General features: G+C 43.8%; 3 protein-coding genes and 1 long non-coding RNA gene across 15 annotated transcripts in view; 2 read left to right on the top strand and 2 right to left on the bottom strand.

The window, feature by feature from the left end:
* Positions 1 to 434: 434 nt before the first annotated feature.
* Positions 435 to 45,558, bottom strand: LOC146210246 (uncharacterized). Of its 11 annotated transcripts, XM_084608574.1 has the most exons (6): positions 45,417 to 45,558; positions 39,824 to 39,955; positions 39,245 to 39,264; positions 2,992 to 3,096; positions 1,063 to 1,133; positions 435 to 680 (listed from the first exon to the last, which is right to left on the bottom strand). In XM_084608574.1, coding segments are annotated over exons 1-6 (366 nt in total). In that variant the 5' UTR covers positions 45,453 to 45,558; the 3' UTR covers positions 435 to 678. The 11 variants fall into 11 exon arrangements, 3 of the variants coding, with proteins under 3 accessions (XP_084464700.1, XP_084464703.1, XP_084464705.1); XM_084608577.1 differs by lacking the exon at positions 1,063 to 1,133 and having other exon boundaries at positions 437 to 680; XR_014708424.1 differs by lacking the exons at positions 2,992 to 3,096; positions 39,245 to 39,264 and having other exon boundaries at positions 436 to 680.
* LOC146210247 (uncharacterized) lies at positions 15,396 to 21,967 on the bottom strand. Of its 2 annotated transcripts, none has more exons than XR_014708417.1 (3): positions 21,819 to 21,967; positions 20,316 to 20,441; positions 15,396 to 15,720 (listed from the first exon to the last, which is right to left on the bottom strand). It is a non-coding gene; the product is annotated as an uncharacterized LOC146210247 (long non-coding RNA). The 2 variants fall into 2 exon arrangements; XR_014708418.1 differs by lacking the exon at positions 15,396 to 15,720 and adding an exon at positions 17,077 to 19,832.
* On the top strand, positions 32,616 to 41,640 carry LOC146210248 (uncharacterized). The gene is made up of 2 exons (XM_084608573.1): positions 32,616 to 38,066; positions 39,854 to 41,640. Exon 1 carries the CDS (start codon positions 32,773 to 32,775, stop codon positions 37,771 to 37,773), a length of 5,001 nt encoding a protein of 1,666 aa, XP_084464699.1. The 5' UTR covers positions 32,616 to 32,772; the 3' UTR covers positions 37,774 to 38,066; positions 39,854 to 41,640.
* A 20,946-nt stretch (positions 45,559 to 66,504) lies between the features above and the next one.
* LOC146210249 (uncharacterized) overlaps positions 66,505 to 72,089 on the top strand; it is a 15,649-nt gene continuing 10,064 nt past the window's right edge. Inside the window, exons 1-2 of the mRNA XM_084608601.1 lie at positions 66,505 to 66,633; positions 68,023 to 68,152. Coding sequence (XP_084464727.1) covers positions 68,023 to 68,152 — 130 coding nt within the window. The 5' untranslated portion in view covers positions 66,505 to 66,633. The remainder of the gene's footprint in view (positions 66,634 to 68,022; positions 68,153 to 72,089) is intronic.

Below are 72,089 nucleotides of genomic sequence, written 5' to 3' on the forward strand. Positions count from 1 at the left end.
AAAGTGGTATACAACACTCAGCCAGTGGCGAAGCGCGCGAAAACTGCATGCCAATTACTTTATCTAGCAACAGCTATCTGTGATCGGAACAATAGTGGCAGTGCCCCATTTTATCCACATGCATGTGTCACTGTCGCTGTCTCTTGCGCTGTCGTATAGGTGGCATTTTTACGCAGTTTTCCCGAGCTCTGTCACTGGCTGAGTATTGTATACCACTTTCGCTCACGACTGTACAGTTGTCTATGGAAGATAAACAGGGACTTCGGTTTCACTTTACTATATCAGAGTTTACTATGCGGGGTTCTACTTATATGGACTCTTGTGAAAATATCTACTGTCCAGTAACCAAACACACAGCACAGTCATCCTGAAAATAACAGCTTGAGGGGCTAGTTAATTAGTGCTGCATAATACCCAGAAATGTGGCGCAACAAACACAAACACATGCATGTTTTTGTGTTTATTGCGCCACATTTCTGGGTATTATACAGTCGTCCTGCTTTATTTTTCACGTTTTCGAGCGATAGCACAAGTGCACTGGTCCACGGTCAATGGATGCGTAAGAATACTCTTGCCAGTTGAATTCGGGGCCTTTTTTAGCTACAGAGTTGGCACCTGTGAATCAAGTCCCAACATCAATATATGCTGGTGTCATCCTGACATCCCAACAACGTTCCATTCTGGAAAGTGTGAAAGAGTATTTACAGCTCTGTGAGAAAACTTGACCTCGGTTTTTATTTTTATATTTTTACAATTAACAGATTACGTGAGCGTAAGCATGTGCCAGAAGGCAGAACATGAAGTCCCGGCGGCCCATGACATGAACTAAAATGAACATCTGCTCTGGTGGCTTCTCTGCAGTACATAGGTGTCAAGGGGCGCAGCGCACGCGCGCGCGCGCACACACACACACACACACACACACACACACACACACACACACACACACACACACACACACACACACACACACACACACACACACACACACAAGCCTACAAGCAGGCTGCGCCTAAGGGCAAAATGAGGCAAATCAGCTGAGAGCAACATTGATACACTTACATATGAAGGCCGGTTCTCGGGTAAGCAACATAAAAAAAATGCTGTAACATTCAGACACGACGGCGGCTTTTCTGCAGTGCAAAGAGCAAAGCAAACTCATCACGACCTAATTGCCGATATAGATCAGTATTCAGGTAATAAATATGTCAAATCCTTAATTCTGAACGGGTCAACCTTCTTTTTTATATTTTTATTCTGTAGAGAAGTTCAGCAACTGCCTTGAAAGTGCAGCTGGTAATGTGAAAGGCTTTTGAATGGACTGTTCAAAATTCACAAGTAATTTACCGAACTGCCTGCTATATCAGCGAAACCACAATGTTAAACTACATTTTTCCACAGTATTGAAAATAAACACGCGCCTAATATTTCTTTGGTCATAAATATGACCATTCATTGGCTTCCTTAACTCAAACGTATTTAATTGTGACGAACAGCGCGGGCTCGTTTCACTATCTTTGTTTGGTACGTGTCATATATCGTACGTACTAACATGTTATTTTGTAGATAGCCTGTAAGATATTGTTTATCTGCTCACTAAACACGTTTGTAGGTACCGGCTTTCCTGGCTCTAAATAAACAGACTAAAATGAAAAACGTTTAATTTCAGTCGGAATAGTTTTTCCAATTTGGCACTCCAAATTGGTTAGAATGAACTGTCAATTTTGAAAGAGGCTGAAATTGTATACATGCAGTAGGTATATCAAATTATCTGGGTGATGCATCTATCGTATATATAGGACTATATATAGGAAAGATGCATCACCCAGATAATATAAATTTATTTATATATCATTTATAGTTATAATAAATTATATATGTGTGTGTGTGTGTGTGTGTGTGTGTGTGTGTGTGTGTGTGTGTGTGTGTGTGTGTGTGTGTGTGTGTGTGTGTGTGTGTGTGTGTGTGTGTGTGTGTGTGTGTGTGTGTGTGTGTGTGTGTGTGTGTGTGTGTGTGTGTGTGTGTGTGTGTGTGTGTGTGTGTGTGTGTGTGTGTGTGTGTGTGTGTGTGTGTGTGTGTGTGTGTGAATTGGACCTCACAACCTACAAGGATTTCTTGGTATATAAGCTACAAAATCCTCAAGATCAACAAATATACAAAAGGATATTCCAGGGTCAGCCACCATAGTGGCTTTTGCAGATGTCTTTGCGATAAGACTGTTTCGTACAATGTCAACCTTGGCTCTAACTTTGCTATGTAAATTCCACGGCAATTAAAAAAGCAACCACTATTTTTAAAATAACAATTAATATGGGAAGAGAAGACGTGAATTAATTATTCAGATAATCATTGACCATATTAATACATGCAGTGCAATTAATTTCCCTTAATTCATACCAATATTGTATACATTACAGAAAATAAACAACTGATTGCAATTATACACTATATCTGAAATTATTACGCACAGTGATCAATTACGACACATGGAAAGTAACCAAACAACACCAAGAAAATTACTTTTAAGCTCCTTCCAATTATTGTCATAACACAAATATGCTTGAACTGCAATGAATCAGTGCGATTTTCTTTATATTTTGTTTAATACCACTTCAAGACATATTTGTTGTTCGAAGTTGACAGTTTGCGCACGTTTATTCTCAAGAAGTCAACAGCTACTAAACGCATACTCCATGTATTCACAGGAGGGAAGAGCAGTACTTTTAAATCCTCGATGTAACAAGCGTCGATATATCGAAATCCTCGGTGTAATGAAGCATTTTTAATTTGCTTGTCACAAATTAACTTCGTGTTCATAGAAGTTGCACCATATACATTTAGTTTCACTATAAGGAAGCAAATATTGCCGCACTTTCTATGAAGCGAAATTGCGTTGCTAGCTCAAGAAGAACGCGAGAAATTGTGCCGCGAGTTGGAAGGGTTAAGCGGTGCGCGTACAGATGCGCATACCGGCGAGCGTACATCACCTACTGGTTAAAGCGCCTGCGCCACCTGGGGTAGTACGGGCGAGGTTTGCGAACGTAGTGTTGGCCGAATCCACTAGGCGACGCGACCAACTCCGCAGTTGTAAAGCCCCTGGAATTACGCAGTGGGACTATCAGCAAGACCAGACGGGACAAGGAGCAACTTTCGCAGCATGTCTCCCCCGCCCCTGCACACACAGACACACACAAAAAGAACCCAAAAAAAAAAAGCGTGCAAAAAACGTCTTTCTCCTATTTGACAACGGCAACAGGCAATGAATGCGGCGCGCCTTTAGCGCTGAAAGGGAGCCGAGCTGCAATTATCGCAGTTATTTACTCCGAAGGGTGGTAAAATTTTGGAAGGGTCGGCATATAAATGATCACAGCCGCATGACAGCTTCATTTCCCAAATATAACTGAACTGAAAGATCTGATGGAGACGTAGGCGCCGGCTCATCGCCGATTGTTCACGAGCGTGCACTTTAATGTCGTATATAGGTATATCACCCAGGGTCAGTGGCATAGCCAGAAAGTTTTTTCGAGGGAGGCTGACGTTGCTGCTCAGCCTCCTCCGTATCGAGATGCCTTTCACAAATTTGTCACCTCTCAACTGAGCCATAAATTCTGCATGCCGGGATGCAAAATTGCACGGAAGAATGGTGGTACCCTCCGGGGCTTCCATTCCATCGAGTATCATCATCATCATCATCATCATCATCATCAGCCTGATTATACCCACTGCAGGGCGAAGGCCTCTCCCATATCTCTCCACTTAACCCGGTTCTGTGCTAGCTGCATCCACTTGACCCCTGCGAACTTCTTAATCTCATCCGCCCACCTAACTTTCTGCCGCCCCCTGCTACGCTTTCCTTCCCTTGGAATCCAGTTTGTTACCCTCAGCGACCATCGGTTATCCTCTCTTCGCACTACATGTCCTGCCCATGTCCATTTCTTCTTCTTAATTTCCACTAGAATGTCGTTAACTTGAGTTATTTCTCTGACCCACTCTGCACGCTTTCTATCTCTTAATGTTACCCCTACCATTTTTCGTTCCATAGCCCTCTGGGTTGTCCTCAACTTAAGTAGAACTCTCTTGGTTAGCCTCCACGTTTCAGCCCCATAGGTGAGTACAGGCAAGATCCATCGAGTATGCTGAGCATTTATTGTTTCAGACGAAGATTATTCAATTTATCGAATGCAGAACTGAAAATTCATCGTAGCCAGTTTTCCAGCCATACAATTAAGGTTAGTTCTAATACGTAGTGTTCCTAACGGACCCGCAGATGAAATGGTTGTCTGCACTCTCTCCAGTGTGCTTATATAACTTTGATTATAATGCAGTATCTGCATACTATACTGTTACGAACAGACGAGGACTCCCAGCAGACCACTTCGACAGAAGCCTCATAAGCCCTCCTCTTGGCTACGCCCCTGATATCACTAGTGGCGTAAATCGCGGCTGCAGCCGCGGTCCGTGACCGTCCTTTCGATTTGTTCGGGTAGTGGGACACAGCGTATATGCGAATGGCTCAGCAGAATTAGATGTCAGAAAGCATATATATGTGTTGCAATCGCAATCTTCCTAGAATAGCCATGCAACGATCTACGTGTGTTAGTGTTTGAATTAAAGCCTATATGTTATTTGCAGTCAGTATATAGGGACTAGCATTATAATTTAAGGTATAGTCTTGCGCGGACGCCTCAAAGCTATTTTTTGGTGCCCTTTTCAATTGTGCAGAGATTTGGCGAATGCGCGAGACAGGCATTGACAGTGTGGCTGGCATAGGTATATTATAGGCATGCGCACAGGGAAAAAAAAAGAAAAAGAAAAATAAGGGGGGGGGGGGGGGGGGTAATCTCAGCGGGGCGCCAAGTCAATTAGTTTATGGTCATGCAGGTTTTCTTTTTTTTGTTTATGATACTGGCGGCTGAGTACCCGTGATGCAATTGCATTACAAGAACTTCTCACTTGCCACGTTTGCATAAGCCGAGGACTCAAAGAACTCGTTGTGAGAACGCGTCGTCGGTAGGCGCGAAGCTTGTTAAATTTTTAAGCCCACACTATTCCTTTTTACGCTTCAATGGCATCACGTCAAACAAATGTTTGGTAAACAAATCCTCATCATAATTTGCACTGCTATTTGGCCGTAGGTACTTTGGTGAGAGGGGGAGGCGCTGCGCGATGATCGTCGCACACTATAATGAACCCCGAGCACGCCTACGGCTCCGGATGTACACGAACAAAGACAACGCCTCGTGAGCACAAAATGTCCTGTGGACACCTTGAGATCTTAATTGATCACCAGAAAAGACATCGATAATATCTTCAACAAATATGTTAAGTCGTCTGGAAGCTGTCACGGCAAAAAAAAAAAATCATTGTGAGGACGCGTGTGTGATTGATATGTTCGATTATCGGAGGTTTTCCTAGTGGACATAGAATCGCGCATGCAGTGAGTGCTTCGCTGCGGTAGTTTATGTGCAGGGCTTAATGTCAGGGGGGTCTCGGGGGGGGGGGGGGGGGGGGGGTCTGACACTCCTAGTAAAATTTAAGAGGGGTCCGAGACCCCCCGAGCTTGAATGTATAAGGACCTTATGAATGAATACAAAGCAGGCAATTATTTTTATCCTTGTCAGTGGTATAATCGGAAGATTTCTTCTCTGGCGTTTCGACAGTTCCACAGTGAGTATTATGAGCCTCTAACACGTTTTCGAGAACGAGAAATGGAGAAAAATAATAATGCTTTCTCCCCTTCGAATAAAACGATTTGCAAGCAGGCAAACAGCCGCTTTCTCTCTTTCCCTCTTGATTTCCCTTTCCACCAGTGCTCGGATCGCCCTTCGATGGAGCCAAACTTTAAGCAGTGTCTATGTGTTGAGCACTATATATAGGGGCGGTGTATCTTGGCGAGGTATGTCTTAATTATAGCCTTCGAGTAGACAGGTTATCAATGGAAAAGGTTTTCGTATGCGCATACAATCCTTCTATATCTCCACAAGTCGTCTTGTAACTGTGTGCGCATTATAGTAAGCTAGATGGCTGCGAGATGTACAGAAACGTCTAGTAGACGGGTGGGTGCCATGTAGCCGCTTTCGATTCCCCGAAACTTTGAAAAAATGGGCGGGAATGTATGGGTTCGTACACGAGCGAAATCTCTGTTAAGCATGGTTTAGCAAGATGTACACGGTTTGAACTGAACCTCCCAAGCTTCATGTTAAGAGCATCGTGATAGCGCCTGTAACAACGCAAATCCATTGCGCGAATTTTCAGAGCTTTAGCTCTAATTCTGCCACTCGTGAAGGTCATCTGACGCCGGGATTTGCCTCAGTGTGGCGCATGGAGCCAGCGGCGCCTAGTGTTCCTACAGAAACACTAGCGGCGCTCGCAATCTTTTATTTCTCACATCTGCTGCTGCTTCCTCACACACCTGCCAAACTTTATTCGTACCGGATATCTCCAGAAATATACGTTGCCTGACAGAATGACCGCAGCCTCCATCTACCCTTTCCGGCCACCGCTGCCAATTGGGCTCGCCTCCTAGGACCTCCCCCTTCAAAATGCTCTGTGGTATCCTTGATCGAGGTTCGCAGACAGCCATGAATGTGATAAACCGCAGCAAACCGTGTCAGGTTATGCTTAATCGAGCTTCCATTCTGTAAACTATGTTTGCTCTGGTTAATTATCCCAGCCATTTTAAAATCTTTTTTTTTTTTGCTCGTTTAAGCAGATTTTGGGGGATAAGGCGCCAATCTATATCACTTTTCGATGGACACCTACACAAAGTGCTACGCGACTATTAATTCATTCCGCGATTTTCAAAATATTGTTTGGGGCTCAAGAATTCGTTTGCAGCATCTAATATGCAATGACATCGCCGTTATTATTTATGTATTTGATACCTCGACAAATTATAAACAGAGGACGCACAGCACGTCAGCCCCCTTCGAACAAAATTTCTCGCTGCGCCACTGGCGCGGACGGTCTCCTTCCCGCAAAGAGTGAGCGTGGATTCTCTTCTGGGCGCTCTTCCTTGATGCCGACGAAAAACAGTTATTTCCGATATCCGTCCAGGAAGCGCAAGCGTAGGCATGGTGTTGCACGGGCGTATCTTAGCTGGATCAGTTCTGCTTCCTTGTCATCACTGTTAAGCGTGGCCTCCACGGGGCGCACGAGGGGCTTTAGCACAAGCGAGGCGCCTACGCGCCGAGTGCCGCGCCCTGACAACACTGGAAAAAGTACGCATCTCCATGGAGCGTCTCTGGCTACAGTGGCTAGCTGGCGTACTCGCTCCTGTGTTGTTGCAAGACTTCGTAGGCTGAAAATGACCGAAACAGTTCGACTGCTACTTTAAGTTTGTCCCGGAGCGACTTCCATCGCCTCGATGCTGTTTGTGTGATAGCAACACGAGGATTTTTAAGCACATTTCACTTATTCAATGCTTGCCGTAAACAATGCGCTGACCTGCGCGCGGTGCTCCAGGAAGCAATAGAGGCAGCACCTCAGACGCCACCTCTCCGCACATAGCTTCTCTAACTTATTTATTTTTATGCTGTTTGTGGCTGGCGAGCCACAGCTGAAGCCCTTCAGCCACAGCGAGTGCCGTCGCTACACTCCGGCGATGAACCTTTCGTTGTCGATCGACTGACTGTATGCATAACTCTACGCAGCGCAGCACCAATGTAAAAAAAAAAAAAAAAAAGACAGAGTTAGATCACAGAGACAGCGCGAAAGGCATCCTCTGATTGGTGCACGTCAACTAATGACCGGCGAGCCACCTCTGCGCCAGCGCGAGCGCGCAGCAAGCGCCGCGGAAATATCTGACATGGGACATATATCTATCTAATCGGCGCGTCACGCATGCGCAGACAGACTCAAGCGAACGTTCGTGCGGGGCCTTTATGTCCGCCGTTGACTTAAAACAAGGCGTTTGCGGGCAGAAGAGAACTATTTATAGCGTCAAGACGGGAAATATTTGCTACCGCTTGTCGGCCCAATCCAAAGGCGTCTTCCATTTCAACGGGGGTCGGACACGCCGAAGTGTCCACGCGGAGAATTTCCCGCGTGGCTTCGGTGGACAATCGAAAAAAAAAAAAAAAAAAAAAAGGAACCTACCGCACAAGACACGCAGACGCGTATGCCGTGCGCGCGCTTCGAAGATATATGAATTGTCAAGTGACTCCATCAGCCAGTAGGCGGGAAGCGAACGGGAAACGAATGTTATACTCTGAAAATTTGCAGTCGGGGGGTAGAGACCCCCTTACCAGCATTTTAGCACTAGAACCTTACCAGCACTAGGACCAGCTGAGACCCCACTTTCCGTGCTCGATTGTATAAGGGCTGCACGAAAACAAAGCAGGCTGCAATTTTTTACTTTTGTCAGTGGTTTTCACATTCCTTCGCTAATTGTTGACCCAAGAAGAGGAAGAGCGAAGCAGGCTACCAGCTGCTTTCTTTCTCACTCTCTTTATTTCCCTTTCCATCTGTGCTCGAATCGCTTCGTGACCTCTTTACGGTGATAAGACTGCTGGAATGGCCTGCAACGACATGCATGAGGGCGGTGCAAGCCATTTGAAGGGCGAGAACTTCAAAGCCTACCGGTGCAGAAGTAGATTACCTGCACAGCGCGGTGCGTCATGTCACCAGTTTTACTTCTGAAAACACTACACGCAAAAGGGTAGAGTACCGCTCTTTGTGGCGTGCCTCTCGTGCACATGAGGATTGGGTTTGATCTCGTATCGCCCACTCTGATATGTACTTGGCGATTTTGCAAGAATTCTTTGGAGTAGTTAAAGTTGCGGACTCCGCAGTGCGTGCTATGAAGGTTGTCCAAGATTTCTGAGTGCTGACATGCGGTGCCAACACTTTTTCTTTCTTCAAGTCGACAGTCGAAAGAACAGGTAATTGGTGCGTGGCAGATGCTACTGGTTTTCCAAGGCTCTTGTTGAAGTAAACGCATATTGAAATTCCTAATAAAACTAAATAATTACTTTTACGCACGGAACACAAACGCGTACTTCGAAAGATCGCCTCACATTAATTGCACCCATAACTGTCGTATCCTACCTCTAGGTCTCAGCTTTTATTCCCAGACCTTTCGTTTTTCGGCAAAAGGAGAGGCTTTGTCCTGATTTGACTGGAAAAGAGACCGACGACTTTCCTGCAGTATAGGCAGACGAAGAAGGGCAGCCGTCAGAAGTAGCAAGCTTGAACCCTTCTTTTGCACCTTTGCAGCAGTTTAAAGAATACGTGCGAGCTCCCAAGAGACGAAAAAAAAAAAAAACACCTCGCTGTCCTTGTTTTCGTATTTTGTAAATAATGTACAAAGCTCCCCCTGTCCTTTTTTTATATTGCTCCCCTCTGTACTTCCCCTCGCTGTACTGTCAATGTCCCCTTTTCTTTCCTTCCGGGCACAGCTCGGGTGCTTCAGATTTTAGATAGCAGTTGCCGCGGCCGGCAGCACACTTCCATCCTTTTTGATCATTCAATAAACCACTACCACCACCACCACCACCACCACTAAAAATGAAAGTTAAAAATATGAAGTTCCCGCAAACCCACCGGGTTGCAGTTTACAGTGGTTCGCCAGTGGTCATCACTATTTAAGAGTACGCTGTACTGTACGAGTTGTAAGAACACATCTCCCCCACCAGCGAAAAACAATTAGGACCAACGAGTGAGAAAGGGCACCCCGTTCGTCTTTTCTTTCGTTGATAATCTGTCTGTTTTGCCTGGTCCTCTAGAGAGAGAGCGGACGAGAACCGGCGTATTCAGTATATTGTGGCCGATGGCAGGTCCTCTAGATGATCATCACACTTGACATATGATTTCTCTTCAAGAAAATCCCACCGTATTACTAGACCCATTCCCTTTCGAGCAGGCATATCTAAAATGTGCTTAAAACAAAATATGCATACAACATAATAAAAAATATATAAAAGCGGATGCTACTGTTATTGTTGTTCGTTCTGGTTGTTATTTACGCCCTTTCTGCTATGAAGGTTACATTAAAGGAACAAGGAAATTATAAAACCAAACTTAGTAATATAAAATAGATTATTCTACAAATATATGCGCTGTCCAATTTACTAAGCAGAGGGTAAAATCTCGCACAATATATTCAACTACACTAATGACCACTGAATGAAATTTGGGCATGGAAATTAAACGTTTAAAATGCCTTTTTAATGGATATGAAATATAGAACAAAGAATAAGTCTAAAAAAGCAGTTCCACGCGAACGATGTACACTTAGGTTAAGAAAGTTCGAGTAAGGCGTATTTCAATCGCACTGATCGTGCTCATGAACTATGGTCAGTCAGAGACTTTTTATTTTTTTTTTTTATTCATACGGTTAACCCTCTATATGAGGGTCATTACAGGGAGGGAAACACATACAATTCTCTTCGCTAAAATACACTCTATAGAACAGAATTACAAATTTGCACTGTAATGCTCCAAGAACGACTTAACACCTATCTCAAATTTTTCTACTTCTGTTTGGTATAGAACTTCGCTTGGCAGTTCCAGATTTCTACTGCATAGGGAAAAAAGGAGTAGCGATATACATCACTACGTGTAATAATAGGATGCTATACCTTACTGTTATTTTTTTCGTGGGCAACGCCTCAGAGGACGTGTAACATAGTGTTGTTTATTAACTTTTACTTTATCATTCATTATCAGAAAAAAAAAAAGTTTCAATTTCTGCTTTGTTCTTCTCATTTCTAGTGATTCTAACTGACACTGGTTTAACATTTCTGTGACTGAGTCAGTGCGCCGGTATTCAGAACATATAAAACGTGCTGAAATCCTTTGCAATCTTTCCAGTTTTCATTTTAAACCCTTTTGAAGTGGACGTCACACTGCACTTGCGCACTCTATGATTGGCCGCACGAATGTCTTGTACGTAATCAATTTAATTTCTCTAGTCGCATTCGGCAACTTTCTCCGCTGGAAACAAAGCTTCTGATAGGCTTTTAAATAGATATTTTCAATATGGGTGCGCCAACACAGATTATGTGTTAGTGTCACTCCCAAGTATCTAAAACGTTTTACCTCATCTAAAGAATTTTCACCGATATTATATTGAAACGGCATAACATTCTGCTTCCTTGTTACATGCATTTGAGTAGACTTTTGGTAATTTATTTATGCCCCATTTCAGGCAGCACGAGTTTGACTGAAGGCACCTATTTAAATTCATCTGATCTTCCGGGGAAGCCACAGGAGAGTAAATTAAACAGTCATCAGCAAAAAGTTTCATTTTGACAGGTGATTGAATGATAGGAGAAATATCATTTATATATAACAAAAACAAAAGCGGACCTAAAACGGAGCCCTGTGGCACCCCCGACAGAACTTCACGCTTATCTAATAGTGTGCTTTCTACCTTGACAACTTGACAGTGGTTACCTAGATACGCCTGAATCCATAGTACTATATTTTCACTGATTCCTTATCTGCGCAGTTTAAAAAGAAGTTTATGATGCGGAACTTTATCGAAAGCCTTCGCGAAATCCACACAGACCACATCTACCTGCTGACGTTCGTCTATAACCTTGCAAAAATCGTTCACTGCTTCAATCAACTGCATCGAAAGGCCAGTCCGAAAACCATGCTGGAACGGACACAAAAGGTCGTTCATTTACAAAAAATGAAGGATGCGTTCAAAAACCTTGCAACATACGGAAGTGAGTGAAACCGGTCTAAAGTTCTTTACAAGAAGTCGATTACCGTAGCCTTTAAAAACCGGAGCTACTATAGCGCTGCGCCAGTCATTAGGTAAAGAATGATCACTTTTCAAATAAAATTTGCAAGTAATAGGACAATCACTCATCACACCGTTTAAGGAATTTCATCGGTATTTCATTAGGGCCGCACGATTTCTGGGAGCGTTACTTTAGTTTATGCAATGAAAAAGGTCTACTACAAAAGTGGCTGCGATCACAACTGGCTCATTTACAGCATGCTACATATCGTCAAATTCAGACTTTAATGCGAATAGTAGGAAAGGGTGAAAGTGTGTGTGTGTGTGTGTGTGTGGGGGGGGGGGGGCGTTGGCCCCTCAGTATGTACACAATTTGTTTAGAGAGCGCCCCCCCCCCCCCCCCCACACACACACACACACTTCCCCGATCCAGTTCTGGAGTTATTGCGTGACCGCTGAGTGATGCTCCACGCGGCATGTCTGCAAGGTGAGGTCTAAACGGCGTATGACGCCGTTTTTTACTGCAATGAAAGCAGTTTTAACTGTGCCAAATGGGCCACTTACGCAAACTTCACCTTCCTTCTTTGTACAGAACGCCTCGGCCAAGTCACGTACCACCTGGTTACGGCTCCTCTTCAAAACAATATCTGCCAATAAATGCAGGCATGCGTTATCGCGTGTAGCGTCTGGGCATGCGCCATAGTGGAGGGGTAAATCTGACCCAGTACCCGATTTCATCCAAAGCTGGTTTTCTTTTCGGCGATCATTAAAACAAAGGCCTGTCTGTCCGATGTAAACCCTGTCACAGGTGAGATGGACCTCACAGACAACACCCATCAGGCATCTGACGAAACGAATGGCATGATATGCTTGATGCAGTCCGCCTTACTCCTCCCTTCGGACATAATCTTAAGGCACAATGAGGCCAACTTGCCTACGGTGTGCCGGCGGTTTTTTTCAGTCCCGTGCAAGTTGGCCTCATTGTGCCCTCTGCGTTCTGTATAAAGAAGAAAAATAAGTTTGCGTAAGTGACCCATCAATCAGATATTGTATCAGAATGAAGGCAATATTTTTACACTGCGCTTAGTGTGCGACTTGACAGGTTGAAGTTATATAAAGTTTTTTTTTTTTTTTTTTTTTTTTTTTTTTTCCAAATAAGATCAGTCGCGAGTCTGCGCTTGTGGGGTAACTTCTTGTCCTTGCATATTTGTCCGCAGTACCCCCCCCCCCCCCCCACCCCCACACACACATTTTTTTTTTAATTTATCATGATTGACCGACTCGCCCAACGACGCTCCCTCTCTTAATAATAAACCACTACCACCACCAACTGATTCTTTAAATCCACACTATACTTACTAGAGGTGCATACCTTTCTCAAGAAAGAATTTCGTTAATTTCTGATGCCATCGTTCGGAAGCTATATAATGAGAATTATCCTTAGTAAATACCTGGTGCCATCCAACTCTAAAAAAGCTGAGAAGTCGATGTAAGACTGATTACAGAGACAGAGCAAGCAGATTACGTGCTTCCAGGTCCCCCATATTCGCGGAAACAGTTAATTCAAGAAGATCAAGTAGAATTCAAATACCGCACACTCTCTTATGTTACCGGTCGGTTTTATAAGCTTATAAAATTGTGAGAAATTTAGGCAATGATTTTTTTTTTTTCAGCGGGAAATCATTCTAGCAGTCCTTGCAAGCGTAATTCCTATGAATAAAGTTCACTCGACTTACGGCTAAACTGTAAAACCTAATATTAAAAAATAAATAAATAAATAAATAAATAAATAAATAAACGATGGATGTACAAATGAAATGTCTCGACAGCACGCAGAAAAAAGAAAAAGAAAAAGGAGTATCAATTTCAGACATAACCGCGAAGTAGTTTGGCGCAACAAAAGTTTTGCCACCCCCCTCCCTTAGCTGGCTGCAGCTTTTTCTTTTTTTACGCTGTACGCGCTTTAATTGTAGCTCTGCGTTAGTCCCAGTTCTTTTCTCAACCAGCAGGCCATCCTCTCTCTAGCTTTTTTTTTTTTTTTTTTTTTTTTTATTTTATCTCCTTATTCTCATCTGTGTACCCTTTAGTTCACGTTTGCGGCACTTTTTCTAAAGGTCGACAGCTCTCGACCCCCCCCCCCCTCCCCCCATTTCTTGTTCCCTTGTTTCCTTTCTACATGGCGACAAGTTTCTTTTCCGGTCCCCTTCCACTTGTTCAGCCTCCCTGTTTTCAAGAACCGTGAACGTTTGGGCGAGTTGGTCAGACGTACTTGACATCAAGGGCGCGGCAGACAGAGACGAGGACAGTGCCTCGCCTCTGTCTGCCGCGCCTTTGATGTCAAGTATCCCTGTTTTCGCCGCCACATAAATGCGCCGCGGCCGTTTTAGCCATATACATCCCTTCTGCTTCACGCCGCGTCGTTCGCTGTTCGCGTACGTCGTCAAGTGTGGTTTTAATTTCCCAAAGCATCTATTTATCGTTCAGAGCAGACAACGCGCTGCAGTCGGCGCTGTTTGTACGTGAACGAACAAGAGTTTTTTTTTTTTTTTTTTTTTTTTTTTTTCTGTTAGGCTGGCTTTGGAAAGGGCATTCGCAGTTTAAAAGAATTATAGTAAGTATGGTTGAAAGCTTTCCCGTCACGGCAAGAAAAAGAAAACACACAATAAACCGGCGACGACGACAAATCGCAGGATTTCAAGGAGGAACGCGACGATGGGGAGCCGACCGCGCTTGCTCCGACTCTGGGCTGTGCCGAGCGGGGAGGCGGCAGACAACCTAGAAAGTATTTCCAGGGACCGCAGTTGGGGCAAGGGCAGTACCAAGCCGAAACAGCACAAGAAGTCAGTCGCCTGGGGAGCTCGTTTCCCCGACTGAACTTCCCGGAATTCAAGGTCACACACCTGCCTTGACTTTAGCTCTGGGGAACTTCTGCCCCTATGCACACCATTAAGACAACTCGGCGGCGCGCCTTTGCCTTCCGCCAAAAAGGGAAGGATATTCCTTGTCACCGCTGCTGGCGCCAGGCAGGAAGACATGAATGGGTCGCTACCTTCCATTCCGGCGAGGTGGCTGACCGCAGTGAATGGAACCCTCGCCTTCGCTGCCGCCGCCGCGGCGCCTCCGATGACCGCCGATCGCCGGCAGCCCCTTGGCGGGAACCACGCCCAGACGGCCATAGACGTCCGACGGTCGACCAACGGACGTCCTTTTTCGGACCTTCGGACATCCGACGGAAGTCCGGTTATGTTCGATATACGTACAGCGGACGTCCGTCGGACTATCGTTCGTGGATCCGGATCGCGTCCCACGGACGTCCGACGGGCAGCCGGAGGCGGACATTCGGACGTTTCCCGGAACATGCTTGCAGGGCCCGCTATTGGTGTAAAAACTTGCCAATAACATTCGTGTAAAGCTCAGCAAGCATGTGCCATGGAAATTTCAGTCACATACTAGTGCTCAATGCCTTTGTCGTGAGAGTAAAGCAGACAATAGAATATGCAACAGGTTCAAGTTTCCTGTTGTCTGCTTTACTTTCACACACAAAGCACTGAACAGTAGTGTGCAATTAAAACTTCCATCAAAGAGGCACATATGCTAGCTGAGCTTTACACAAATGCGCCATTCCTGAAAACATGCTAAGTGCATAGGCATGCCAGCATGCGAGGTTGTAAAAAAAGCATTTTTTTTTGCTTTATTGCAAAAACTGCATGCATAAATAGTCTACACTAAAAAAATATCGATGTTAAGGAATGGCGTGGTAAAATGCAGGCCAACTGGAGTATTAAGAATCAGCTTGAATAATTTTTTTTAATTATCCTTGCCCGTGACAGCTCTTCCTTGGGGAGGTGGTGGAGGAAAAGGTATTTATTGAAACCTAATATTTCGGAATTAGCGAGGAGATGATCGAGTTCTCTGTGGGCAGCCTCCACAGGCCGGGATTCCAGGAGCAGTTACTATCCTGTGCATTTGCTCGATCAGCTGTTGCTGGTCTTTCAGGCCTAAGATGGAAAGAGCAGGCTGGGCTCCTCCTGCAATAGAAGGGAAAATGAAATTCAAGTTATCTGTGCTGAACTTTGATTACACATCTCCAAGGGCAACTGCCAGTTTCTCTCAATTGCTTTTTCCAGGTGGCACTGTACGCATGCATCTCCATTCAGAACTGCCACATACTATATAGAAAGGTCATATAACTGCAGCAAAACCCATGCAGAATAACAAAAGATACAAACGTAGTTTGACCAGAACCTGGCATTCAGTATTTTAATGTTTTTATGTCGTCTTTTTGAACATGCCACTCTGACCAAACATGGCATGTTATGCTTGCTGCTATGCGCCCTCAGCAATGCCCAAGACATGGAGTGCACATGCAGAGAAACTAAGCATAAAGGATGCTGTATATGAACATAAAGCACAGCCAGAGCATTGCAGTATTACACAGGTATGCATTGGCGGCAGAAACCTGCATTTTGAGCGGTTTAACAGGCAGATTTCTAGTCATTGTTCCTGCTCTGAAAAGAAGTGATCAATAATAACATCATTTAAAATTGTTACCTTTTTGTTCTGTAAACTGCACATTTCGCTGGTTTCCATGTGCCCTCTACCGAAGACATTCCCTGGGCGTGTCGGGGGTATATCGACATCAACATCTAGGCTACAAGCGTCTAGAAAGCGTCTCCTTAGAGCAGCTGCGACGAAGTAACTTATCTGATAACATGCAAGCTGCTGCAGCAGAATAAAGATAGACATTTGACATGTGGCTAAAGCCCAATGTGGAAGCATAGCCCGCCGCAGTGATTGCGCAGTGTTCATGCTTCTACAAGAGTTAAAAGTAAAGTTAAAAGTAAAGTTATTTGTTTACCCACAGCGCTATATGTGACATTACAATAGCAAGGCTTATAGTCACACAAAACACAAAAAGCTGACAACCACAAGCTCCTGATGTATTACCGGCAGCATGCAGCATGGATGTTAGTTACTGAAATATGGCTGCACAATTCTGGCAACCAGCTGCGCATGTATGTCATGGATTTCTCAAAGATGCACAACAAATTACAAAAAAAATAATGGTATTTATAAATGCAGCCAGCTGTTCACAAGAAACACTGTAGCTTATTTATGGGGAAGGTAGTGGGCGCCAAAGAAACTGCCCCTGTAAAGGCGCCTAATTTGCCCCTATGTAATATCGGGGACAAGTGTGTGGACTACACAAACTGCAATCAAAGCACGTAACTTTCACATCAACCAGGAAACTCGGACCATACTTGTCGATGTGAAAGTTGAACGTTAGTTCTTTCATGTGTGGAAGAGAAATAAGGTCACAATTCGTTTACATCGCAATTCTAGTCCAAAATCTACACATACTGTCCAGAGACTTCCACCCCCGCAGTATAAGCCACCACTTGGGTAAGAGATTAGTAAAAGAAGTGTATAAAAGACATTAGTGCTGTTGGACAGCCATAGCTATAAAAATGGTATTGACATTGGAGTACTGCCTTAAGGCGGGGCCTAGGGCATTACAAAAGCAAGAGTTAGTGTCCGCTGGTCCTCATTTGAACGAACAAAAAGAGGGGGGGGGGGGAGAAATCTACCTCAACTACATGTTTTGAGTGACACCAAGCCGCAGTTAGTATTAAAGATATCACACAGTTTTGTGGAAGATTTGGGAGCGCTTTGCTGCTTTTTTACAGGACTAGACAAAAGAGCTCACCATCTTCAGAAAGGCGCGTTATTAACAAATGAAAATAGTGAATTTACTGCATCTGGCCACAACAACTTGCACACGGAGAGGAAGATGAACTGAAAATTTTATACATGAATGTACGTATTTACAACAGGTGAAACAATGACCATGATCTATGCCGAAGAGGAAAGAGATCAAAATTTAGCTCAGAACGAGTTCTCCAGGCCGCGGGGCCGTTTCATTAACTTCGGGACTCCGCCCACATTTCTCATCCCCAATGACAACGAACTCACACATGACTGGCTAACAAACATTTTGGCATGTCTTTTCACTTTCATAAGTTCTTCACCCTCTCCCTAATACAAGCAATGCAAAAGAGACAACAAATTCGTTTCACAACAAACAGAATTTAGAGAATGGACCTCGAAATGATTGGCTCACTAGGTCACATGCCAAACTCTCTCCCCTAAGAAAAAAAAAAAAATTAGAACCCATCAAAACGGTGTCCCACGTGCGCAACCAATGCCCAAAGCTTGCATCCTTGGCGGCTCCTTTTACAGGGCAATTATTGCAATTATTGGCGTCCGAGTCAGCACCATTGCGGACCACATCAGAAGAGCCAACCCACATCCTCCCGCTCCGCATCATACTGTCACTGTTACACACTTGCCCTTTTTCAACGCCGCCGTCTCCCACCATTGTTGACATCCAGGGTTGGAATCCTCAACGAGACCCCACTCAGCGCGCCTGCACTGAATAATTGTCACTTTTATGGGCTCCCCAACAAGGAAGCGGGCCTTACACCCTTCAACCTGACAGTGTTTTTTCTTTGAACGATAAGCAGTTCTTCCAAAAGAGGTGCTCGTTTCAAAGCTGTGCTGCCTCCGGGTCATGGGTCCAGTCAGCGTACTAAGGACCCCTTAGTACGCTTAGTACTAAGGACCCCTTAGTTGTATACTCTTCGTAAAGCTCCTTAAATAAAAATGAGCCCCCTACATGACACAGCAACGAGAACAAACTGCCTGTCCCCGCGTCTTCGAGTGCCACAGCAAAGTCCTCGGAAGAGGGGACTTCTTTCCCTCTCTGCCTACGTTTCCGTTAAGCACTGTAGCTGCTGTAGCTGCCTCTCTGTGCGCGTCTCTCCGCCTCCTGTCCGAGGGCAAGTGGGAGACGGCTGCAGCTGGGCATTGAACAGGTGACCCAAAAAGAGCAGACTAATAATGGTGCCTAGCATACCCACCGATCCCTTACAGAAATCATTAAAGAAATGAAAGCAACACATCAGATAACGCTACAATGTTTCTAAGTGCAAAGTCGACAACTCCAAGTCATATAAATATATGTACATCTCCGCACATTAACTAGACAGAAACAGTGCAGAGTAAACTAATAATTCAGTGTCTAGCAACACTATTAAAAGGGGATAAAGGCCACGGGGGGCTGCGATTATTAGTACCGTTTTGCCTTTAAACTACAATAACATACTTGTTGCAAGCTTAAAATCAAAGATTCACACCTGTCCCACCCACAGCAATGGAACACACATCTGACTCAAGTCTGCAGAGAAAGAGCAAGCTAGACTATTGCAGACGCACCCTTGGTTATTTTTCTGGCATTTCTGAGGGTGAAGAATCCGACTTGTCAGTAGCATGTATATGAATAAGAATCCTATGACAGTAAATGCATCAGATTTTCTGGAGTGGCTTTTCTTTGCTGACCACACATGAGGTGAGCTATAATTTATCCAACTTGGCCTAGGTTTATTCTACGAATAACAAAGCTATAGCAGGTACACAGTCGTCCACTCAGGCTGAACATGCGAGTGCGTGGCATGCACTTTTTGAGATGCCACTGCATCCATCACAGCTGCACACTGTAGCGAAGAGGCAGACAGCGTGAAGTACCAGCCTCTAGTCCCTCTACCACCACTGGGGTCCCAAACTAGGGACCCCTTGTTTTTGTCAGGACAGGCCCCCTCAGGGTCAGCTAGTGAGTAACCTCCTGTATTTGTATCTGATGGCAATGTTTTCCACCACCACCCACAATACGCAGCTGCGCATCATAGCAGATGTGAAGCAACAGTTCCTGGTCTTTCTATGCATAAGCCACTTTGCCTTGATGCATGCCTGCGCACCATAGTAAAGAGGCAGACGACATGACGCAGCAGCTCATGGTACCTTTACACATGAGCCCCCCCACTGTACTTCAATACGCACCATAGCAAATATACAGACTACGCCACACAGCAGCTCCTGGTCCCTCTATGCATAAGCCATTTTGCCTCAATACGCACCTGCGTACCTGAGCGAAGAGGCAGACGTGAAGCTGCAGCTCCTGGGCCCTCCATGCACAAGCCAATTAGCATCAATGCACGGCTGTGCACTGTAGTAAAGAGGCGAAGAACGTTAAGCAGCAGCTCCTGGTCCCTCTACACATCAGCCATTTTGCCTCGATGTGCATCTGCACACCGTAACAAACAGCCAGATGTGACAAAGAAGCTCCTGGTTTCTCTACACATGAACCACTTTGCCTCAATGCACGTCTGCACACCGGAGCAAAGAGGCAGATGACGTGAAGCTGGAGCGGCTAGTCCCTCTACGCACAAGCCACTTAGCCTTGATGCATGGCTGTGACGGATGCATTGCTATTTTGCAAACTGCATGCCACACATTCCCATTCAAGCTAAGAGTGGACGACTGTGTAAACGTAAAATACTGGTTATTTACTTCAACGGACAATGACAAAAAGTAACATGGTGGACAATGTAAAAAGAATTTGCTGCATAAAGTTTGTTGAAACCAGTTCTACATCCTACATGTAAACAAGCTAAAACCTTAATGTCGAAGGGATGTCCTGTGTGTTTAAAATCATCACGCTCAAACAACTTCAACACTGACAATCATGATTCAATATTAATAATATAGATAATGATACAATACTCACTTTTAGCCATACCAAAGAAATGAGAATGCAAAGGGATGTTGCTGTTTTTCCCCCGTGGATGACAGTTTTCCATGTTCAAAGTGCTGCTTCCTGTTGGCTTACGAAATCGGCTACAGCAAATGGCATCTGAAAAATTTTTGGAAGCCTCATGCTAGTCTTCAACGAGAAAAGCATTGCCATACAGAAGCAGAACACAAATACTTTTACAACACACTAAAAGCACCAACTGCGGTGCTGTTTTTAGGATGACTAGGTAGAGGTTTTGCTGTAGCAAGCCAAATGTTAGCCTTCAATAAGGAAAGCATTCCCATACAGAAACAGAACACAAAAACTTTTACAACACATTAAAAGCATCAATTGCACAAATGCTTGTAAGATGACCAGGTACAGGTTTCTGCTATAGCCCACATCATGTGACCAGCAGTTATCAGAAGCCTTGTATGTGAGCATGATGCCCTAGATTCAATTTATGGCTATCACTGTATTAACAAGCATGGGTTTAAAGCTACTTTAATATGATAATCTAAGAACATGGTAAGAGCTTTCAGTGCGAGACATAAGCTCAGTATCATGCACTATAAGGTGCTGCATGGCTCTAGTGTAGCTTTGGCATTATCTCGCTGTCAATAATGCAATGAAGTTCTGAGGAGCCTTTGAATATCTGTAAGGACAAAGCAACAACAATTTTGTTTTCATCTCACTTTTGCTCAACTCGTTTGTTTTTTTGTTTTTTGTTTTTTTGAGCCCGACGCTTGCATGGCCTCCCAGTATGCCTGTTTTGCATAAAAGAAGGCGTTGCAGGCACCAGAGCTCACAGCCCAACTGTATCGCGGCGGCGGTATGTCAAATTCCTGCCAGAACCGCGCAGAACAACGGGTCAAGAAAAAAACAAGTGCTGACTTTTTTTTTTCTCTCATCTCCTTGTCCGGTTGTTCTGCGCGGTTCGGTCCCACATGCATAACCAACATGCGCAAGGTGCTGTCCTGGTTTGTCAAAGCTGAAGGAGAGTACTAAACCTTTAGTTATTTAGTAGCTACAGCCGTTCCTTCTAGAAACTGTAGTTGCCGTAAAGCTCGAGAGAGAAAGATCAGCGGCTGTCCATTAAAAAAAAAAAAAAAAAGAAAAGAAAAAGAGAAAAAAAAAACAAAAAAACTCGCGACGTTTTCACAAGTGTAGGCATGTCGCACGATGGGCTCGAGGAGTGCAAAAGTTTTCTCGTATAGTTTTTACAACTCAGCACGTTGCGCATGGTTAACAAATTAACTCCTTTAAAGCTCAGGGAGGCACTCCTTTATCAGAGAAGTTGCGCGGCTTACTAGCGCAGCGTCCAGTAATGCCGAGGAAGATGGCCCTCAGACTTGAGGCTGCACTTTAGTTAGTCGGCGCGGAGCCATCCTGTCAGTCTCGCCTAAAACACTCGACCGTTCGGCTGCCCAAAAGCTCACCACTATCGGTGCATCGAAAAGTTCCACTAAAGAAACAAAAGTTCGGTGAAATACTTACTTTGGAATCGGCGGGTGAACAAAGTGTGCCAGCCGCACCAAGCCACAGCAAAAACAATGCTAGCAGTGCATTACAGCCGTAGGTATTTGTAACTGCGCAGAAAATGCAGAACACGGAAACGTGAAGCCATCTTCCATGACTAAACGTCAACTTGTCAGGTGGATTGGATTGGCTCATTTCAGATTTTTTTTAGGATAGGTTCGGTTTCGTTCTTTTTGAGCTTGCTGCTTGCTGCGTCTGTTCAGCCACTGATTAAAATTTCACCGAAGCATCATGATAGAAAAATGTTTAATGGTCATTTAACTTTTAATCAAAAATTTTTGATGGAAGAATTCAACGATGAAACATGCGGAAAATAAAAAAAAAACTGTTTAATGGAAACGCTTTCTATCGCATCGATTCGCTCTGGCATCATATAATGCAGACTTGACGGCATTACTGATTTATACGCAGTTCAGACGAGCACGACGACTACAAACTATATCATAGCTGTGTAAAAGCAAATCCAGTGGCGGACGTACGGCGGCTGTCCGCTGGGCGAACGGATTCGACCATCCGCTTTCGTACGTACGCCGGAATTCCGGCGGACGTCCGAAATCGGCCGCCGAGTTGCGGCCGAGTTCGGCTGTCCGTCGGACGTCAGTGGCCGTCTGGGCGGTGTTCATTGTAGGCTTGCGTTAGCCACATTTTAAGATATACCTTGTCGTAAGTCAGTCGGTAAACGAGATGCCCTAGAAATGCGCTGTAGTTTTCTTGCCGAGAAATCGTCAAGGCATTCCACACGTCCATATTGACTCGACCGCACCGGGGAAGACAAGAGGCGCCGGCGTGGTGGCGGCTTCCGATGACGGTGCCTGCAAATGCAGATATTTCCTTACTTCTGTGATGTCGAATGAGACAATCATGCCCCGGGAATGGTTCCAGTGAGTCACCCGAGCGGCGGCGGTGATGGCTGGCAAGCGAAGACGCCGGCCGCTTGCGCCTGGACGAAGCCGGGGAACATATCTCCTTTCTGAGAAGAGAGTCAGACCCTTTGTTTCCCACAGCAGTGTTAGCCGCGATGTACACAAACCTTCGGCCTGGACACTCAGTGGTTTGACCAAATTGGAAATTTTCCAACTAAAACAATCGATCGAAATTCAGCTGTGTTTTCACCACCCATTAAGCTACACCATTCAACCTCAATTGGTGCTTACAATTGGAAATAAATGGCCGTCCATCAAAACCAAAAGACCTCAAATGATACACCAACTAGGACCAAATGGTTTGAACTGCGTAGACGGAAGGAAAGAAGAAGACCATGCAAGCATGATCGTGCATGGTTTAGCCAGGTTGTAAACGGTTTGAATTAGGAGGGCGCTCAAGCTTCGCCTTCACACGCGGCGCGCCACTGCGAAATCTTTGCACTGTCCTCCAAGGAGAGAATGCCGCAATGCCGCAATGCCACGCGCAATGCCAAGCGCAGTGTGTACGAGAGCAGACGCGCGCGTGCGCACGCGTGTGTGTGTGTTTAATGATTGGTTTACAGGAAACTAAAGGCTAATCGCGGCGGCCGCTCACGCGCAGTCGTTTGTGGACAGTTTCGCCTCCACCGGAACGCAGCCGCCGGTGCAGTATCTCACTTAGTTAGGTAACTTGGCTCCGGTTAAGCTCATTAGGGCTCAGAGTGGTGAAATCAGTTGTAAACGTGTACTGCGACTAGGGAGCTTAAAGGATTTCCAGTTGGAGCTTTATTCACAAGAGAGCATGAACCAACATTTCTAGAAAGGAATTGAGATTAACAGGACTAGAAGCTTTTACAGAAATCAAGCGAGAGAAACATATGGAAACAAGTAAACATGGCGAAATTAATTATGATTAAGCTCCTAGCACCTTTCTTTACAAGAACCCAACTAGTATATCAGATGTATAAGTGCAAATCTCAGTCAAGGATATCATCCACACTTGGCATTCCAATCGGGAATGCTCCCTTAATACCCTTAAACAAAATCGAACCAATGGGTAGTTTCAAGTGGTTTTCTGGGTTCTAAAAAACTGAAGCTAGTCCAAATCGGTCCAATAAGCGGTCGAATCGGCCATACAACTGTAAGCTTATTATGGTGGAACCAGAGAGTTAATTAAGGTAGAACCCATTTGAATGCCTAGCTTGAGCTAGGCAACCCAAACGGACTACAACGCCCAATTGGACCCCCCCCCCCCCCCCCCCCCTTTTTTTTTTACTCCATCATTACTAAACAAAAACAGCCCACGACTGCAAAGCGCGAAGATTCCTCCTTTGCGTGCATTCATGTGGCTGCATGGTAACATGTGGCGGGGGTGGAGCCAATGAAGACGCTAGTGGCCAATTGGTGGTGGTGGTAATGGTTTATTGAATAATCAAAAAGGAAAAAAAAGAGTGTTGCCGGTCGCGGCAACTGCGATCTAAAATCTGAAACATCCGAGATGGGGCCGGCGGGAAAGAAAAGGGGATAGGCCGGAAGGGGCGAGAGGAAGTACAGAGGGCAGTTATGGCAAGAAAGGACAGGGTTGTCAAGCGGTTGGGATCCCTAGCCAGCTACATAATTCCTCCGTACCACTGATAAATCGCAAACTGGCGGGTTTGAGAACGCTTAAAATTTTTGACTTCGTTTCCTTGTTAACTATTTGCTCGTAAGCCCTTTCTCAACCATTGCAAATATGCAACATCTAAAAGCTGTTGAGCGTCGTCCGCCTACCTCATCGCCCAACGGTGAAGCCTTCGGCCCCTTTCCCGAACATATCAGGGCAAGGAAGGTGATGCTCTATGTAATTCATGTACGTTTTGATTATCAATACGCCTTAATTATTCTGCCAGAGCGATAAAATGTCGGGGTACAAAAGCTGAGGCCCAGAGGCAAGGGCACCACACTTACGGGTATGAGTAAGACGATCTTTCACCGCCTGTGTTTGTTATTAAAAGTCATCTTTTGGTTTTATTTCAAATGTCTTTACTTCAACGAGAGCCTCGGTAAACCAATTGGGAGCGCCTGCCATGCACCAAACCACTTTTCATAGTTTAAAAAATCTGAAAGCAAGTAAACAATCTTTTGAACGCTTAGAACTTGCTGAATGTTTGCAATATTGAGAGAATAATCTGATTACTATTGTACGAGTATGAGAGACGACAATATTTAGACTCAAGTTTCGCATTACGAGTACACGCGAAATAGCCATTCACATAGCCTTTTCATTCCGCGAACTCTTTTGTAATGAAATATTTTTGGATGCTGTTGTTTTGAGATGGTTTTGAGGGGAAAACAAATCAAGGTATGCCTCTTTTCACATTGCCTCTCTTCTACACTTACAACAGAATACAATCTAGCCTTCAACTTCACTGACCGGAATGATGCACAAGAACGGTTGCTTCAGCTTTGAAATTAAATGTCGTGGATAATTTTTACCGGCATGTCTCAATTCAGGGTTACGGCGACGGCAATGGGGCTGCTTTTCGATCGAATGGACTTCAACATATACGAACACCGTCACCGCTACCGCGAACCGGCAGTGCGCAAGCCAGATATCTGCGCATATCGCGCTACGCGGCAAATTCAGAGAGTGCAGTAAGTAAGACTGTAAATATAAAACATGTAATAATAAGGTTAAATTAACACTTAAAATACTATCGTTATGAAATTATGAAATAGGCAGCAAAAAAAAAAAAAAAGCTCGAGTTTTTGCTCAAGGTTATCCATTGAGATCCACTTAATACCCGGAGAGATGCTGCGTACTCCTCGCAACAAAAATTCTTGCGCCGAAAAACAATTAGGGCAGCAGAGGACCAAACCACGTACTGTTTTCATAGGTCGTCGGTCTCATTTAGGCTCACATTCAAATCGTGATCTGAGTCGTGAGTCCGGACTCACGTTCAATTGTGAGTTTGTTCATGTTCAAATCTGAGTCTATGCGAGTCTGGATTCACATTCAGTTCATGACTCGTGGTTAGTCCGACTTAGTAAGTTCCTATGAAATCAATGAATGCTTGGTCAGGTGTTGAACAATAATGATTGTGAGCGATTGGGAAATCGGCACGAGTTGCTCATTGTATCTCAGTGGACACGAGTTGCCTGTGTACTTGCAATACTGAATAAGCTTTTGGACGTGCAGATAATACTGAGCAGTTTCGGGTTTTTCCTCGTAAATAATTATTTTGGCTATGACAGTTCATCTGGTTAATCTTTTTTTTTTTTTTTTTTTTTTTTTTTGGTCGTCGGCGTGCTCTTTTGCGGTGGCTCTATATAGACTTCATTTTGTTTAATTCAGAACGCGTTTCACGAGTGATTTCATCGGTTAGCTGATCATTGGTCGAGAACGATCCGAACGAACCAGGCAAGCTATGCACAGCTGGTAATTATGCTAATGACGTTAGAGCCCATTGTGTCGCCGTATTTTTTTTACACTTTTTCAGTGCTTCAGCACTATCTACTCACATTCTCGCAAAAGCCCGATGTTGAATGATTATAATAACTGGTTCACAGGTAGGGAAAGGCGCAGTATCTGTCACCCTTGTTTCTGTGGACACCTGACCCGCGCCGTAAGGGAAGGGAGAAAGGTGGGAGTTAAAGTGGAAAGAGAGAAAGAGGAGCCGTAGTGGAGGGCTACGGTGTAATTTCGACTACCTGGGGATCTTTAACGTGCGCTGACATCGCATAGCACACGGACGCATCTTCGCTTCGCCTCCATCGAAACGCAGCCGCCGCGGTTGGGACGGGTACTCCGACACAGTAGCCAGCCGGGCATCTTATCATTGTACCACCCCGGCGGGGCCCGATGTTGACGCCGATTCGACTTTTCCCGAGGGACTTCAGGTGTCCACACAAACAAGTGTGACTGTGCCTTTCCTTTCCCTCCGGCACAGTAGTCTTACTACTGCACCACTGAATTCGCCCCGCAGCGGTGGTGCAGTGGTAAGACGCCCGATTACTGTGCCGAAGTTAGAGCACTGCACGGCCTGATTTTGCGGCCCGTGCCCATAGTTTGAAGCCCGAGCCTAGCCCGGGCCCGGCCAACGCCTCCTAAGTTATAGGAGGCGTTGGCCCGGGCCCGAGCTGACGTAAAGCAGGCTCGAACCGGGCCCGCGCCATAAAGATTCGATCCGGCCTAGGCCCGGCACTCAGTCTGCGCGGACACCTTAAAAATGCAGTCGAGGCGAAAAAAGAAAACGCTTAACGCTTGTTTATTCCATCATAAATGACCTATTCCTGATTGACATGCCAACGTTATATAACAGAGTGCACATCCCTAATAACGTGGAACGAAAATTCCAAGCACATCGAATGGAAAGGATTTTCAAGAGTGCATGAAGTATTCGTTTTTTTATCGAAAGTGCGCGAGACTACACGACCAAGAACTTGTTGGCTGCTAGGATTGGATGTAGTGGCTATCGCACGAGGAACTGTTCACCTACCTTCTGTATGCGTCTTCCACGTGTGCTAGCCACTATGTCAGAAGCGAGATTGTAATAAACTTACCAATAATATCGTATATGCTAAGAGTCATGAGTAATTCTCTCTGTTGTTTCAATTGCTGGATTAGCGATGGCAGGTATGTCGTTCACTTTTTTTTTTTTTTTCTTTGGTGATGACTGTATTTCATGTGTAATGCATTTTTTGTAATTTACTACTATGAGTGTACTTTTGATCTGAGCAAAGCTCCTGTCTTAGCCCTGCATAGAACTGATAGTACTGTTAAATTAAATAATGCTGCTTAAATGGTACATATAGTAAAAATTAAGATGTGAGAAAAATGTCACAAAATATTCTTCTGAGCTGAAGAGGTCATTTTAAAGTACTGGCAGAAGCAAATGCCTGGACAAGAAATTTCTAACACCACTCAAGAGCTATGGATTACAAAGATTTTAAATATGGCTCTGTATTATCAATTAGCTCTTGAGGGAAGTTATTTGCTTAATCACACACAAAGAGACTGCCCCTGGCAACTACGCCACAAGAACCTGTCTCATAAAGGGCAGGAAAAAAAAAAAATCCACAGGATCTTGTGCAACAATATTGTATTGAATAACTCATCGCCGCTCTCCGCATCTTTATGGAGGCGGAAAAAGACGCCTGTTTATTTTGCATAAATATGTGTTTGAACAACCGAAGATTCCTAATGAAATACGTTCTTATTCAATTACGTTTCTCGTAGCGTAGAGATTTTTTGAATGCCTGCCGACATGCAATTAAAGGCGCTTCTCCAGTGATACGACGAAGTGTGCTTACTGATGGCTGAAAAATCCCAAGCTAGCCGAGTTGTTTTGCCCACATTTTCTTTTTCTTTTTTTTTTGTTTTTCGCTTGTGTTGAGTGCCGAGTGGCGTGCGCACCTAAGTTACTTCGGCAAACCACTAAGTGCAGCTGATTAAACTCGGTCTATAAATTAGCTTTCTCTCATTCGACATTAAAAAATGTACTATTAGTGGTTTATTCGTAAACCACTTTCATGACTTTAGCGGCGGGATTTCTTCATTCCCGAAGAAGCACTGCACAGCCAGCCAAAGCCCGCCCAAGCCACCCCTTCAAGCCCTTACCCGGCCCAAGCCCGCAAATTCAGGCCCGAGCCCGGCCCGGGCCCGGAAAAACGGCAAATTTCAGGCCTGAGCCCGTGCAGTGCTCTAATCGGGATCGAACCCGGGTACTCCGGGCCGAAGTACGCGGGTTCGAACCCGACCACGGCGGCTGCGTTTCGATGGAGGCGAAACGAAGAGGCGTCCGTGTGCTGTGCGATGTCAGCGCACGTTAAAGATCCCCAGGTGGTCCAAATTACTCCGTAGCCTTCCACTACGGCTACTCTTTCTCTTCTTTTGATTGGTTCACAGGAAGCGAAAGGCGCAGTATCTGTTACACTTGCTCTGTGGACACCTGAACCGCGCCGTAAGGGAAGGGAGGAAGGTGGGAGTGAAAGCGGAGAGAGAGAAAGAGGAGCCGTAGTGGAGGGCTACGGAGTAATTTCGACCACCTGGGGATATTTAACGTGCGCTGACATCGCACAGCACACGGACGCCACTTCGTTTCGCCTCCATCGAAACGCAGCCGCCGAGGTCGGGTTCGAACCCGGGAACTCCGGCACAGTAGTCGGGCGTCTTACCACTGCGCCAACCCGGCGGGGCTCTATTTTCCACTTTCAATACCTCCGCCATTCCCTTAGGGTGCGGTTCTGGTGTCCACAGAAATAAGCGTGACAGATACTGCGCCTTTCCCTTCTTGTGAGCAAATTATAACTCCGGTGAACTCTGATGCGTTCACGGGAACGCTGGTTGTGTTCGACAAGGGGCGCGCGATGTACCTGTGCAGCAAGAACGCTAAAGCTTTCGCATTTCTCCACTGCAGATTCTGCAGTGCTCTCGGAAATTTTAGTGTTGCAGCACATAGTCTTGTTTGGAAGCATGACCGCCTGATTAAAAGAAATCTCTCAGATGTCTAAGAGGAGAATGGCGAAAGCCTCTCCTCTTATCGGCGTTCATTGCAGTGCTACATATAACTGCCGTGTTTAGACGGTGCACGATCGCTTCTGTCGCGTGGCGTTCCTTGGCGCGCATTTAAGTGAGGGATTGCAGATGGCAGGAACGCTAGACAAGAACACATCTCGCGGAATCGCTGCGCAGTTCGGACCTGGGCATACCGGATCCTCAAGCGAGCCTATGAGGTCGCAACAGGCTTGACCTGCTGGCCAGACGTTGACAAATCTCGCGCACGGGATTTCGCTTCATGAGCCTAGAAAGGTTTTTGCCTTAATAACGTATAATAATTTAGACACAACACACACAATCTGTCAAAACGCCCTGCTGCTGCACGATATTCCATGATCAACTCAATTAAACCGTCTGTATTTTTTCTTGCGCGCCCCGAATTCCTACGTGTAATAAAGGTTTTCTCTCTCTCGTAAATTATGCATTGGCTATGCCCGAGGTTTCGTCGGCCGGGCGGTGAGCACCTCGTTTCCCGCGGCGCGAGGGAGGGCCTGCTCTCGTTCCATGATATAACTCGCCATTTTAGCCTGGAAAGGCGCATCTTCCCTCCACCGCACAATTCATTAAGCAAGGCCCAGGAGATAATCTGGCGCCAGCTACAAACCCGCTCCTTTCCCTGCCCCAAAGTTTATTCACATATATTCAAAGAGCAGGTTGACCCTGAATGCAAAGAGTGTGGCGTCGACGCTACTTTAGACCACATTACATGGGGGTGCGCGGCCTATCCGCCACCCGCCGATTTGCTGCCAGCTCCATCTCTGGAGGAGTGGGAGGCCGTGCTGCGCTGCTCGGACCCGGCCATCCAGGCTCGGGTCACTGAGTGGGCCGAAGAGATCGCCGACAGGACGCAAATGGCGGCCATCTGGCGCGGCCAGCAAGCAAACTAAACCACTTAAAGCCGATGAAATAAATGTTTTCCCATCCATCCATCCATGCATTGGCTTATACGAAAGGAAGTTTGCTTGAAAGTTAAACTATGACGTGAAGTCTACCTATAGCGTAGTGAAGCTTTCGCTTCAAATGAAATGCATGCGCGACGGGCCGCATGAGCGTAGGTCTAGTCCTCAGCTGAGGCATATCAAGATGAAAGCTGTCCCCGTGTCCCACAATGCCTTCTCTTCATCCAATGTATTCGTGCCTTTTCTTAAAGTGCTCTTCAGCCTTTAAAAGATCATTGTGAACTGGTTGCCTGAAATATTAACATCTCAACGTAATCATATATTGAGCGTGCCTGGGTAACAAAGAAGTTAGCGCAGAAAACTAGGACTATGGAAGAAGACTCAACATGAGCGCTTCCTGGGCCCTCGTTTTTTGCGCTAACTTCATCGTGAGTCAGATTCAACTAACCCAACTTTACACCTATATTACAAACCAAGTGTCTAAAGATATATACATCCGACGTATCCATTCAATTCTCTGTGCAGGTACGTCCGCATTCCGTTTGCTACGCGTGCATGAAGCTCAGCTTTCGTGACGCTCTAGGAGGTGCTAAGAAGGTCTCGGCAATTCTTACGTCGTATTCCCACAATGACGCAGATCATTGTATTCACTCAAAGTTGTGTGCGGCGAGCACCGCTTGTCACGCGCACAGGTTGCAGGCGGCAGGCGACGCGACGTACTCCAGCAATACGCATGTATGTCCATTCACGATCGGACAGTTCTCGTTTCTACAATTAAATTATTAAATTGCCACCTCGATTTGCTCGTAACCTAACCGAGCTACTCCTAGCATCTGCGCTGTCTTCGATCCTGCACCGACCTCCGACGTCCTAATACACCTTAAAAAAACGAAGCACGGGCTCGCACAAAAAGTGCTCTCCTAATTCGTCCCGCGTGCTGAAGACATGGACATCAAGGGTGTCAAAACAGAACATCCGGCCGTGCACTTGCAGAGCACGCCGCGAAACAAAATTTTGTTCGTTCGTGTGCTCCGTTTTATTTTGGGGGCACTGGTAGGTTTACGCTATGCGTATGATCCGCTTCCGTACGAACAGCGATGTTCTTTAGGCGTTTAGGAAAGGACTGGCCAATTAAGTGCTCATCTGCATGTAGCTTCGTTTCTGGTTAAATGTCTCGTGCATGGAATTTACACTCATGTATATGTTCGAGGTTATAGCGTGAGCGGAAGATATGCGGTGTCGGGTTTCGGTAGCCGAGATAATCAAATAGCCAAGGAGTAAATTTGCAGTTTAACGCTGCTGTGCAATATACAACCGAAAGGCGTGCTGTTTTTCACGCACGATGCCAATTGCCCAATTTCGGGCAGTGTGCACACACGGCAAAAACAGGGGCTAAAGCTAGCCACCAGGGGACTCACGCTTGTCCAATTGTGCCAAGTTCCATTTTTTCCTGTAATTACTATCGAAACAAACCGTCACTTACGCACCCATTGAGAATCCCTTCAGAGTTTCGGGGCATTTTTTGCAGGATGTCGCGATTTTATGTGAAAGATATGTACAGACTTTTATTTAGCGTTGCCGTCTGCCTGATCCTATGACACTGCGATGCAATTTCTGCCGACACTTTGTCAGCGCCCCAGGTGCGGGTGACCGCTCTGATCAGTGGACGGCCTGCTCTCGTTCCGCAGTTCGATTCCCCCCCCCCCCCCCCCCTTTCCATTCCTTGACCGCCACATGCCATTTCCTTGCCTGCTCTCACTGATATATAAAGGGGACAAATTGTCAAAGCTGGCAAACAATTACCGCACTTGCAAAAAAAAAAAAAAAAAAAAAGAAAAAAAAGAAAAAAGAAAGAAAAAGACAATTTTGGGGGCTACAATGCACAGCTACAGCTTCGCATTGTAGGCTGGGCTTTGAAGGTAGAGCAGGCCAAGTGCGTGTCGCTGCCCTGCTCACGCCCCTTCCCCACCCTCACCTGGCTACCCAAGTGTCATAAGTTTACCAACCAACCAGCGCGCTGTGCGGAAGCAATCGCGGAGCCTTGCCAACCAATCGGCGCGCGGCGCGCAACTGCTGAAGTCTCGAAACATGCATGGGCCGTTCTAATCCCTCTCCCAGCGAGGCTGAAGTGCGAAAGTTCTAGTCGAGAGAGAAAGCAGCAAGGAGGCACTCAGGCAGGCGGGTGTCTGGATCAGGTCTCTGCTCAAATCCACGCTCAGACTTTGCCTAGGATTCTCATCCATCGGCTGCATCGTCCTTGGCCTGTTCAAGACGCCCCAACAAGCATTTTCTCCTGCGATAAGTTTTTCTAGAATTCGATATAACGCTAGGCGTTTGTGCCGATTGTCCTAATTTGCACGTTAATTTGCGTGTACAGTTGCTTTTCGTTTTTTATTATTTTTTTTTTTTAGTTTGTTAATCTTCGCTGTGTTGCGATTCAAGTCAGTTCGCATTTTTGTTAATCCTCGCTTTCTGTTAACTGTTGCGATTGACGTCAGTCGTGTGTTGAATTGCGTGTTTTAAACAGGTTTTAAACTTCTCTACCTCTGTTAATCTGCGCTGCACAGATCAACATGAATCGGGTTTTGGTGGCCGGTGATTCAATGGTGAAATATGTTAATCAGTATTTTCCATCGCGTCCTGGTCTGGCTGTTGATGTGAGTGCACACAGAGGGATAAAGATAGAAAATTTGCTCTCGGCGGTAGCTACTCAGCTATTCGACATCGACGTTCTCATTATTCATGTTGGCACGAACAACACTCTTGAGAGTGTTAGCATGTGCATTGAGAAGTACCGTCGGTTGGCTAGCGGCATTGTCAAGAGCAAATCTTCGATGCAAGTAGCTTTCTCCGCCGTTCTCCCACGAGGGCAGAACGAGTATAGGGTTGCTGAAAGCGAAACTCAGCTGCACCGCACGAACGAGCGGTACAGGCAGGTAAACGCTGCATTACAGGAGCTATGCCGCGAGCGGGGTTTCCGCTTCCTGGGCGGCTTGGTTGGATGCTGGAGCAGCTACCTGAGCCGCGATGGTGTGCACCCGAGCCGGCAAGGAAACCAGGTGCTGGCGGAGTATCTCTACCAGGAGGCCTGCAGCCTGGCTGCTGTTGCTGAGAGGCGGTCCATTCAACAGAGGTACCAGGAGAGTCGGGTATCCACAAGTTGGACTGGCTGGGCCAAGCCAGCCAGGGAGGCCATGATTTGTGAGGCAGACTTTCCTCCTCTATATTCATCTATTTGTACTTTAGGAGTAGTAAGCAAGCAACCTGCAACTCCTGCTCCTGTCCAGGGAACAAACAATACTCCTTTGCAACGGGGCGGCACTGACCAGCTTCCAGCTACCCTTTGGGGAGCTGGCTTTGTGCTTGTTGGAGGTGTTCGTGTCCGGCAAAAAGGTTGTAAAGTTTGGACTACCTGGGACAGCCTGCCTTCCTCTGTGTCCCATGGCTCAGGTGTACCCGGATGGGGAAAGGCTGAGAAGAGGCTTGAAGGCTGTGTGCCTTTTACCAAGCCTATGACTCTCAGCCAAGGTGCAAGCACCACCTGTGCCAAGGTGAATGGTGGAGCCTCACAGGTGTCGCACAAAAGCAGCCCTGCTGTGTGCTCTTCCATAGAGGAAGGTACAGTCAGTGCTCCTAAAGCAACTGTACCAAAGGCTGTCTGCAACCATGGCAACAGTGAGTGGGTACTTGTATCAAAGAAGAAGCGGAAGGCTGCGGCACTGTTTCGGCAAGGAAAAGGTTCAAGCTCTGCCACAGGCAGAGACACCAGAGTACTTGCCAAAACAGGTGCCAAGCCCTTGCAGCGTGCCACACCTTATTCTGCAGTAGTGAGGACAGTGCAGGCACACTTTTACAGAAATGCCTGTGCGCCTCCTTCTACTGCAGCATGCTGTGTGGACGGTGAAGGGCAAGCTAGTGACCTGCGCAGCATTGCCTGTGACAACTGTGTGGCCAGCCACCACCAAAAAAATTGTGAGCTGGCAGATTTTGCAGCTGTTTTGTGCGGTGTTGTCGTAGAGGTTACTGGCTGCAAAAGCCGTGCACGATCACCATCTAAAGAAGGCCAGAGTGCATGCAAATGTGTCGTGAATACTAGCCTAATCAAAGCAAAGTCCGGTGCTGCTAAGCGGCGACGGCGTCGTTTGGCTGCTTCAGTACCTTATGGAGAAGTTGGCAATTTCAATGACCAGGCTCACTCTAAGGTGCAAAAGTCTGCGCATGAGGGTGGCACAGTGAGCAGTGCACAGCCCAGTGCTGCCAAGCGACGCAGACGCTGTCTGGTAGCATCTGCTTTGTGCAGAAAATCTAACTTATGTGATATGCCAGACAGTCAAGCTATCCAAAAAATAGAATCTCTTAAACAGGAAAGGGAGAGAGCAACTGGTGGCCTTGGTGACACTTGGCTAATTGATACCCCATCTGAGCATCTCCTGCCTTTAGCACCAGGCTGCCATAGTGAGCTTTGTGAAGATGTAACCCTTGCCCATGTTCATGCAACTAAGGCTTCTAACACAATATCTGGAGGGGGAGGGAGCAAAATTTGCCTGAATGGCACATTTGATAGTTTTGTTTCTTTTAAGGAATGTTTTGATGAGTGGTGTAAGGAGGGGAAGCATGTCGTTCATGTCGCTAGGTCAAACAAAAACCCCTTAGAGTCAGGATCTAAAGATTATGAATTTTTGAGAATTACTTATCGCTGTATTCATAGCGGTAATGCTAGGATACGCAGTACTGGAAAACGTCCAAACCAGTCTTACAACAGCATTGGTTGTGAAATGCTTGTTTCACTGGCTCTTCACAAGTCTCCATCTCTGCACTACAAAATAATTCAGCTGAAAACTGTGCACAATCACGACCTTAGTCATTACAATTTATACACAAACCAAAGACTTCTGAACAGTAATGAAAAAAATCAACTATGTGATCTGGTGAAATGTAACGTTGCTTCGAAAGAGTTCAAGAAACTTGTTCAACAAAAGACGGGTAAAACTTTAACTACGAAAGATGTAAACAATTTAAAACAAATTTACTCTGTACCAGTTCGAAATAAGGAGACTCACGGGCAAATGCTAGTTCAGCAGGTAGAAACTTTAATTGAAAGAAATCCAAACTGGGTCATTCATTACGAAAAAGACAATCAACATGAGTTGCAGTTTATCTTGTTCCAAACAAGTGAGATGCGTGAGATGCTGGAAAAATATCCTGATGTTATATTTGTAGATGGGACATATAAAGTTAATATTGAAGGTTATGTTTTGTACTCTGTTCTCATCGAAGATGGCCGTGGGCGTGGGCGGTGCGTCTGCTACGCATTCGTACAAAATGAAACCGCTGAAATTATAAGGGCCATGTTTGAAAAATTTATACAATTTAATCCATTTGTTGTATCAGGATGTAAGGTGGTAATGATAGATAAAGACATGAACGAAATGCGTATCCTCAGTTCTCTTCTTCCGAACAGCACAATTTTACTGTGCACATGGCACGTGCTGAATTGCCTCCATAGAAATATTAATGATAAAGCAAGAGGGCAACGAAAATTACTCCTTCCACTTGTAAAAGCATTAGTCTATTCTCAAACTCATCAAGAGTACTCTGACATGTTAGATCAATTGCGTAATGTAGCTCCTGCTGGATTCTTTTCCTATTATATGCAGCAGTGGGACTCGTGTAGAGAGATGTGGGTGCATGCTTACAGGAAAAGCCTTGTAACCCTAGGAAATAACACAAATAACCGAATTGAAAGCCACAATCAAAAGCTTAAAAGTTTCCTTCGTCCTGGTATGCATTTAGTGGAGGCTGTAGGAGGATTGATAGAGTATGTTGACAATGACGCCGCCTCTCTACAGTTTGCAAAGCTGAAGGAAATGAAGATTAATGTAAATGTAAATTGTATAGATGAATTTCAATTAGAACTGTCCCGTTGCTGCACATCAGAAGCTAAAGATAAACTGCTCGAACAATATGAAAAATTTAAGACTGCTAATTATCAAGTCAGTTCACTTCTCAACTCATTTAATGTGGCTTTAGGAAGTAAAGACTATTGTGTCAGTCAAAATCTGGACAGCTGTACATGTACTTTTTTCAACCAGTACGGCTTGCCTTGTTCGCATATAATGGCAGTCCGCTCATTTGCACAGGAAAGAGTACTCGATACAGCATGCATTCCTAGCAGATGGCAAAAGGAGCATTTTTTAAGTGAAAGCCCTACAGCTACGCCCACAAAGCCAGTAGTAACAAGTAGCATTCAGGTATCTTCACCTCTTAAGCTAAACACACCGCAAAAGATATTCTGCTGGGTGTACAAGGAGCTTGAGATTATGGCCAAGAGTGTCACAAATATTGCATCCATGGGAAGTGAAAAAGAGGCGCGAGAAAATGTTTTGGCTATTAAGGCATTTGGAAGACAGCTCACAGCAGCATATGCACAGCAAAGTCAGGCTGGGCAAAATTTACAAGGTTTAACAATTCAAACAAGCCCAGCAGTTCAACAAACGAGCACCTTAAATACAGGAAGTAGCTTTGGGAATATTAAGCTCGTAATACCTGTAGTTAAGGCCAGAAGAGGTCGTCCAAAAAAAGTGAAAGCTACTAAGCGATTGTTTTCAGTACAGCAAAACAGGACAAGCCCACTAGTTCACCAACCAAGTCCCATAAATACAGGAAATAGTTATGGAAGCACTAATAAGCCTGTAGTACCTGCAGTTAAGGCCAGCACAGTGCGTCCCATTAAAGTGAATGGCACTGAGGTGAGCTCGACAAAGCAAAATACAATAGACCTTGCTTCTGTTAAAGCCGAGACGTTGCAAATTTATAAGCTCTATTCATTATGTGACAGAGATCTAGAGGCTATTGCTAGACATAGTTCACTGTCAGACAGTGTCATTAATGTTGCCCAGTACTTGATTCGTCAAAAATTTTCTTATATGGGAGGGTTTCAAGATGTTCTATTGGGACAAAGGCTACGTTTTTCTCAAGTGAAGGGCCCATTTGTTCAGATCTTGCATACTCGCAACCCAGATCACTGGCTTACTGTCACTAATGCATGTGCGCCCCCAAATACAGTATATGTGTATGATTCCATTGATGAAGATATACCCCCTGATGCCGTTAAACAGATATGTCACATATTAAAAATGCCATTTTCAACATTAACGATCAGCATCAAACCCGCTCAAAATCAGGGTACCACTTTGGACTGTGGCTTGTTTGCAATTGCTAATATGTATTACATAGCATCTGACAGAGATCCATCAGTAATGAATCTTAATCAGGGTATGCTACGGAGCCATTTACTAGAGTGTATAAAGAAAGGCACCATAGATGACTTCCCAGAAACTATTTCTTTAACTGTTCATGTGCGGCCAAGAATATTTGTGTATAACTTACACTGTGTCTGCAGGCAGCCACTGAATGGCCCAACGACTGGAAATATTAAATGTGGTCTATGCCTTAAATCTTTTCACAGGGACTGCATTCAAAAATTAAAAGGAAATTTAGATGGCAAGGTATTCTTCTGCTCACAGTCATGTTCAGCTAGCGCTAAGGAAAAACTCCAAATTATGAACTCATGAATTGCTGGATTACTCTTTTTAGCCCAAATGTTTCTCTCTTTCTCCTTTGTTTAAGTTCACAGCTAAGCAAATTACCCCCCCCCCCCCCCCCTCCCCACTTCCAAATAAAAAAAGAAAATTTGCTGCCGAGTTTATGCTTGCTCTGCTATCTCTTCGTTGCTTTTTTGGTTTTGCTGCTTGTTTCTGTTATTTCTTTCCAGGTTAACATGGCACTCCTTCCGCAAAGCTTGCTGCCTTTTTACCTGAAGTGGAAGTTTTCAAGGTCAAGTACACCACCTTCCCATCCTACCACGGTAATCTCACACTTGGCAATGTCCCGCTAATTATCACACCTTTGGTATCTGCAACAGTGCGCTTTGTACTGATGTATGCTGGCTATCAGCCTTGACAGCAATAAGCAGTATAAGAGGTGTTGCACTGTTGGCAATAATTCAAAATAGGATTTTCAAACTGGAAGATCACTTCATTCAGCATAACATTGTCAGCTGTGATGGGCAACAGTTAAATACAGCTGAGACAGGTTAGCTGCCAGGAACTAATATTAAACAGTTATCCTTTTACCCATTACTGGTCAGGTCTTTATTTCTTGAGAGATTTATAGTGTACTGGAAATAATATTCATATCAGTTTTAGTTTTTCGCAAATGCCATTCTCTTCATCACAACACCAACAGGAATTACGAGCCAAACTCCGGTGCATGCCAAGCCTGCAAGTACTTGTTGCACACCTGTCACAAGCTCAGTCCCTCACTGCTCCCTACCGGGTGCCTTAAAAAAGAGACCACGGGATAGCTGTGCCATTGTGCAACACACATTTGTTTGTGTGGCTAGAACTGTCTGCATCCACTCAGTTTCACTTCTGTCGAGTGTGGCCCGAAAGTCCTCGCACTGCAACACAGGAATGGCATTTTCACAAATTAAAAAATTTGTATGTATATTATTTGCACTGGGCCACAACAGAGAGTTTAGCAGTAATAGTTAAAAGGCTAGCTAATTAATATTTGTCAACCAGCCAGCCAGAGCGCAGCTATCCTCCTTCTTTCTCCTTTTTTTGCTTAGCCCATTTTTTTTTTTTTTTTCCCGGTGGCACACAACATCCCCAAAAAAATATTTCTACCTGTGCCACTGCCAGTTAGCTAGTTAACACAGCTTAGCAGTAGTCTAATGCAGACCACAGCTGACAATGCTATGCTGAAGAAATTGCTCTTCTAACTAAAGAATGTATTTTTGACATTCACTGACAGTTGTAGCTGAAACAGTGAATAAAATATGGTGCATGTTGCAAGACAAAAAATATATATATGTATATATTAGGACAAAAAACTTATATACCTTGTAGGCTTTACGTAGGCTCACAATTAGCACAGGCATGATGCAGTGAGCATATTCTTAATGTTCTACTAAGCTCTATGTAGGTATGTATTATAGTTCCTTAGACCACCTCAAATTTGCAACAGCGAAAGATTTTGTACCTGTCCTCTGAATGCTCCTCCTGCAGGCAGATTAAAGGGACAGTGAGATGTTAACTAAGGTCAGGAAAAGCACATAAGCAACTGGCACATTATCACTCTGCATCAAGGAGAGAAAAGCCTCAAGCTCACCCCAGTGCACTAGATTGGGAAGATACTCAAGAAGACCTTTATGAGTTATCTTTATGGTGTTGTTAACGGCTGATGGGTATGAGTACTTCTAAAAGCATGCACATAACCTTTTCAACTCTTAAAGCACCTGTTGCAGACAAATTGCTCATGCTGGTAAGTATCTCAAGACTGTCTTTTAATAACAAAAGACTGAACTAGAGGAGGACTGGCACTGCTCTGTCTTTGAGTTCCTGTCCTTTGTATTTGCACTGCTTATGCTAAAGTATCACATAGTAATAACTAGCTCGACTTTCTGTTGAACTTGATGGTGCAACTAGCTCCCACTCTCTCCAGCAATGTTTACATTGACATTGTGCTGTTGTCTTGAAAGTTTGTAAGTATATTAAAAAATATATACAAAGCATTCATGCAAAGGCCCTAAAGTTGAGTACTGTAGGGCTCAACTTCAACCTGATTTCCTCTTTGCGTCATTTGTCGCAGTTCCTCATGCTTGGACACACATGCCTCATGCCTGGACAGCACTTCTTTCAAGTTCAAGTTTGCCATCTTACTGCCCTGTCCACTTCCTCGGCAGTCTTCCTCCTGAAAGTGGAGGCCCATTTAACTGCTGTCAATGATACTGTAATGCACATGACATGTAAAAGGCTGTACAGCACAAGGTTGTCACTTACCACAGTACCTTAAAATAATTCGGAGCCCTCTGCTACCGCACCTTTCAATGCAATAAGGCTAAAAGTCCCATTTTGTAGAAAACTCCAGCATCTGAATTGAGCTAAAAATCACGGGCATGGCTGGCAGCGGACATGGTCGGACACTGATCAATTGCAGGGTTCTGCGACATCATGCGACCATGTGATATGGCCGATTTGACAGAAGCTTCAGGCTTGTCATTTCATATAGCAGGACGAAGGCAATCCAACCCTCCAGGAACTTTGCTCGGGAAGCACAGCGCGGGAAGAACGGAGAACGAGGACAACACAGGGCTAGCGCTAGTCCTGTGTTGTCCTCGTTTTCCAGTCTTCCTGCGCTATGCTTCCTGAGTTAAGATGATTTACCAACCTACCCAAGCCTATTTCCTTCTGAGGAACTTTGCATTCAGAGTGGGACATCCCGACTCAAGGCCACGCAAACATGTCTGTATGTTTTTGTTAAGCGAGGCTTTATATCTATGCTAGGTAGTCTTTCACATAATATAGTAGCTTATTACTATACAAAGAGTATGTATGAGATAGCAGAAGAGGAAATTAAGAAATTACTAATTAAGGGTGTTGTAAAGTGCATAAGTAGGAATGTAAGTTCGCAAGAGAAGCTGCAAACGGGACCTGTTAATGCTGTCATTATTGTACCCTTCTAGGCAAAATTTAAGTGGATGCCTCATTGTTCTTTTGTCTTCAGTCTTTCATTCCCTCCTCCATCCCTTCCCTCAGAGCATAGTTCAGGTGTCCACAGAAACGTGAGACAGTTACTGTGCCTTTCCCATTCTTCGATTCTTTTTTTTTAATTTTTTTTTGCCAGTGATGAATGCATTGCCTAGATGATGACAATCCTTCTTGTCGAAACGCTGGCTAGCAGACTGAGGCTCCCCATACCCTTAAAAATTTTAATCTGCTCCATCCCAACTTCCTGCCTATTCCCAAAAACTTAAATGAGTGTGTAATTGTTGGGTTCTTTGCTATGAGTACCAAATATCTTGTGTTACGGTCATTCTACTCCTGTAAGTACTTGTGTATCAATGTGACAGTGTTAATGGTCCCGCTCTGCAGAAAATCTGTCAGTACTGTAGACAAAAAATCATAGACATGCATCTGGTACATGTTAAATGGGAGATGGCATAGCCAAGCATTGATCAGCCTGTGGGTTGTATGATGTCTTGAGACCACATGACATAGCCAGGTTGGTAGTAGCTTTACGGAGGGAAGGACAGGAATCAAACCTGGAACTGTTGGATGCCAAGTCAGATGTGCTACCCCTAGGCCTTACAACGATGTTTGTATGTTTTGGTCGAAGCGGGCTTTATATCTGTGCCGAGTGACCTTTCACATGATGCTTACGGCTGCATGCTAATTAATGAGTATGTGTGAGATAGCAGAGGCACAAAATTAAGTGAAATTAAGCAAGTAGCAAAGTGCCTGTGCGCAAACTGCAAACCGAGCCATAGAGAGGAACGATTAGTGACGTTGAGTCACATTTTTACAGGCAGTGTTGATGTCCCCTAAATTCCTTTTTACTTGCTAGCCAATAAATGCCATGTTTGTGTTTTACTGTTTCACATGCCTCTGCGTCATTCGCTGCATTTTCCCACTGTTCTCCAAATTCCTTTTGACTGCAGGTCAATAAATGCAATTTTGTGTTTTTCCTTTTCAACATGCCTCTGTGCCATTCCCTGCATTCCCTGCCTTGGCGGTCTTCAGCCTGGTCATCTATTGCTTTAAACCGGTAACTGCCAAAGGAAGAAAGCTTGCAAAAAGGTATTCATTAAACTGCAAGACTACAAGAAGGAAACTGATGCATGAAAGCAAACGAAGCAAAGATTTGTTTTGCTGAAAAGGAATAAAAGCATTAGCACAGCTCCACGTATGGAAGAAATGACGACATTAACACCAAGCTAGATACACAAAAAGTAAAACCCAGAAAATTGCACATGCATGGGTAGAACACTATGAAGACTCTTAGAAATAATAGCAGCAAAAATTAAACACAGAGATGGCGATAGTTATAAACATTAACAGCAGGGCCGTCATGAAGAAAACTCCGGCTTGAGTTTACACTTCTTACAAAGGACATAGAAGTAGCTGTCCTTAAAGAAACATGGTTACGCTCCAGCACTTAGTTTTCTGAGAACTGCGACACAAAGGATGAAAGAGTGTGGGGCATTACAGTGATCAACGAAACTTCAGAAGGCCTGACATTCTGCCCGAGAGGCTATTCTGCAAGTTCAGTGCAAATAGTGTGGCATAAGGTGATCCCTTGCAAAAAAACTTGCAATTCCCAGAAATTGGCAAGAGTGAAAAACCTTTTGTCAGCACTGCTAGCTGTACTGTTGCAATGATAGTAAAAGTGGCTGCCAAAATAAGCATGACATGCCCTTTATGAAGTGTTCCGCTGAAGTATTTTTTCCATATAGCCTCCACATAATGCACTGAAATCTCCTTTTGGTCAGATCCATCATTGTGCAATGATGTCTTCGTATCCTGCTTGGAAACAGGAACCATATCAGCACTCCCTCCTCGACTTCAATAGATTGGCCAATCTTTTTTCATTCATTTAACAATCCCTCCCTTTTCCTCACAACCAATCCTTTATTATTAAGAAAAAAACAAAAGCACCGGCACATTTAGCTATGCACATTAAAATGAGGATATGAAGCCTGACTAGAGAAAGTATGCAATGCGCAGAACAAACGAGTTGGCTTGGATGGCAAGGGAGGACTTTTACATTCACAAATATTACAGTGCTACAGCAAAGATTCACCTCTGCATGCAATGGAAATTTACTTCTTGGAAGCAGCTTTGTTCAAGTATGCAGGAAACGTTTTTGTAATCTGTGTGCTATTGTTATATGCACACGCAATATGTTTGGTAAAATTGGCACCTCCTATTCTCATAACCATCTGATGTGACCAGATTTGGCACACACATCACAGTAGTGAACCCAGTTGCTGTGATGGAATAAACAGCATTTGCAATGTGCATTGTGGAGAGCATTTTTTTTTTAGACATGGAATTGACAGAAACTAGATGATCTCGATTTTTTACATGCAAATGCTGGATGCTGTGAGCATTACTGCAAGTGGATTTACTGTGATCTACAGAGAGTGTGGTATGAAGAGCGCCATCTCTTTGTCTCAGGTTTGTGCAGGAAATACTGCAATAGCGCACCTAATTTTTCCACCCCGAGCTACAGTGATAAAAAGATCCCACCATGGGAATCGGCAGGGGCACACAAAAGGGGCTTTCAATGTGAACAACAGTCGGTTACGGGTCAAGAATGCAGCGGCAAAATTCTTCAAAGGAAGCCCTTCGACCAATGACATCAACTGAGAGGAACCTTCCAGTAACCGAGTTTTTTCTCTTCTCATGCCAGCAGGTGACAAGGGGTGTTGTTTTGACGATAGTGTTCAGTGCCTTGAACAAATGAAAGGAAGAACTTGCCCAGCCTATGGTGACACTGAAAAAATTGATTCTACTGGCAGGAGGGCCTTCTTACAGGGGTATTTGGCACAGCATTCTTGACATTTAACTAATTATAGTACTGTAATCAGCACGCCAGGCTAGAGTGCTGCAGCAGTATGCAGTGGTGCTAAGAAAGTGTTATTTTGGCTCAGATACTCTGGAACTGGCACAACGCAGTTGCCAAGGCAAAGAGTACGCCTATGCACCTTAGGTCTCACCCCATACCCCACCTGACCCGAGCACCTGATAAAAATACGAGGTGTGACACAAAAAAAACGAGACTGGTCCAATAAATTACTGCACTTTTAGAATCAGTTCTCTGTGACATTATCACCTTCAAAGTAGTCACCTCAGCATTCACACACTTCTGCACTTCTGCCATTGCTGGTAACAGTTCTGGAACGAGGTTTTTGGAAGGCCCTTCAGGAGATTCTCTGTTTTTGCCTGAACCTCTACAAATAAGACAAAATTGGTTCCCTTTAAGCAAGATTTAACTTTAGGAAATAAAAAAAGTCACATGGAGCCAAATCTGGTAAATAAGTAGGATGCTCCATCACAGCAATGTTTTTGCTGGTCAGAAACTGCTTGACAGATATGGTCATGTGAGCGGGTGCATTGTCCTATTGCAACAGCCATCCATCACTCCAAAACTGTGACTTTTCTTTGCTAATTTAAGTATTTTTAGTGCATGAATAGGGGAGGTGTGTGGGATGATGTCAGCAAAGCAGTTGTTGCCAACTCAACTCTTTTTTCAAGCTACACACTTGTCTCGTTTATTTTGTCACACCTCATATTTCCCTTTATTTACGCGACATGGTGGCGTTTCAGCGCTCTAGAAAGGTGTGTTGATGACCATACAAAAGTATGGGGACTCACCTGCAGTGCAGTCTATGTGTGCTGTGTGCACACAGGTGAGCTTGAACACACCTACTCTATCTTATCCACATTTTAACAAATAGCCCAGTTGAAAACAGCCAGTTTTAACAAGTAGCCCAAATCGGCCAATTGAAAGAAACCATAGTCTAGAAAGTCACAAACTACTAAAAAGAGAGAGAAGATGAAAGTTGCAGATTACAGCAACGAAAAAGGCAAGGTTGCAAATAACAAAATCCCATCTTCCCTGTTGATTACCCAAATCATGTCACGTCGTTTCATGGACTACATACTGCGATCCAACATTGCATCAACAGCTTTTTAAAACTGTACTTGGTTTCTCTCACTTATAACCAGTTATAAACATAAATTTCAGGCATCATGGAGTGTTCATGTTTGTAAACAGCCCGAAACACTCAGCGGAGCTCCCGTAAAATGTTGAGTCATCTACTTTGAAGGCAGATTCCTGCGTAATTTTTCAAGTCAAGTCGCAAAAGGGTGCAGCCATTCGCGGTATACTGCAGCAGCTATTCCCATTTCGAGCTGTTCATCAATTCGCTCTCGCCTAGCATCTAATCTGCTGCACATTTCAGTTGGTAGACCGACTGCCGGGGACAGGTGGTGATCCCGGTTTCAAACCCCGGATAATGACGAAATTTTCAAGCACCAAGTTTCTGAAAAAACTGAACGGCTTTGATTTGCAGCCATATGCATACTGAGCCAAACTGTACATACATACTACTGCAAGTACAGAACTGCACACCTGAGAAGACTTGACCGAAGGGGCTGATATAAGAAACTCGCAAGCACACAAACCTCACAAGTACACACACTGCCCCGCTTGTATACAAACGACGTGAACAAACCATACCTCCTAGTTTCGAGGGGCACAAGGAAAGTTTACAGCTATGCGCAAATTTTGCGATGAATGACTGATGCAATAAAGCCATTGTGAATATTTTTTTTTATAACCTTCAGTAATACTAAGAGAATCTTACCAATACATTCAATGCGGGAAGCGTTTTCGATGTCATCAGTAGTAATATGGTGTATGGCCCCGCAAGATGACAGCAAATGCAAACATCTCCGCCGCCATTTGTAATGCATCCCGCAGTGAACGTAGCTTGCAGCAGTGCAGCATTTTGTTACCTAAAAAAATAAAAAGAGGGCAACTGCAAATGTTAATATTGTACTTTAAAAATTAAATTGAAGGCTTTAAAGGTGCGCATATATAGTCTGTTTTAGTTTTCGTCGGTTGCGCCATCCACTGTTCATGGCATGGCAGCTATGACACTGAGATGGCAGGAGACACGAGATAGTATACAATTTCGATGTCTCAGGGAATTGCAGTGAGCAGAACATCCGACCAAACGACGCCGAAGCGTAGCTATATATTATCCGTAAAGCTTTAGTGTAAGCAGCTCTGGGTTATATGAAACGAAGTGTCTAAAGGTACGTCCGACGTATCCATTCGATTCTCGTAAAGATACGGCGGACGTCGATATACAGGCTCATGGCTATATGCACGTCGAACGCGGCCACATTCCGCTTGCTACGCGTGAATGGATCTCATCCTCTATGATATCAGCTAGCCGCGACTGTCGATGAGGTGCTACGAAGAGTGCATCCGTTCTAACATAGATCACGGTCTTCACTTAGGGTTGTGTACGGCAAACATCGCTGTCAAGCACATAGCCGCAGGCGATATGCTACGTACTGCACCAGCTCCACCAGCTGGCATCGAGATACGCACATTCACGAGCAGCTTTCGCTTCGCACTAAACTATCACCTCGATCTGCCCGTAATGCGAGCGAGCTATTCCTAGCATTTACGCTGTCTTAGGTCCTGCATCGACCTCCGAAGATCTAGCGCCGGCACAACACACACACACCTCGCCGTGCAACTGAACATTCGGCAGTCCAAAGTATGTAGGTATGTATGTGAAATGGCATTATGCTCGTTCCTCACATGCAGACCGAGGAAACAGGATGTTTTTAGCTAAATTCTTCGTTTAAATTCTACCTCAGAGCCGTGACAGAAGACATGCCGAATCTACTAGAGGCCTGCACATCGACTCGTCGAGGCGAAGACCTACTGCACCGCACCGCAAGAGTGCACAACCGGAAAGCCGGAAGCGTGAATGATCCGAATTCCATGTGAACAGCAATGTTCTTTGGTATATTGGGGAAGACTAGACTAAAATGCTTAGGCTGCATCTTTTTCTTGTCGTTGAAGTTTGCGTACATGTAGTTTAAACCCCCGCATGCTCGAGGTTAGCGTGACCCGACTGAACGGCCGCGCAGCTTTGAAACGATCGGGATGGATATGCATGCATCGCCGGACTTAGGTACGCGGTAGAAAATGTGCGCTGCACATTTCGTTGAAGAAGCTGACTCTTAGAATTTTGCAGAGTGTGCCATGCAAGTGATCGTTGCTACAACCACGCATCCATGTTCCCACGGCTGGCCTACCCCGAGGCGCATAAATGTTCAACCGTGGGCGTATCAATGATCGAAGAGAGGACAGATTTTCACAATATTGGGCGTGAAATCGATAGCTACCAGTGCTCAGTGTTAGATAAATTCTGCCTTGATCATGCGCAATTCAGTGTTTCAGGTGTGGTCAGTAGCTATATAAGTTTGAACAGTTCGCCTTTCAAGTCAGCGGCGCCAGCGATGGATCGGCGGAGCGATTTTCCACGCTACACCGCTGTCTTGCTAGAAAGCCTACCTAGGCGGCGTTTGACATTCACCTGCTTTTTGTTGGCCCCGTAATTGAAAGCAACGCCTTCAGAAACGCGTTAAATGTTCAAAAATGTATTCTCTTCAACAGTTTCACTCCAAGCTGTCAAAGCAGGCGGACGTTGATAAAACAGTTGAGCACTCCAGTCTTTAGAAATCTGTACAATCACCTTCAGTTTGTAAAATTATTGGAATAGGTCACTTTCCGATCGCTACGACATAGACCCTCATGACAGCGCTGTCACGTGAATAAGGACCACACCAGGCCGAAAGCTTGTCTCATATAACATAGCTAACCAAGGTATACCTTACAGCATTGTGTTGATTTTTATGGTGCATAAGCCACTAATGCTGCCATGCACCAAGAACAAGGTTTAATGTATTTATTTTGTGTGTAATGACATATGTTCTTTAGGATGTAGCTTGTTTAGGAACATTTTAGGAAACCAAAAATGCAGGAAATTTGCACGTCTCTCCTAGGATCATGCTGGGATGGAAAGGGATCTGTTGCAAATTGTAAAAAAATGTTTCCTCTTTTCTCGACTCTGGCGCACGTGTAAGATATGGTTTATTGTTAGTTCATCTCCACACTCCTTGCATATTGGTTTGTCCTCTTTCATAAATATGAAGCTGTGTGTGAGGTTTGGGTATGTGTTTTGTGAAGATGACCTAAAATGTCCTCCATATTGTGTTTTTGATTACTGCATGATTTCCATTCCTTAATGACAGGTTTGACAAGTATAGTTTGTAGTTTATTTCAATGTTTCAAAAATCCTGCCATTTCACTCTCACTTTTCTTTGTACAAGCTTCTTGGTATCTTCATGCAGCATATTCACCCTCTGTAATTTAGCATTGCGTCAAGGTAACCTGGTTATTTCTTTTCATCACCTTTCAAGACTACTGTCCCGATTTCATAAAGTTTCTGACGACAGGAACTCCTTGGAAGTCATAGAAATAAATGAGATCCACAATCATGAGCTATCTAGGGTATGCATATACATGTCCATCGCTCAGTGGAATGGCGTCAGTATGCTGTTAGAACAGGTCTTGAGATAACAACAACCATTGTCTGAGGTGGTCCTTTAATGGGCATTGAAATGCTATGTAACTACAGGTACTGATAGAACTCTTGACCATGTTATGTGATGATGCGATCCTTGCATGAATATAGGTATACATTTCAGAATCTGCAGTGCACCACTTGACCATTTGCCACCAGTTTGTGCGAAAATGTATTTTTCATGCATGTTAACCAGTATTTAACAGATGACCCCTGTGCACAAGCCAAAAGTGCCACGAGCCAAATGTCACGAGGCCACACGACATGGCAGGAGCTGTTAAGCCAAGCTTACAAAGTTATATTTGAAATATTTCAGCTTCAACGTTTCAGCTCCAATTAAGAAAGGTTGAGGCTTACAGAGGTCTATGCCAGGTTGTCTATCACCTAACAGGGCAGCCTACGACCGTATGCTAATGAGTATATCTGAGATAACAGAGACATGAATTAAGGAATTAGTAATAATGTTTGTAGCAAAGGGCATGTAAATTAACGAGAATCCACAGTAGGATCTGCAGACAAGAACCATTAACGCTGGCACACCATACCCTTACAGGTGGAGATTAGGCATCTCCCTAATTTTTTGTCTGCTCAAAGCTTGTCATTTCCTTCGTTCTTCCAGATGAGGAAGATGTGAAAATGATAGCATCCAAAGTGCCAGAGACCATCGTTAACAAGGATGCTGATCCCAACAGCGTAAAAAGGAATTTCAGAAAAGATGGGTGACTAGTAATGCTGGCAACAGTTGAAACTAAGTGGAAAGGCATGAAATTGAAATGCAACATATGCAGAGATATGTTGCGAGACGACCAGTCTGTGGTGTGCGACATCTGTCTCCGTTAGTTTCATCAAGTGATTGGCCAAAGCAGATGGGGCTTGTGGTTTTGTGATAAGTGCAGTGTAGTAGCATAGATACAACCTTGCCCATTAATAATTCGAGTGAAGTAAGTGCATTGTTTTGTTTTGTTCATGGTTTCCATGAAAACATTATGAGAAATTTTTTCCTAGAGAATGTTTGCTGAAATGTGAATATAATGTGCAATAAAACTAGTGTTTTCTTGCTGTTTACTTTTCCTTGTATACATTAGTTCTGTGAAGAAAACCACAGGCTAGAAAGAAATGTAATGGCATAAATTTTGATACTTGGCCCCGTTGTGCTGGCTCAGTAGTTAGAGTGCTTGGCTGCTGAACCCAAAGATGCAGATTTGGTTCCAGCCACAGCAGGGGCATTTCAATAGAGGCGAAACAATAGGCCGTCATGCACCGTGAGGTGTCAGTGCATGTAAAAGGACCCCGGATGGTCGAAATTATACCGGAGCCCTCAACTATTGTGTTCCTCATAGCCGTAGTTATTTTGGTATGTTAAACCAGATATATATCACATCATACTCTGAGTAAGATGCTATTCATGGTCAGTTAATCATACACTAAATGATCAATTTTTTTCTGCATGGTACAGCAGCTGTTGTACAATTTTACTTTAGCCTTCATGAAGAATATCACACTGGCTCCACATGGCCTTCTGTTGACCCTTGATATGCGTCACAATCACACACCCGAGTATGTATTTGTCTAAAGGCACCTATGCATGCAAGGAGGGGACCGTTACTTTCCACTTGTCAGAACTGAATTGCATGATCCACATCATTTCTGTAATTCAACTACTTGCTATCTGAACTGTCCAGCATTGATGCAAGTTTCAAAGAACTGCAATTAGCAAATTAATCTAAGCAGCAAACCATGCCAAGAACTGCTTCGGTTTCATCTTTAGCAACTGTTTGGGAACTAAAATTAGCCAAATGTTGCAAAACATAGATGAGAGGTTACAAAATCTAAAAAACAATGCAGCCTACCTGTGGCATGTAGGGTTTCACATCCTAAAGTGACATATGTAGCTATGAAGAATACCGTAGTGGAGAGCTCCAGACTAATTTGACTGCCCGGGCTTTGTACTTTGCATTGACATCTTGCAGAAAACAGAAGCATTTGCTAAAATGGCGAGAATTGGGCCTAGTTGGTTATTCATGTTGGTTTCACCGTGCTAACACATTGAACGACAGAAAAGACCAGTCGCGCTCCGTGGTGTTTGTCTTTTCTGTCGTTCAAAGTGTTAGCGCAAACCAACAAGAAGCATTTGCATTTCACCTGCACCAAAGTGCGACTGCCATCACTGGTATTAAACATCACGACCTTGGGGCAAGTAGCGGAACGTGCCACTAAGATGTCGCAGCGTCTACGTGCATGCTATACACGTCAACCTTTCTAGCATTAAAGCTGTCACATGCATGGCAGATATTCATGTTCAGCTTTGGACTGACAAGTTTAAAAGTGTACTATTTGTGTTTGTCTAGCATGAAAAACAAAGGAAACTAAGGAAAAACGAAAAAAAAATGAACATAATATGTTGAAAAAGCACTAGTCATTAACACATAAAGCATATTCGTTCCTTTATTAATGATAAAGTGACCTTCAACAATAGTACAAAGCCTGAACATTTAGAAAGGTGCTGTGCCAGGCAGCTATTTTACAGAAACCTGAACCATTTCACCTGTAGTAATGCGCATCCCGGCGGTGTGGGCTGGGACTTATTTTTCGGTCCACTCCAACATGCGAAAACTGCATCATGTGCATTCCCATTTTCCGAGTTTTGAGCTCTGTAGTACAGGCTAACAAATTGTCGATGACTTATTTTCGTCTGATTGTTGCACAGCGCGTGTAAATAAATTACCACTGCACCTAATAAACACTGACATGCACGTGCAACATCGCCGATCATAAACGGACACACTGATGTCCGTCCGGACATCGGCGCATTCATCACAGCACTCTTCGTAGTCTCACACAGCAGTCTAGTAGGACGTAATCCGTAATCACAGCATCTCACGGTAAGCACAAACCACACCTCCAGTTGTACAACAAACACGAATGACGCGATGCTTGGGCTAGAGACACGCCGGCGGTGCCCAGCTTTTTCAGCGCCGCTTGTACTACGTAGAACTTGCAGCACCAAACCTCAATGCGAGCAGAAAGCGATGCGTTACGTGACGCATCTCATCACAGATGGAAGTGAGGAAACTTTGAAGAATCAAAACTACATAATTACTTAACGACCGTCGAAGACGTTAATCCACATAATAACGAGGACCAAATGAGCGGGCGTGCGGGCCGCGGGCTGGCCGTCAACACCGCGATTACATGCGCTTGCGCTCTGGTCGTGCTTGCCACCCTGCCGCGGTCCAACTCACGTAAACCTATCATCATGCCATCACGTAGTATATCACCCATTCTAGGCACTATTCTTGCCACTGTACTATTCTTTGTAATTTCACATTTCACGCATGCAGTATGTAGTACATACTTCTTGCACCTCGCACGTACACACCTCATACCAACTCCGATTTGGCTACATATGGCTACCATGTTGTTGCTACAACCACATCTGGGGATCTCGGATCCGTCCGGCTTTCCCGACGGATCCCAAGGCCCATATCGGAGAAAAATGCGTTGGGTCCGTCGGAAGATCCCTACCGATCGGGTCCGTCCGCCGTACCTCTGAAAAATATTTCCCGGATCCGTCGGACGGATCCCGAAGAAAAACGCACCGGGTCCGTCGGACGTACCTTTAAGACCATTGATCGGGTCCGTCGGACGTACCTTTAGCCACAGCCTATATGAAATGCGAGTAAGACTGGAGGGTCGCGTCCCCGACGACCTCTGGCGCTGTATGGTTATACACAAACACAACACACACACAAGAGAATTAAACAAGTGTTGTGTTTGTGTATAACCATGCAGCGCCAGAGGTCGTCGGAGTCCTATAGAACTAGCCCGCTCGCAAGTTTAGCGTGTTGCACAATTAGAGGCGCGATGTACCTCTCCCAGCCAAACCGCGGCATCCTTGCAGTTCAAATTTTGCACAGAAATGGTATTTTGTTGCTAGTATATTTTAATACCAAATCTGTTTGGGGTACATGCCTGATTCGATCAAAAGAAGTCAGATGTTCTCATCTTAAGCGGCGGCGACGACGGCAGACGAGCCGCTACCCCAGCGATGGCACTGGTGGCGCTACCTCATGCTGCTTACAACAACTCAAACCTTCTGCCAGAAACGTTCGCCCCCTCTTTTCCTGCTACAGAGTTGTTGTAGCAGCATGAGGTGGCGCCACCAGTACCATTGCTGGGGCAGCGGTCATTGCCGCCGCATAAGATGGGAACAACTGACTTCTTTTAATCGAATCAGGCAAGCACCCCAAACAAATTTCATATTAAAAAATACTAGCGACAAAATGCCCTTTTTGTGTAAAATTTTAACTGCGAGGATTCCACAGTTTAGCTGGGAGAAGCATTCTACATCGCGCCTCTAATTGTGCAACGCGCTGTATTACTACGGAGGGTCGCGGCAGTGCGCGCGGTGTACGTATACGTGCGCGCCGAATCATTAGAGCACATACACACAGTGACACATATACTACAGGAAGAACAGGATGCTTGGGCATAATAGCGAGTGGAATATATCACGAAATGAGCCGTGGTTATTATGCAAAATAATAATAAAGAGCTAAAATCTTTCGTTAATTCATGCTGGTTGAACCACACCCGGCACATCTGCCCCATTCAGCACTGGAAAATATTTACTTACTGCCTCGTTCCAATTTGATTTCCCAGATACACTTTTTTTTTTAAGAAAAAAAAAACTGCAGAATGATGTAGGGATGTTTTCAGTATGCAAACGGACAAACAGGGGGCTTCTCTGCATGTCGACTTATGTTACTGTAAAGCCCACCCCTTATGATTTTTTTTTTTTATGTGCTTGATATATCCTCTTCACTGGCTGTCGTGCTGCATGTATATTACGTGTGCAAAATCCGGCAAAGCAGTGGTAGTGATCGGTTAATGTGATATATGATAAAAACGATCAACAGTGAAAATTCCTAACTGGAAATTTTGTGACTATATTCTGCAATTTAGTGCAAAGGACGAGATTGCTGCACATATTGGTTATTTTAATGTAAAGTGCTTGCCCGATTAGTGAACCGCATGCAAAGGTGATGACAAGACCTCCGCTCATACACACATGCTTCATCTATGTCAAACAATGAACAAGAAGCAAATCAGCAGTGGAGCGCATCAATCTGCTAAAATTGTCAAAGAATTCTTCAACTATAGGTAGCAACATTAGAATAACAAAACTGGTATGTCAGTTGTATTAATGCTTGTGTTACATAAGTAATAGCTGATCTTTTCAATGTTATAATATGCTGTTATAAGTTGACAAATAATATTGTTATGCTGTATTATAAACATGAATTTAACATTACAAAGAAAAATTGCTTTGATATATAGTGTACTCCACATTATACGGTTTCAATAATAACTATAAAACAACATAATAAAAATATACTTCAAGCAGTACAGGTTGCAGAATTTTGCCGCTTTCTTTATTACCGCAAATACATTTTTAAATAAAAGTATAATTTGCACCTAAATCTCTTAAATTCTGCCTGAAACAGAGCGCATGCACAAATATATATATAATTTTGTTATAAAGGTTTGCTTACTATACCACCCCTCTTTTTTCTGTTTACATGAACAATCAAGGAGAAGGCTTCTGTACTCATTTTCACCAAATCTTATATGAACCACCTGGTCTGATGACATACGTTTAACATCACAAGTAAAGGCTCTTAATGATGGCATGGTATGTTGTATGCCTGGCTCTATGCATATGGTATCCATATGGACGATGCATCGAGTTGCATGTTGTTTAGTGTTGTGCAGTTCATATGTCACTATGACTGTTGTTGCACTCTAGCTGCAAATTTTCTAGCTGTTTGACTGGAAATGTCAATTTTCCATCAGGAAGTAAAAACATTCCTGATCAACAGGTTTTCCAGTGCAATATATAATTCAGCTCGAAAAATATGTCATTCTGGAAGAAATATATATGGTTTCCAGCTGGAAAGAAGTGATCTTCAGTTCAACAGTCCAGCTGTAAATGGGGCTCTTTTTTATTATTTTTTCACTAGGCAATTCAAATCAATTGAAAGCAATTCATGTTTATGCTCAACATTTCATTTACAGACTCTCTGACAGAAAGCTGTAGAGACAGCTTAAGGACGAGGTCAAGGAAGCAACAGAATTGTTCAAAGAAGTTTCTAGCAAAGACATTCAGCTTTGCATGCATATAAATGAAAAATGAACCAAAGTACTGACAATATGCAACATTACTATATGTACAATAATATAGAAAAATGCACAAAAAAGTCCCATTTTTAGGTTGAATGAATTAGGTATCATATTGCACAATAAAATAGAAAAACAGGTCACTCTAGAAACATATTGAACACAAAACTTTATGTGTGACTGTCATATGACAGGGATTGGAAAGATAGTAAAGAGTGAAGAAGGTAATTAGTTTGGTAATGTATCATCCCTTTTTCATAGGCACATGTTAAAAATATTGAAACATAGTGCTTCCCCTGATTGGGTCATTAAAAATTGACATTTTTCATAAGCAAAGTCGAATTGATAAAAAAGATTGTAATGATATTCACAGTTTGATGCTGAATGCATGATAACCTCTGTTGAAGGATGCAAATACAATACATTGTTTATGCAACTACGTAGCACCAAACATTAGAATGATGTTACAAAATTGTTAACTTGCCTGAAGGTTGCCTAACGTTCTGTCACATAGTTGTAACATTCAAAAGAAACATTATATTATTAATAACTGCCAAATATTATAATAATGTTATATAATGTTTTATGTTGCATATTGCAAACATTACTTTAATGTTACAAACAAATGTTATTCTAATATTGTCTGCTAAATATTAAATAATATTTGGATCATAAATATATAAAGCAACATAGAATATACATTTTGAACACTAAGTCCCAGCACTTTTGGCCTTTTTCTTCCAGTAACCATGTTTTTTCAATAACATATTTCTTTTCAACTAGAGCTTTGAAATTATGCCTGCCGTAGAATGAAAGCAGCCCTAATATTTTGTTAGAGAGTTTTGATTATTATTCATTCGTCACTATGACTCCTTGCACACCCATTGGCTATGGATATAAAAGCATGACTCTAAATGACTTGTTCAGAGGTGAGTGTAGAAGTTGTGCTGTTATATGTAGTTGTGCTGTATTGTGGTTTTTGCAAAGCGCGCAAGCTGTGTACCATCGTGAGCGGGCCTACATGCTCGGCAAGGTTACTCTACACTTTCACGAATGTTACATTTATGTTGCATACAAGTTAGATTTATATTAATTAAATGTTTATCAACACATTATACCAGCCTAATATGTCCCCTATTGCTAAAATATTTCAAATAAAGACACTGATAACATCAAAATAATGTTCAAATGAAACAAAAATGTTACATTGCTCCAATATTTTGGTGCTCCCTGGGAAATAACTTTCTTTTCTAGACGCAGAAGTGTACTTGGTGTCTATTATTAGTAGTTGCCCCCCATATATCAGCGTGCAATAGTTAAGGTGGGAACAGAATATGACATGGCAAAGTTCTATAGGGGTCAAAAAGAGATATACCAGGTCTGAAAGATGGTGCGAATCAAAAATATATATCTTGGAGGCATAGTATTCTATAGGGAACATGGGACAATGACTTTCTTTCTTGACCTGGCTGCAAAATGGGAGCTAAGAGGTCATATAATGCAGGCCTTGAAAGCACTGATTCAGGTTGAATGAACCCTTTAATAGTAAAGTCACGATCGGACCAGCAATATATATTGCTGGTCCGATCATGACTTTATATTGACTATATAAGGGTCTTTACTAAATCAGTATAATTGTGATGATATATATGGCGCAGATGTGCTGTCTATTATAAATGGCTTAATAAATATATATGTGTTGCTGCTTTATAAAAATAAAACACTCTAAAATACCTTCCATCTCTCTCAAATCTTTATGCGCAATTTTCTTTCTTTTTTTTTTTCGGCTATAAGATTTTTTTTTACATCTCGTGGAAGCATACCTCAAGCATGCATACACAACAATCGAATACAACTGAGTTTGATTTCATGTGAAAACCAAAGCCTTGCAAGAACACAGCATCACTTTCCGCTGTTTGTCATCGAAGAGGCAATCAACGAGAAATGCACGCGACAGCCAAGTGAAGCAAAGGCGTTCCGCATTCATGCACTAATTCTTGCCACCGCATGCCTCGCACTGCACAATAATTGTTGTGAACGTCAGGCCGTTTCGTTCCTTCCGTACTTCTCGCTGCCCATTTGCTCTCCGAATGAACCGCGCCACCTTCTTTCCACATTCCTTTGTTTTCTTTGTTTTGTTTTTTTCCTACACACCGCATGCTTTCCCTCACAGCTCCGAGGCCTACGTAAAGTTAGCTTCTTAGCACAGCTGAAAGTCTAGTGGTAAAGCCAGTTTAAGAAAACTTTGCCTCGCGATTTTGTATCGCGCGTGCGGCGATGTCATTTCATGGGAAGTACGTCGCCGCTGCCAGATACTATATATAACCGATTCTTGTCAAAAATGTCTTTACTATAAAAGTTCAAATATTTGCAGTCGTCTACTGAACATGAATTGGGACTTGAGTTTTACAATTAACTCCGAGTTTGCTACAGCGAGGTTACTGTTATCACTTCAGTTCAATTGGTCATTTGGTCGGGTCGGATGCGAATTTTTTTTTTTATTTCAAGGTGAAATTAGAAAGCAAGAGCTAGGCCTGTTTATCTTAAATTGCTTGAAACATACCAGTCCCATTAATATTTTAAATAGTATATTTTCCAAGTGCTGTACTGGAAGCTAGCTTCATTTTCGGCTGCAAATATAAATGAAGTAATTGCAGTACGCAAACTGGTAGATTACTGCTTCATATCTTAACCATAAAATGAATAAATGAGCATTATATATTTTCCACTTGGCCACAACAGCTTGCACAATTGGTACTGTTCACGCCATGGACATTTCCGCCAGGGACATAAGAAAAGCAGCTGCTGTGGAAGAATAGAACCTCAGATAATATACTAGCCGGTATTTGAATACAAATAATCTCATATTTAAGGAAAAAAAAATGTGCTGTATGAGCTGTATAACTGTCCCCGGCTATTAATCTAATTACTTTCTTTTGAAGCATTAGTACCTTATTAATGTTAGTGCTTTATGTGATGGTCCAGACCAAATGGCAATAGTTAAGATAAGATTGAAATATTGTGTTGTAGATTATCAACTTTAGATTTGGAGAAAACTCTCAGTGACACCTGCAAAGGATGCCAACAGACTGTGACACTTTCTTTGCAATATATGTAATCTGTTCTGTTCCTTTCATATGTGCATCAAAAATAACAGCAAATGATTTAAAGCTGTCGATAATTTCTATTGTATTATTAAGTTTTAAGGTAAGTAAAATGAGTGCTGATAAAGTTCCTTTAAAGTTTAAAGGTCAAAAGAAAACTGTTTTAAATTTCTTACTATCGACAATTAACAAGTTCATTTGATATTAACCATCTGTTTAATGACTGAAGAACAATGTTCCCTCTTTTTAATAGGTTACCTGTGGATGAGTCAGTAAGAAAAAGCTTGTATCATCAGCTTACAGAACATTGAAAGCAAGTTTATATAACCATATCATTAATATAAGCACTAAAAAGAAACGGACCCAGAGGGCTACCCTGGGAAGCTCCACATTGTATAGTTTTTAAACCAGACAGGTTACCATCAGTACAGACAGCCTGTTTACGCCGACTATATGAGAGAAACAGATTAAGAAGAGAGCCGCGGATGCCATACCTTTTAAGTTTATGAAGTAATATGTTATGACTGAGGAGTTCATGCATTTTACCAAAGTCTACAAACATGCCTAGCGTTGTGTTCTTACATTCAAAACCCTGTAAAATAATTTCATTTTGCAGCAGCTGAGCAGATTCAGTGGACCATCGTTTGCAAAAGCCGAACTGATTGTCATTAATAGTAAAGAGTGTTTATCGAAGAGTTCTCAGTTTTTTTAACTATAACTTTCTCTAGAGCTTTTGAAAAAAAACAAAAACGGTCGAATGAAAATTGGTCAGCAGTTATATATTTAATTCTTATCTCCTCCCTTAAAGATTACTGAAACCTTGGAAGACAGGAATGAACGGCTCAGAAATGACGAAGACACAATTCATCATTCCTTTCCTTGAAGGAATAACCAAACAAATGAGTGCTCACCAAGCATATCGTTGTTTGTTGCCATATGTGCCCCTATCCATTTTTGTGTGCTGTCATCCTCTCATGCAAAACAAAACTGTTCAATCTGCTAAATTAGTGAGCTTCATTTCTTGTCATATGGAACAAATAATTTGTTCTCAAATTGCTTCACATCAACACATTCTGGCAGTTGACCTGTAGCTGCCTGGCTGTGCCAAGCAGCCACTACCTGACACAGAAAGCTTGATGCAAGAACCCTCCTGCACTGGACATAATTATATGCTGCATCAAGTGGTGAACAAAGCTCAGTGTTTCTAAATGCAAGTTACCAATTAGTACTATCGATATTATCATATACATTCTGTCAGAATCAGTAAAACTGTACGCTCTAGAACATGCATGGCACAGTGAAGTGAAACTGCAATTCCATCTTGCCTCCCATATATGACTTTGCTTTTTTTCATTTGATGTGCGTATGTCTATATATAGTTCAATCCACATGGTAAGTATAAGTATTTAAATAGCACCTCAACAGCTCAGTGACTGGGCGCTCGACTGCTCTATCCAAGAATATGGGATCGAATCATGGCTGTGGAAACTGCTTTTTGGCAGCAAGAAAAGCAAGGTGCCCATGTGCTCTGCGATGTCAGTGCACAGGTGGTAAAAATTTACAAAGCCCTCCACTACAGCATGTGGCATAGCCCGAGTCCCTCTGGGATGTTAAAGCTCATAAACCGACTGAAACCTATTACTAAGAGCAATTTTAGTACGCTCAAATCAATGTGCTTGATATGTCCGCCATCTTAAATGTATGTCAAATTCAGCTGCCTGTGAAACAGCGTGTATTAATATGTCTACAATGCAGATGTTTTAAAACACTAAATATCTCAGAGTTTCTTTTAGGCAATGAAAATGTACAACACAGCATGCCTCTCCAGGGCATGCAAGTTTCAAGTTACATATCATTAGCATAACCACATTCACTATACAGGATAAAGGCCTCTAGTTTCTCTCCAACTAACCCTCTCCAATGTAAACTATGCTTTATCCCTACAGGCTGTCTACTTCCTAAGCCCACCTGGCTATCTGGGTCCCCTTGGTAATATATATTTTCCTAGAATTCATTCCTTTACAACTAACTGCTGAATACCTTGCCTTTGACTTCCCGCTTGTTCACTAATCCACTAGGCTCTCTTCCTACCTTTGCTTGTGGTGTTCTCTTCCTTGTCCCTGTCCTGTGTGCACTGGTAATTTTCCAACATTCAATTTCAAGTCTTTTTGTCATCCTCCAAGTTTCTATCTTATCAGTGGTCACAAGCAAGGTATCATGCTTGCCTTTTGAGACATATAGATTACCTGCTAGTGCTGATTTCAGTGGGAATATACTTGTCAGATGCACTACACTAGCATTACAATAAATGTGCAACTCACAATAGTCCACATTATTATTTTAGACACATCAAAAGATTATCACAAGCAGAGCTTAAAGTCAGGGGGGTGTCGCGGCGTCCAAGAACCCTCACCAGTTTTTACGAGAGGTCTGAGACTTGAATATATTGGGTGTCCAGCACTGCACGAATATGAAGCAGGTGCAACCTTTTATTCTTCTCAGTGGCAATCAGAGAATGCTTATGATTGTTAGAAAATTTTGCAGCAAGTTGTTTTAAGAATTATTGCTTTGTTTTAGTAAGAATCAGAATTTCTAAAATCTGCAATGAAGAAAACAAAGGTCAGTCCCTCTACACAGAGGCTGGAACTAGTTAAGTTATTCTACACACATACCATCTCTTCGATTTTGCTGGTTCAGTGCACACTGTGTTTTAGGTGCTGGCTGAGCAAATTGTCAATATGCTTACACAATATTATTCAGATGTTGTACTCGTCACCAGTCAAACAGACCAAGCTGGTAGTTCTTACAATATTTCTTGCTAATTGTCAATGGGTTCACTTGAAGTGTAAAAATTATAGAATATATTTTTCCTACCTAGTTGATTTTACATTTAAAGTGCGATTAAGATTGTGCTTCCTGTGTAAAGTGTTTTAAAGAACATAGCACTCTCGCTGCTCCTATAAAGTTTACTCAAATACATTTATTTGCAAAATTTCCATTTAAACTTATTTACTCTTATAAAGTTTTCTTCGCAACCAGACAGTCAGAAATTCAGTTCTCGATGTGAACTGTGCTACAAGATAGTGGTTTCAGGAAACAATATTACATATGTTACAAGTGCTAACGCTTTGTTGTTTCACTATAAGCTGCTTTATGTCACATATTGTTTGTCGATCATGCTTGCAGAGCACAGGGATTAATTTTTTCGGGTGCATGTCATAAAATGATCACGAAAACCTCCTTCGTATATAATATGATCGTATATAATATGCTCGAATTTCTAGAGTACCCTCTCTGACAGAGCCAGACTTTAAGCACTGAAAGTAATTCATTCATTTCAAAATTACTTTTGCTAAAGTGAATAACTGCTGTTTCTATACATCATATCATGCACTCCCGGTACGATGCTAAGAAAGCAGTAATGACATATGCGGCAAGCCTGTCCCACAGTGATGGATGAACAAAAAAATACAGAATTGAGTAGAACTGTGTGTCCAAGGGTCACAACCATTCTCTAAGCAGGTACATGTAAGGCGTCGAGGGTCCATCGAAGCGACAGCGGTGCAAAATGGTTGAAGGTCAAAACTAGTTGAAAGTGCGCAGTAACACTCACTGTTGCATACTGGCTATAGGCACAGTGCCGCTTTGTTACACTTGTCATCATGGGCGAAAAAGGAGTTGGGGGGGGGGGGGGGGGGGAAGAGACAGGCGGAAATGTTCATGGTGTGAAAATTACCCAGCGCAAGCTGCCATGGTCCCGCGAACATGGAATCTATAAATCATATCATTCAGTGGCTTAGAACGGTGGAAGCAGCTCGCCGCGAGAGCAAGGCACCGAGTTTGCCTCTTATTACTTCTTTGAGTGCAATGAATGTGGCGAGTGTTTGACCATGATTCTGTTTTTGTTGTTTTGTTGCCATTGTCATATTTTTAATAGCCTGTTATGTAGGAAAAGGAGAGGGAATAGTTTCACTGGATAGAATTTGGCGGTAAGATGAAAGAATGTGCTCTAGTGTCTGGGGAAAAGTTTTGTTCACAAGCTTTACTTAGTTTCTATACGGATGAAATCCAGACAGTAAATGAGAAGGAATTTGCTCTGCAGAGGTAATTGTAATGTTACTACTTTTTGGGAGCAGTAATTAGTAATTTCATTACATTTTTAACACTGCTTGCAAGTAATTGGTAATGTAATTAAACTGCTTTTGAACAGTAATTTTGCCAAGTATGGTGCCAATTTAACCCAGACAAAAAAAAAAAAGATACCATTATGTCTATTAGGAATGAAGTAGATTAAATAAGACATGCCAGCTGGACTTGTGAATGTAATCATGTAGCTCAAATGGTTTTTCTACTTCTGATTGGCAATCACATTGGAACATTCAATTAGAAGGCCCTGTTGAACATTCAATAAACAAATGTTGCAACTTAAACTGCTGTGTAGTTTGCATAATTTCTACGACCACAGCAGTTGATTAAACGAAGTAACTTTGATCCCTGAAGATCTGCTACTAAGTAGGGTCCAATGTGCGAGGTCCCAAAAAGAAAAGATTGTGTCAACTCTTCCGGTATATATGTAGGTTCGTATGGTTTATGTGTCATATGCATGCTTGCCTGTCGCCTGCTTGGAGCTGCCATTTCAGGTCAGTGCCGGCAGAATAAGCATTAAGATTGGAAGCCTTAGCTGAACTGCCCAACTGGAATGTTCAATTTAATCAAATTGGAGCTTCGAGTCTGTTCCAAAAGCGTGTTTAGAAACTGATTTCCATGGAAATCATTTTTTTTTTTTTTTCACACAAGAACAAGCCAAAAGACTGCACTGCACTGACTTGACAAATATCTAAAAGATGGCAACTTTATTGAAATATGGGCGGAGAGGCTCCGCAAGAAGGGCTGAGTTATTTCAGATACAAGGCATATACTGCAGAGTACAAGTGCACCTTCCAAAAACAGGAGTCTGCATTATGTCCCGTTTTTGCTGACCTACCAACATAGCTTGATCAGCCACACTGCTGAGCCACAATGCAAACCCAATTCGCGCTCATACATGTAGTTTTATGTAAGTACCAAAAGCAACCTCAAATATTCACCAGCTGTTCCTGACTGCAGTTCCTTTTTGACAGGCGATTCTATCAAATTGTTTTTCACGAAATTCTAGCACTGAATTGATTGCGGACGAGTAGCCTAGCTGGCCGCAGAACGATTTCGGAGATAACTGCAGTGCCTTAACGTACCGCCTGAGAGCTATGGAATAGAACACTGCAGCAACTGCAGTTCTTTCGTATTTGAAGGCGGAATACGAAGACAACGAGATAAGCAGCCCACGGGGAGACGAATTTCCTTGCGTCGAGTGAAGTGCACAATGCACAGCCGAACCCGAAGCCCAGAACGAAGCTAGAAAAAAAACTTCCTCTGCAGCTGCATGTCACAATCAAGCGCGTCCAAACTCCGTCATTCTGCGCGCAATGCTGACCAAGGTAGATGTAGTAGATGGGCATGAACGGGCCTTTAAGCAGACCTAAAGCAGCGCCCAGCCACACGCTCCTCCACTCCTGGCACTCCTGGCGCTCGCCAGCGCGACCAACGCGCCAAACCGCCAAACGCCGACGCTACCGATCACTACATAAGTAAAAATTATTAAAAAACTGGACAGTAATCATTTCTTTACCAACAATTTAAGTTTTAAATAAGAATTATAAAGGTTTTACTTGCTATCATGCACATTTTTTTCTTTTCTTAGTTTATGATGACGTAGTGTGACGTATTTTATGCGTGGCAGCAGCAGCTTGCTAGTGCCACGGGCGTGGCTCTAGCCTCGGCCAAAAATAAACCAAAAGCAAAGCGAAGAAAGCCGCTACCCATTCATGCCGTCTGGTAGAAAGCCGCCGGCGCTTTGGGCGCAGCGCATCGTCGGCGCGCGAGCGCTTCTGCTGGCGGCTCTACTGATTTTTTTTCTTCTTTGAAGTAGGAATTCGGAACCCGAACAATATGGTACTTTGAAAGTAAAGACATAAATAAAACAAAACCTAAGCCAGTGTGCAATGCGCAACACTGGCTTTTCGCTTCGGTGGCAGTGTATGTGGAAACGGCATGCTAGACCCCCCAGAAGCGACAGCCGAGAGCTGGGCTCCGTTGGTCAATAGAAAGACTCCTAAAAAAAAAAAAAAAAGAAAAAAAAAAACGTCTTCCCCAAGACGGGACGAGTACCCTAAGGCGTCGGGCCTTGCGTGCACGTGCTTTTTCGGCGCTCGGCATTTTCCGTAGTTTTTATTTTCTACTCGATGCGTCGAAACGAGTGGTGACGGTTCAGTGCGCGGAAAAACAGCCATGGCTGAGCACGCTCCACAGCGCGTGCTGTTCGGGGGATTTCGGGCGATCGGGAATGTTGAGACTTAATTTCAGAATAACTGCTTGGTGCGCGGTAAGAAACTGTACGAAGCCAGCACGTGCATGGAGTGCGCGGGGAACCTCACAGTGCAGAAGGGCCCTCGGATATCTTCAGAAAATGCGCTGCCGAAATGAAAACCGCCTGCTACGACGTCAGCTTGGAGGTAAGTTTTATTCGGCCCTTTCGGCATCTCTTCACCACATATGTAATTCATTTTTTTTTATGTAGTTGTTGGCGAACCCACGCAATATCACGGATGCCATTTGCGTCTGCAAGGCCGGGTGCCACTGTTAACGATGCGACACATTGCTCTCGTATGATTTCCAAGGAAACCGCAAAAAAAAAAAAAACTTGATTTACGATTGCTTCTCGATGGTTTTTTTTTTATAACTATTATGACACCCATAAACACAAGAGCAGATCGAGCTGTTAGTTTAAAAGGACGTTTTCTCTTTGCGGGGAACCATGAACGTGTGGCAAGTCAGAAAGCGCGCACTCCTGCAATGTGCTTCGCTCTCCATGTCGTGCTTCTACGTCTTCTACGTCAGGCTAGGCTTCCCAAAAGCGAGCGCCGAGAACAGCTGGAAACTTAAGTCGTTAGAAAAAAAAAAAAAAAAGTTCCCGTTGGGCAGGAAGGCTCCGCGCTTTCTACAACACAGGCCGTGTCCGAAGGCCTGCCAGCTCTGGTTACAACTTTTAGTAGTTGTCACAACTATTAGAGCTCAAGTTGGGTCCAGAAGTAAAAAAAAAAAAAAAATACCCGTTTATTTTGTGTTTTTCGCGTGCTGCGCGCTCTATACAAACAAGCGATCGCTCGTGCATGCTTGAAAAAACCTAGCGTGAAGTACTGTACAAAAAAAAAAAAAAAAACGTGGGAAATGCGCAGCCTTAACGAAAAGCAATGGGTGCGATATGAGATTCGAAATGACTAAGTAAGTACAGGCCTTTGTTTCAGTCGGTGTTTATGTTTTTATTCTTACGGGGACCCAAAAAGAAACCGGAACACAGCGTCGGTGCTACCCACGGTTGCGGATCCAGACAGCCGCGTTTTACAGAGGCGCCTCCCAGACGGCGCCACATGTTCGGCCAAAGCTGCAGCGCACCAGGCCCATACACGACAACCAGCGGCAACCGAAGAGGGAGGAACTGACGTCGCGTGACGGCGTCTGCTCTCATCTGGGCTGGAAACGGAATGTCGCACAGCTTGCTTTAGCATTCCTGAAGCACCTAATTGACGTCCAGAAATGCGCTCGTTTTGAAAAGAAGGCAGTGTGGAGGCAGGATGTATGAAGAAGTGAAACATACAGCACGTGCGTTCGAGCGCTGACTAAAACTGGTCACAGTAACCTCATTATCAAAACAGTACAAAATGGTATATTCCGTTGTTTTCCACGCCAACTATGCCGACTACAGTACGTCACTGAAGCCACAAAAGAAGTCGGCATTCAGTTGGAATAAATAAATGTGGACTACCCCGCATGGAGGTAGAGATATAGTAAAGTAAGGACATGAAAAACGAACGACATCACGCCAACTGGCTACTGAATAACGGAACACAGTCCCAGACGCCCACTGACGTCCGACGGACAACCGAACTCGGCCGCAACTCGGCGGCCGATTTCGGACGTCCGCCGGAATTCCGGCGTACGTACGAAAGCGGATGGTCGAATCCGTTCGCCCAGCGGACAGCCGCCGTACGTCCGCCACTGGATTTGCTTTTACACAGCTATGATATAGTTTGTAGATACAGACCTGCACAAAAAACAGGGTCCTATGGGACCTCGTGCGCCAACTTTCGTTACCTTTCTCGTCGTTGAGGGCGCTCGGTTGACCTGTTCGTCTGTCATTTTCATCATCATCAAATCACAAATTAATATAAACAAACTGTACCCAAATTAAAAAAAAAAAGATCTTTGCCCAGGTTATATTTCTAAAATTTTGCCTTTTTGTATTTTAGCGGACAGTGTTTATTTTTACGATGTTTTTCTCTCGCTAGAAGACATACCGCGATTCCGCTTTGTGCGACGGCACTGCAGTTACTCACCGCACATGCGCAGAACAAGTGCTTGTGCATTACAGCGTGGACAGATAAATAAACTATAACGACGAAGAAAAATGACAGACCTAATAGACCCTTCTTATTAACAGGTTTACAGTAGCGCCAGGTTAACCGTAGTGTTCGTTCCCTAGCGGCGAAGGCTATGAACTAGAAGGTGCGCGCTGGAGCAGTGCTATCTGTGCAGGTCTGTATTTCATTCGGTCTTGGTTTGTAGTCGTCGTGCTCGTCTGAACTGCGTATAAATAAGTAATGCCGTCAAGTCTGCATTATATGATGCCAGAGCGAATAGATGCGATAGAAAGCGTTTCCATTAAACAGTTTTTTTTATTTTCCGCATGTTTTATCGTTGAATTCTTCCATCAAAAATTTTTTATTAAACGTTAAATGACCATTAAACATTTTTCTATCATGACGCTTCGGTGAAATTTTAATCAGTGGCTGAATAGACGCAGCAAGCAGCAAGCTCAAAAAGAACGAAACCGAACCTATCCTACAAAAATATCTGATATGAGCCAATCCAATCCACCTGACAAGTTGAAGTTTAGTCATGGAAGATGGCTTCACGTTTCCGTGTTCTGCATTTTCTGCGCAGTTACAAATACCTACGGCTGTAATGCACTGCTAGCATTGTTTTTGCTGTGGCTTGGTGCGGCTGGCACACTTTGTTCACCTGCCGATTCCAAAGTAAGTATTTCACTGAACTTTTGTTTCTTTAGTGGAACTTTTCGATGCACCGATGGTGCTGAGCTTTTGGGTAAGGAAACAGCAGCAGCCGAACGGTCGAGTGTTTTAGGCGAGACTGACAGGATGGCTCCGCGCCGACTAACTAAAGTGCAGCCTCAAGTCTGAGGGCCATCTTTCTCGGCATTACTGGACGCTGCGCCAGTAAGCCGCGCAACTTCTCTGTCTCTGATAAAGGAGTGCCTGCCCGAGCTTTAAAGGAGTTAATTTGTTAACCATGCGCAACGTGCTCAGTTGTAAAAACTATATGAGAAAACTTTTGCACTCGAGCCTATCGTGCGACATGCCTACACTTGTGAAAACGTCGCGAGCTTTTTTTTTTTCTTTTTTATTTTTAATGGACAGCCGCTGATCTTTCTCTCTTGAGCTTTACGGCAACTACAGTTTCTAGAAGGAACGGCTGTAGCTACTAAACTAAAGGATTAGTACTAAAGGATTAGTACTCTCCTTCAGCTTTGACAAACCAGGACAGCACCTTGCGCATGTTGGTTATGCATGTGGGACCGAACCGCGCAGAACAACCGGACAAGGAGATGAGAGAAAAAAAAAAGTCAGCACTTGTCTTTTTCTTGCCCCTTTGTTCTGCGCTGTTCTGTCACGAATTTGACATACCGCCGCCGCGATACAGTTGGGCTGTGAGCTCTGGTGCCTGCAACGCCTTCTTTTATGCAAAACAGGCATACTGGGAGGCCATGCAAGCAGCGGGCTCTATAAAAAAAAAAAAAAAAAAAAAAAAAAAAAAACCCGAGCTGAGCAAAAGTGAGATGAAAACAAAATTGTTGTTGCCTTGTCCGTACAGATATTCAAAGGCTCCTCAGAACTTCACTGCATTATTGACAGCGAGATAATGCCAAAGCTACACTAGTGCCATGCAGCACCTTATAGTGCATGATACTGAGCTTGTCTCGCACTGAAAGCACTTACCATGTTCTTAGATTATCATATTAAAGTAGCTTTAAACCCATGCTTGTTAATACAGTGATAGCCATAAATTGAATCTAGGGCATCATGCTCACATACAAGGCTTCTGATAACCGCTGGTCACATGATGTGGGCTATAGCAGAAACCTGTACCTGGTCATCTTACAAGCATTTGTGCAATTGATGCTTTTAATGTGTTGTAAAAGTTTTTGTGTTCTGTTTCTGTATGGGAATGCTTTCCTTATTGAAGGCTAACATTTGGCTTGCTACAGCAAAACCTCTACCTAGTCATCCTAAAAACAGCACCGCAGTTGGTGCTTTTAGTGTGTTGTAAAAGTATTTCTGTTCTGCTTCTGTATGGCAATGCTTTTCTCGTTGAAGACCAGCATGAGGCTTCCAAAAATTTTTCAGATGCCATTTGCTGTAGCCGATTTCGTAGGCCAACAGGAAGGAAGCAGCACTTTGAGCATGGAAAACTGTCATCCACGGGGAAAAAACAGCAACATCTTTTTGCATTCTCATTTCTTTGGTATGGCTAAAAGTGAGTATTGTATCATTATCGATATTATTAATATTGAATCATGATTGTCAGTGTTGAAGTTGTTTGAGCGTGATGATTTTAAACACACAGGACATCCCTTCGACATTAAGGTTTTAGCTTGTTTACATGTAGGATGTAGAACTGGTTTCAACAAACTTTATGCAGCAAATTCTTTTTACATTGTCCACCATGTTACTTTTTGTCATTGTCCATGAAGTAAATAACCAGTATTTTACGTTTACACAGTCGTCCACTCTTAGCTTGAATGGGAATGTGTGGCATGCAGTTTGCAAAATAGCAATGCATCCGTCACAGCCATGCATCAAGGCTAAGTGGCTTGTGCGTAGAGGGACCAGCCGCTCCAGCTTCACGTCATCTGCCTCTTTGCTCCGGTGTGCAGACGTGCATTGAGGCAAAGTGGTTTATGTGTAGAGAAACCAGGAGCTTCTTTGTCACATCTGGCTGTTTGTTACGGTGTGCAGATGCGCATCGAGGCAAAATGGCTGATGTGTAGAGGGACCAGGAGCTGCTGCTTAACGTCCTTCGCCTCTTTACTACAGTGCACAGCCGTGCATTGATGCTAAGTGGCTTGTGCACGGAGGGCCCAGGAGCTGCAGCTTCATGTCTACCTCTTCGCTCAGGTACGCAGGTGCGTATTGAGGCAAAATGGCTTATGCATAGAGGGACCAGGAGCTGCTCTGTGGCGTAGTCTGTATATTTGTTATGGTGCGTATCGAAGTACAATGGGGGGGCTCATGTGTAAAGGTACCATGAGCTGCTGCGTCATGTCGTCTGCCTCTTTACTATGGTGCGCAGGCATGCATCAAGGCAAAGTGGCTTATGCGTAGAAGGACCAGGAGCTGTTGCTTCACATCTGCTATGATGCGCAGCTGCGTATTGTGGGTGGTGGGGGAAAACATTTCCATCAGATACAAATACAGGAGGTTACTCACTAGCTGACCCTGAGGGGGTCTGTCCTGACAAAAACAAGGGGTCCCTAGTTTGGGACCACAGTGGTGGTAGAGGGACTAGAGGCTGGTACTTCACGCTGTCTGCCTCTTCGCTACGGTGTGCGGCTGCGATGGATGCAGTGGCATCTCAAAAAGTGCATGCCACGCACTCGCATGTTCAGCCTGAGTGGACGAATGTGTACCTGCTATAGCTTTGTTATTCATAGAATAAACCGAGGCCAAGTTGGATAAATTATAGCTCACCTCATATGTGGTCAGCAAAGAAAAGCCACTCCAGAAAATCTGATGCATTTACTGTCATAGGATTCTTATTCATATACATGCTACTGACAAGTCAGATTCTTCACCCTCAGAAATGCCAGAAAAACAACCAAGGGTGCGTCTGTAATAGTCTAGCTTGCTCTTTCTCTGCAGACTTGAGTCAGATGTGTGTTCCATTGCTGTGGGTGGGACAGGTGTGAATCTGTAATTTTAAGCTTGCAACAGGCATGTTATTGTAGTTTAAAGGCAAAACGGTACTAATAATCGTAGCCCCCCGTGGCTTTTATCCCCTTTTAATAGTGTTGCTAGACACTGAATTATTAGTTTACTCTGCACTGTTTCTGTCTAGTTAATGTGCGGAGATGTACATATATTTATATGACTTGGAGTTGTCGACTTTGAACTTAGAAACATTGTAGAGTTATCTGATGTGTTGCTTTCATTTCTTTAATGATTTCTGTAAGGGATCGGTGGGTATGCTAGGCACCATTATTAGTCTGCTCTTTTTGGGTCACCTGTTCAATGCTCAGCTGCGGCCGTCTCCCACTTGCCCTCGGACAGGAGGCGGACAGACGCGCACAGAGAGGCAGCTACAGCAGCTACAGTGCTTAACGGAAACGTAGGCAGAGAGGGAAAGAAGTCCCCTCGTCCGAGGACTTTGCTCTCGCACTCGAAGACGCGGGGACAGGCAGTTTGTTCTCGTTGCTGTGTCAGGTAGGGGGCTCATTTTTATTTAAGGAGCTTTACAAACAGTATACAACTAAGGGGTCCTTAGTACTAAGAGTACTAAGGGGTCCTTAGTACGCTGACTGGACCCATCACCCGGAGGCAGCACAGCTTTGAAACGAGCACCTCTTTTGGAAGAACTGCTTATCGTTCAAAGAAAAAACACTGTCAGGTTGAAGGGTGTAAGGCCCTCTTCCTTGTTGGGGAGCCCATAAAAGTGACAATTATTCAGTGCAGGCGTGCTGAGTGGGGTCTCGTTGAGGATTCCAACCCTGGATGTCAACAATGGTGGGAGATGGCGGCGTTGAAAAAGGGCAAGTGTGTAACAGTGACGGTATGATGCGAAGCGGGAGGATGTGGGTTGGCTCTTCTGATGTGGTCCGCAATGGTGCTGACTCGGACGCCAATAATTGCAATAATTGCCCTCTAAAAGGAGCCGCCAAGGGTGCAAGCTTTGGGCAATGGTTGCGCACGTGGGACACCGTTTTGATGGGTTCTATTTTTTTTTCTTTTTTTATTTCCTAGGGGAGAGAGTTTGGCATGTGACCTAGTGAGCCAATCATTTCGAGGTCCATTCTCTAAATTCCGTTTGTTGTGAAACGAATTTGTTGTCCCTTTTGCATTGCTTGTATTAGGGGGAGGGTGAAGAACCTTATGAAAGTGGAAAGACATGCCAAAATGTTTGTTAGCCAGTCATGTGTGAGTTCGTTGTCATTGGGGATGAGAAATGTGGGCGGAGTCCCGAAGTTAATGAAACGGCCCCGCGGCCTGGAGAACTCTCCGTGTGCAAGTTGTGGCCAGATGCATTAAATTCACTATTTTCATTTCTATATAACATGCCTTTCTGAAGATGGTGAGCTCTTTTGTCCAATCCTTTAAGAAAGCAGCAAAGCGCTCCCAAATCTTCCACAAAACTGTGTGATATCTTTAATGCTAACTGCGGCTTGGTGTCACTCAAAACATGTAGTTGAGGTAGATTTCATCCCCCCCCCTCTTTTTGTTCGTTCAAATGAGGACCAGCGGACACTAACTCTTGCTTTTGTAATGCCCTAGGCCCCGCCTTAAGGCAGTACTCCAATGTCAATACCATTTTTATAGCTATGGCTGTCCAGCAGCACTAATGTCTTTTATACACTTCTTTTACTAATCTCTTACCCAAATGGTGGCTTATACTGCGGGGGCGAGTCTCTGGACAGTATGTCTGGAGATTTTGGACTAGAATCACGATGTAAACGAATTGTGACCTTATTTCTCTTGCACACATGAAAGAACTAACGTTCAACTTTCACATCGACAAGTATGGTCCGAGTTTCCTGGTCGATGTGAAAGTTATGTGCTTTGATTGCAGTTTGTGTAGTCCACACACTTTTGTCCCCGATATTACATAGGGGCAAATTAGGCACTTTTACAGGGGCAGTTTCTTTGGTGGCCACTGCCTTTCCCATAAAAAAGCTAAAGTGTTTCTTGTGAACAGCTGGCTGCATTTATAAAGACCATTATTTTTTTGTAATTTGTTGTATGTATGTATGTATGTATGTATAACTTTATTAGGGAGCCGGCAAACGACAGGTTAAAGCGTCGTGACGCTGGCCAAGCGTCTACCCGGGGTGAATATCGCGCTGTGGGTAAAAAAATAACTTTACTTTTAACTCTTGTAGAAGCATGAACACTGCGGCGGTCTATGCTTCCACATTGGGCTTTAGCCACATGTCAAAAGTCTATCTTTATTCTGCTGCAGCAGCTTGCATGTTATCCGATAAGTTACTTCGTCGCAGCTGCTCTAAGGAGACGCTTTCTAGACGCTTGTAGCCTAGATGTTGATGTCGATATACCCCTGACACGCCCAGGGAATGTCTTTGGCAGAGGGTACATAGAAACCAGCAAAATGTGCAGCTTACAGAACAAAAAGGTAAAAATTTTAAATGATGTTATTATTGATCACTTCTTTTCAGAGCAGGAACAATGACTTTAAAAATCTG

This window comes from Amblyomma maculatum, chromosome 1 (genome assembly GCF_055883805.1).
Source record: "Amblyomma maculatum isolate TAMU_Amacu chromosome 1, ASM5588380v1, whole genome shotgun sequence".
In the NCBI taxonomy this organism is placed as follows: Eukaryota; Metazoa; Arthropoda; class Arachnida; order Ixodida; family Ixodidae; genus Amblyomma; species Amblyomma maculatum.

Bases quoted from the DNA above. Each gene is read 5' to 3' on its own strand.
- LOC146210248 (XM_084608573.1), top strand. From the start codon at position 32,773: ATGAATCGGGTTTTGGTGGCCGGTGATTCAATGGTGAAATATGTTAAT.
- LOC146210246 (XM_084608574.1), bottom strand. From the start codon at position 45,452: ATGACATCGAAAACGCTTCCCGCATTGAATGTATTG. The intron at 39,956-45,416 runs GTAAGATTCTCT...CTCCACTTTCAG, and splicing joins TTCCCGCATTGAATGTATTG to GAGGAAGACTGCCGAGGAAG. The intron at 39,265-39,823 runs GTTGAAGTTGAG...ATCTGCCTGCAG, and splicing joins TGACGCAAAGAGGAAATCAG to GAGGAGCATTCAGAGGACAG.